Genomic DNA, 72,089 nt, shown 5'->3' on the forward strand with positions numbered 1-72,089 from the left:
CGATGAGCTACCGGACGCCAGCCTATTTAACCTGACCACGATGCCAGATGATAACGAAGATGAATGGATCACGGAGATGACCCATTTTCTCACTACTGGTTTACCTCCTGAGCACATGCCCCTTGACACGAGAAAACGCCTAGCAGTGCATAGCCGGAATTTTTGCCTCGTCTCGGACATTCTCTACCACAAAGGCTCGGACGGCATATGGTGCCGAGCGATTCAACAATTCGAGAAGAACCCCGTTCTTTAGGAGGCCCACCAGGGAGTAGCTGGGGGGCACTACGCCGGGGATTCCACGGCAAGGAAAGTTTGGCAAAGCGGATTGTGGTGGCCGACAACAAAGAGAGACACTCACGAGTTTTGCCGGCAATGCGATTTGTGCCAACGACTGGGGCAACCAATGGAACAGTCACGCATGCCACACCAACCGATTCTTCCGTTGGACCCATTTGAAAAATGGGGTTTGGATTTTGTAGGCCCTTTCAAACCACCCGCGGCCTGTACAGGGAATAGGTGTATTATCGTTGCCTCGGATTACTGCACCAAATGGGTCGAGGAAACATTAAGTCGCGCAGGAGAAGAATGGGCAGCCCAAGTTGCCGAATTGCATATTTTACGCGCGGACGCCGAGAACCGACGGAAGGAGGGCCACGGCTTTTACAAAATGGACGAAGCCAGCATACAAAACCTGCGTGCAGATTTAACTGAGGATTACCAGTCCTTGGCAAAATCTCACACCGCGGCAATCGAGCAAATACTGGAGGACTTCAATAAAGGTCAGATGCTGTTTCGCCTGGAAGCAGAAGCCTTTGAATGAGAACGACTCGCAGCCATCCCAACTAGCCCTCCAACGGCCACAGAGCAGAAGGAAGAACCTTCCAGCGAGGGGATCACGGACACGGCACAGGAGGAACTCGCCCCGGCCAACAGACCTCCCGAGGACGCCCACACGGTACCAGATATAGTCGAAGTAGAGGTCAGCGCCCTCGAACCCACACCACCACTAGAAGAATCGGCCGCACTTGAGGCGGACGCTCGAGAGGATATGACACCGCCGGACCAAACTCAACCCCCTGCACCGACAGGTGAACCAGACCACCCTGCCACCACCCGGACCCCGAAAACATCCTCGACATCTTAAAAGAGGAATGAAACGAGGATCACGCCTAAAAGGCAATTTTTGTAATATTGTTAGTATTTTGTAAGTCGTGGGTCCGACGGACAAGGTCTTGTCCCACGGGTGTGCCAGGTTTTGTCGAGAGGACAGAAATGTAAAATTAGGAAATTAGCAAACGACAGTAGTGTAACCGAGTAGGAAAGAACGCTAGCGAGCACCGAGTCCGAGTATCACGGGCCACCGACGGCTCGACTGTGTATTAGGGGAAACATTATTTAAACGAGGTCCAGTACCTCAGAGCGGAGGCAGAAAATATAGGCGGAAGCACTAGCTTAGTCCATCATAACTAGATAATCCTGTAAGGTCACCGGCCGTAGGCCGTGTTCTGTAATCCTTTTGGTGTTGTAGTAATATATCTTATTTGTGTCCATTTTGCTCCATGTGTCTGTGCTTTGGCTCATACTTATGATTTCAGCGTCGCCCACGCCTATCAAGATCTCGCTAGTGTTTTATCTCTGATCATTTTCTCCCTCACGACGCCTCTGTTACGAGCCTTCACGTACCACGCCCTTGGATACCGAAAGCTGCAGGTCTATCGAAGGTGTTCACCCAAAGGAACAGGTAACAGGGTGCGTCGACAAGATGTTGTACACGGAGGAAGATAGGCCCCGTGGTCGTGGTGGACGAGGCGGATCGGCACAATGGAGGCGGCCGACAAGAGCAGAACAAGCGGCATAATCGAAATGCCGACAATAGTGAGTCTCGGTGGAAGCCGTTACTTTGTAACTTTCATCGACGACTTCACTCGGCACACATGGGTATGCACGATCGTGAAGAAGAGCGAAGTCTTCACATGTTTCTTGAGGTGAAGATCCTTGTGGAAAGGGAAACAGGGCGCAAGATCAAATGCCTACGGTCCGATGGCGGGAAGGAGTACTTCTCCGACCAGTTCACGAGTTATCTACAGAAGGAGGGAATTCGGCGTGAATTCTCGTGTAGATATACGCCGGAGCAGAACGGCGTAGCGAGCAGAAGAATCGGACAATCGAAGAAGCGGCCAAGGCAATGCTTGAAGAGAAGCATATGCCGAAATTCTATTGGGATGAAGCCGTGAGGACGGCTATCTACCTGCAGAATCAGACTTCTCCTAATGGAGGAGTGTCGCCACATGAATTGTATTTCGGGAAGAACCCGAACTTGGCACACTTGAGGATTTTCGGTAGCATTGCATATGTGCATGGGCCGAAGGAAAAGAGGAGGAAGTTGGACGCCAAAGCTGAAAAGTGCATCTTAGTCGGCTATCTAGACGAGCAGAAGGGGTATAAATGTTATAACCCCCAAACAAAGGAAGTACGCGTAAGTCGAGATGTTGTGTTCGACGAATCCGCTTCGTGGTACTTGCCTTCACCTCCAACTCCTCATGACTCCATTCCGAATTCTGAGGACGAAGTTAGCGAGGCCGAAATGCCTCCGCACGATGAGGAAATCAAAGCTCTGTGAGAGAGTCCGATCTCATTTCGGCTAAGTGGGCCGAATGAAGGGTTGAGCCGAAATGACCAACCTGTTGAAGAGACGACGAGTAGTGGAGACTCGGCCGTGATGTCCCCGCATAAAGAACCGAGGAGATAGTTTACGTGTAAAGAGAAGGGCAAGAAGAAAATGCCGGAATACGACTTCGGCAGTGCTGAGTCAGATCGGAGCGAGTCAGACTACGAGCAAACTGAAAAGGAACCTCCACGGAAGAGGTCAACAGTAGCCGAAAAGGTCGTGAAATCGGGTAATCACCAATTATGCCGATCTACCCGCCTGAAAAACCCCGTAAATAGATACAGGTATAATGAGTACATGGCGCACCATTACGCATACATGACGCGAGTGGTGAAAGTGCGTGAGCCGGAGAGCTATGCAGAAGTGTTGAAAGACGCGAACTAGTGTGCGGCGATGGAGGAAGAGATGCGCGCTTTGACTGACAATGAGACCTGGGACCTGGTTGACGCACCGAAGGGTGTAAAGCCGATTGGATGCCGATGGGTGTACAAGGTCAAGTACGACACCGACGGCTTTGTCAACCGCTATAAGGCCCGTTTAGTTGCAAAAGGCTACATGCAGAAGCACGGCATGGACTACGACGAGACCTTCGCGCTTGTCGTGAAGATGACTACCGTGCGTGTCCTGCTAGCCGTAGCAGCGGCGAAGGGGTGGCATTTACATCAAATGGATGTAAAGAACGTGTTCCTGCAAGGTGATCTTGAGGAACAGGTGTACATGGTACAACCCCCCGGATTTCTATCTGAACAGAACACTTTGGCAGTTTGCCAACTGAAGAAGTCACTTTATAGACTCGAGCTTGGAACGCAAAGATTACACAATGGTTGCGTAAGATGGGGTTTTTGACATCGAAGTCTAACTCTTCATTATTTGTTCGGCAAGGTCAACACGGGCTGGTAAGCCTTCTATTATATGTTGATGATTTAATCATCGTCCGTGCCGACCTGAATGAAATCTGCCATGTAAAGTCTCAACTTGTAGCATCATTTGAAATGAAGGATCTTGGAGACCTTCATTACTTCCTTGAGATTGAAGTGATCCGTACCCCCGAATGCATATTGAATATGCTCTTCAAGTTCGGGATGCCAAATTTTAAGCCCATCTTGACCCCTCTAGACAGAAACGTAAAGCTTCGCCGAGATTCGGGAAAGGCTTGCGACCCGACAAGGTTTCGACAAATTGTTGGAAGCCTTATCTATTTGACGATTACTCGGCCAGATCTTAGCTACTCGGTCGGCGTAATCAGTCAATTTATGTCGCAGCCTACGGATACTGCGATATGTAAGCGGCACGAAAGACATGGCGTTGCTATATCGAGCAGGCGTAGTTGAACAGTTAGTTGGCTACACGGATGCCGATTGGGCAGGAAATGCCCACGATTGTAGATCCACATCTGGATACGCATTCTCATTGGGAAGTGCGGCGATCGAGTGGAGAAGCTAAAAGCAACTGACAGTGGCACTGTCGAGCTCGGAGGCCGAATATCGATGGATGACTGTTGCTACTTGTGAAGTCATTTGGCTGAAACGGCTATTACGGGATCTGCATGTGGGGGTGTCTGATCCGACAATGATCTATTGTGATAACCTCAGCAATATCCACCTTGTGGAAAACCCTGTATTCCACGCCCGGACCAAGCACATTGAGGTGTACTACCATTTTGTCCGTGAGTGGGTCCTTTGAGGTGAAGTCGAACTTGTCATGATATGGCAAGACTCGAACCCATGACCTTAGGTTATATGGGTAGAGCTCTTGACCATTAGATCATCTATTGTAATACGTAGGATATTATTTTCATTTACATTTTATTATAGGAAAATAGTGTATATTCCAGATTTCTTTGGAACATTCTAGAAGCTTTAGGATTACTCTTGAAAACACTATAAAAGAGGGCACTAGGCATTATGTTGAACCAAATTGGTTCAACGCCAATCTTAAGCCTTTTAGCCACCATTGTATATTCTCTTCACATAATACATATCTTTCTTATCATCACTCTCTCCCTCTCTCGATCTCTCTCTTTCTCTCCGTCTCGCTCACTTCTTCCTTCTCTCGAAGAAGTTCTACACCTCTCATAGTACTAATCCTTCGTTTAGTACTAATTCCTTCTCTGTCTTAGTACTGTTCCTGACAGTTTGAACCAATTTCCCTACCTTCTGTCTCTCTCATTTCCTACTAATCTCTTATTCCTCTTTTCTTTCATCCCATAGACACTGTTAGCGCTGAAGAATATCAATCTGTTTTCTCGGAATTTCAATGCTTGAAAGAGAAGTTCCATGCTTTGGAACAAGAAAACCAACGGTTGCTGGGGGATCTTCAACAAATCTCCTTAGAAAAGCAGCAAACGCAACAACAACATGGGGAACTTGCGTTACACGTGCAACAACTCGAAGCAACCATCGTAGCGATGCAACAACAAGGGCCCGGAACACAAGGGATTCATAAAGAACCCAAGATTGGCCTTCCCACGAAGTTCGATGGAACGCGATCGCAGTTTAGAGGGTTCCTTAACCAGGTATGATTAGTTATTCAAATGCATCCTTCCTGATATCCCACCGATGCATCACGAGTGGGTTTAGTAGGCACTTTGTTAAGTGGCTCAACATTGTCATGGTTCGCTCCACTATTAGAAAAGGAATCTCCGTTACTCAACAATTTTGAAGAGTTTCTAGGTGAGTTTAAAGCATGTTTCGGAGATACTGACAACATCAGGACCGCAATCAACAAAATTCGGCGATTACGCCAAGGTGACCGTCCAGCCTCCGCATACGCTACAGATTTTCGCCTCCTCGTCACCGATATCCCTTGGGATGATCAGCATTGATGGAGCAATTCCGTTATGGTTTACGCAATGATGTCAAGGATTTACTGTTGACCTTCCCTGAAGAGCCAAAGTCCTTAACAGAAGCAATCAGTCGCGCGGTGAGATGTGACAACCGCCTCTTTGAGTGACATTCGGAAAGATAGCTACAGATGCCGAGGGCAAGATCAGAGCCCACCTACGCCTCAGTGGTAGCAAGACCTTTTCCGAGGGAGTCATATAATGCGCCTCCAGCGAATACTCCGACTCCGATGTAGATTGACACTACACGTCGTCGAGGGCCATTATCCGAAGAAGAAAAGCAGCGACGCCGTACAAATCGACTATGTCTTTACTGCGGTGGACCAGGACATATCGCAATAAATTGCCCCCATAGGCCAAGAAGACAGGTAAACCAAATAGTCGCTAGTTCTAATTGTACTAAACCCGAGCCTATTTTAGTAGGGATATCTGATAGTCCTAATAGTACTAATAGCCCAGATCTAGCGAACAAATTTGATGTCCTTAGTCAGTTAGAAGAAGAGTTAAATGACTAAGTCCAGCCAAAATAGGAGCTGTTTGGTTGGACAACCCTAGATCTGTGCAGCCCATTAGTGGTTCCATTCCCTCTAAGCAAGTTAGTGGTGTGTTGGTAGCCCAAGTAATAGTTAGTACTAAAAGTACCCCTCTAGTACATGTCCTAGCACTCCTAGATTCCGGAGCTAACTCTTGCTTTATGGATAAGAAATTTGCTCAAGCTCATAAGATATCCCTAAGAAAACTCCAGTGTCCAGCCTCTGTAGTAGTCATTGATGGACGTCCCATTGCTTCCGGAAATATCATAGAAGAGTCAGAGCCCATTAATATTGTCCTAGATAACTTAGCATGTGTAGTATCATTTAATATTATTAGTATCCCAGAACATCCTATAGTTTTAGGATTACCGTGGTTCGAGTTACATAACCCAGACATAGATTGGAGAACAAGAGAAATCCGGTGTCGACAAACCCAAGGGCCAACTCAGAAGATGGCAACCATTTCGCTATGTCAGTTGCGTAAAGAAGGGCGCAAGGAGGAAATGTTCATCTTTGCAATATCAGTAAACCCCTCTAGCACCACTAAAGAAGAATCCACCGTTCAACTTCCCGAGAAGTATCGTCATTATATCGATGTGTTCGATAAAGTACAAGCCAACACACTTCCTCATCATCGACCGTACGATTGCACCATCGATTTACAACCGGGAAAAGAGCCGCCATGGGGACCGATCTAAAATTTTTCACCAACTGAGCTGGAAGTCCTTCGGGCCTATATCGAGGAGAATTTGGAAAATGGTTTCATTCGGCATTCGAAATCTCTAGCCAACGCGCCCATTTTCTTCGTCAAGAAAAAAGATGAATCGCTTCGTCTCGTTGTAGATTACTGTGGCTTGAATAAGGTTACAATCAGGAATAGGTATGCTCTTCCCCTTATCTCAAGTCTTTTAGAACAGATCAATGGTGCCAGGTTCTTCACGAAGATCGACTTACGGGGAGCATATAACCTCGTACGGATCCGACCAGGAGACGAATGGAAGACCGCATTTCGCACGAGATATGGGCACTTCGAGTATACGGTCATGCCGTTTGGCCTCACTAATGCGTCGACAGTCTTCCAGCACATGGCTAATGATATATTCCTAGATCTATTGGATGATTGTTTGATCATCTATTTGGATGATCTACTGGTTTATTCAAAGACCCAAGAAGAACATGATTCTCGTGTACTATTAGTACTAAAACGACTTCAAGAACATGGTCTGTATGCAAAGCTGGAAAAATGTAGTTTCGGGTGCAACCAAGTGGAATTTCTCGGCTACATCATTTCGTCAGAAGGCATCTCCATGGACCTAGCTAAGGTCAAAATAGTGGTAGAATGGCAGACTCCGCGTTCGGTGCGGGAAGTGCAATGCTTCCTAGGCTGTGCCAATTTTTACTGGAAGTTCATACAAGATTACTCAAAGATGGTTCTACCTCTCACACAACTTACCAGGAAGGGACAACCGTTCATCTGGTCTGAAGAAACGGACATGGATTTCGAGAGTCTTAAAAAGGCATTTACATCGGCTCCAATTCTAGCTCATGTCGATCCGGAAAAACCATTCATTATCGAAGCTGACGCATCGGATTTTGCATTGGGGAGCATTCTATCACAACAGGGGAATGATGAGAAGCTACATCCTGTGGCTTTTCACTCACGCAAGTTTGACGCCGCCGAAATCAACTACGAAATTCATGATCAGGAGCTATTGGCAATAATGGATTCTTTTATGCAATGGAGGCATTTTCTGGAGGGATCCTCTCATCCAGTCACCGTATTTAGTGACCACAAGAATCTTGCCTACTTTCAGGATGCTCGTGTGTTGAATCGACGTCAAGCTCGGTGGGCCCACTTCCTCACGCGTTTCGACTTCAAAATTACATATCGTTCGGGGAAGCACCAAGGGAAGGCAGATGCATTATCATGACGTTCGTATCTAGCACCCCGTCCCGGCGAGCCAACTTTCGATAACCAAAAACAAGTCATCTTGGGACCAACACGACTACAAGCAACACAGATCTTTGACATGCCCATGGATTCCCGCGTTATCGATACCATACGTGAAGACTTGAAGACAGATGCGTTCGCCCAAGCTATACTAGCACAAATTGATCCCTCTCGAGTGTCGTGTTCACAGTTGCAACCACCAGGTACGGACTATCAACAGTTCAAATACCATGATGGATTACTCTTCTTTAAAGAACTTTTGTATGTTCCTAATGGTTCTTGCCGCCTTCAAGTAGTACAAAACTATCATGACACATATACAACTGGGCATTTTGGTAGTACTAAAACATTACATTTAGTACAACGATCATTCTGGTGGCCCCGTATGCGACAATTTGTCGAGGATTTTGTTCGGACTTGTGATACGTGTTGCAGAGCAAAAAGCCAAGGCATCATCCATATGGTTTATTAGAACCATTACCAATTCCAAGCAAGCCATGGCAATCCATTGCTCTAGACTTCATCACAGATCTTCCAGTCTCTAAGGGGTTCAATGTGATTCTAACGGTGGTCGATCGATATACGAAGATGGCTCATTTCTTGCCATGTACTAAGGAGATCTCCAGTGAAGACACTGCCGAAATTGTCATGCGTGAAGTATGTCGGCATCATGGACTTCCCGATAGTATCATCAGCAACCGTGGACCCCAGTTCATGTCAAAATTCTGGAAGCACCTTTTTAACATGCTCAAGGTCACTTGTAACCTCTCCTCCGGCTACCACCCACAAACCGACGGCCAAGCTGAACGAACAAATCAAACGCTGGAGCAGTATCTACGATGCTTTCTCAGCTATCATCAGGACGACTGGGCAGATATTCTCCACTTCGCCGAATTTGCCTATAACAACTCTATCCACGCATCCACTAAAGTTACGCCATTTTATGCTTATACGGGATGTCACCCCCGGTGGAGTGTACTTGAAACCCTAGAGGTGTCCACAAATCCGTGCGCGGAGGATTGTTTGGAGCGGTTACGCAAGATACAAGCGGATTTATCTACTCATCTCCAGCAAGCTCAACAAACAGACAAGGTCTACGCGGATCGTCATCGACTTCCATCCAGTTTTAATATTGGAGATCGGGTGTGGCTGCTAGGAAGAAACATCAAGACTACTCGCCCATGTGAGAAGTTGGATTATCGGCGATTAGGTCCTTTCCGTATTATTGGACAGATTAATGATGTCGCTTTTCGTCTCGATCTACCTCCTCAACTTCGGATACATCCGGTGTTTCATAGTTCTCTCCTCGAACCCTACCATGAGAGCACCATCCCAGGATGTCTTATCCAACCTCCACCACTGATCGAGCTTGAAGATGGGCCAGAGTACGAGGTTGCCGCCATCCTTGATTCCAAGATTGTTCGCAACAAGCTCTACTATCTAGTCGATTGGCTAGGCTATAGTCCTAGTGAACGTACTTGGGAACCGATCGAGAATGTGACCAATGCTCGTGCTCTTCTTGAAGACTTCCATCGTCAATATCCACACAAACCGGGTCCTCAATCCAAGAAGATTCGTGACACTCGTCGTTTTAAAAGGGGGATAGTGTCATGATATGGCAAGACTCGAACCCATGACCTTAGGTTATATGGGTCAAGCTCTTGACCATTAGATCATCTATTGTAATACGTAGGATATTATTTTCATTTACATTTTATTATAGGAAATTAGTGTATATTCCAGATTTCTCTCGAACATTCTAGAAGATTCAGGATTACTCTTGAAAACACTATAAAAGAGGGCACTAGGCATTATGTTGAACCAAATTGGTTCAACGCCAGTCTTAAGCCTTTTAGCCACCATTGTATATTCTCTTCACATAATACATATCTTTCTTATCATCACTCTCTCCCTCTCTCGATCTCTCGCTTTCTCTCCGTCTCGCTCACTTCTTCCTTCTCTCGAAGAAGTTCTACACCTCTCATAGTACTAATCCTTCGTTTAGTACTAATTCCTTCTCTGTCTTAGTACTGTTCCTGACAGAACTAGTGTATGTTCTGACGGATCGACAGGTTGCCGACATCTTCACCAAGCCTCTTGGTCTCGACAAGTTACGACATTTCTCAGGTGAGCTAGGGTTGTGTCACCTCGACACGCCGAACTTGAGGGGGAGAAAGGAAGAACAGGAACAAGAGCGTGCAAGGAGTGGAGCTGTTCATCACGGCGGAAGTGACCGTGATGAGGAATCAGACGAAGAAGCCGAAGAAAGAAGCAAGGGACATAATCGTAGGAAAGGGTTGAAGACAACCGAATAAGGGGGAGATAAGGCCAAGACGAAGACGTGGTCAGAAGTTGTCAAAGGCCTAAAGACTGAAGACGAATTGGAGACAGTCAATTCAGATGAAAGCGGAATTGAATTAGAAACGTTCGATTTGGTTATTACGAATCGACTGAGGGCCATGTGGAGAAAAGGGCAGCGAAGGACGTGCCAAAACCGTGACAGCAAGGGAGCTGAGAAGGGCCGAACGAGTAGAATGGTTGACAGGAAGAGTCGAAGCGTGTGGAATCGAACAGATTGAGGAGAGCGAGCGAGGTGTGAAGCCAGAAGGAACCAGAGCGTAGATCTGGTAGAGCGGACGAAACCTCAAGTTGAGCTTGAGGGGGAGTGTTGAGGGACAAGCTCAACATTCGGTGCGTAATCGGGTGCGTTAGCAAGTGCGTAAACTGGGTGCGTAAAACCGTGCGCACAATAGGCCGTAGCGATGCGTAAACCTAGAGGCCATTAGGAAATTATTCCGTGTAAGTAATAATTTTGGGAGTGTGTGTAGTCGACTCCATTATGAGCAGTCAAGTATATGTCACTACTTGTGTTAGACCAATTGTCAGGGCTTGTATAAAATGTGCTCTCTCTATCTGTCAGCATGCATAGTCTCAGAATTATTTTTTAATAGAGTTGTGTGTCTAATCTCTCTATCTGTCTCTCCATCTCCATCTCCTTCTCTGTGTTTTCTGTGTTTACCAAACTGTCTTATTTCCGGAATGTATACACTGTGTTTACGCACACGTATTCTTTTACACATATGCCTTATGTGTCGAATGTTTCAAATCTAAGATGATATGAATAGTAGGTGTAAGAAACATTCTACAATGATATAAATACTATTGAAAAGACATCTTACTAGATATTGGAATAAACACAACGAATAATGGGTGCATTGGAGGAGCAATCGGTTGCAGTCCAATAGGTCATAAGTTTAATCCTCCTTGTGCCCTAAAGCAAGAAGAGTACAGATTACCTCCAACAACACTCACAACTTGAGCTTATTCATTTCAATTAATTGCATAGGAACATGCGTATCCCTGATGTGTCAAATATGGCACTTAATTTTGGTGAATGGAGAGTACGAACGCACGTTGCCTCAGTCTATGTGTACTTAGGGTTTTGATTACTTTTGGCCCGATTCAAATACATCAAGGGTGGACTACAACACCACTCACAAAGTAAGATTATTAATTTCAAATCTTTGCACACAAACATGATACAAATACTATTGCCAAGAATCTTGTTGGATATTAGAGTTAAAACAAAAGAATCCGTCAAGGGTGCATAGCTCAATGGTAGAGGAATCGGCTGCAGTCCGATAGGTCATCAATTCAATCCTGGTTGCGCCCTAAAACAAGAAGAGTAGGTATTACCATTAACAACACTTACATCGTAAGAGTATTAATTACAAAATGGTAGGCACAAACATGCAAATGCCTTATGTGTCGAATGTTTCAAATCTAAGATGATATGAATACTAGCTGTAAGAAACATTCTAAGATGATATGACTACTATTGATAAGACGTCTTTAATATAGGATATTGGAATAAACACAACAACGAATAATAGGTGCATAACTCGGTGGTAGAACTATCAGTCGTAGTGCGATATGTCATCAGTTCAATCCTCCTTCTTGTGCACTAAAACAAGAAGAGTATAAATTAGCTCCAACAACACTCACCAATCCCCAAGATCATTAATTTCAAATCTTTGCAAACGTGTATCCCTTATGTGTCAAATATAAGACAAACATGCATATGCACTCCTTGTTGTGCCCTAAAACAAGAAGAGCATAAATTACCTCCAACACCACTCACCAACCCCCGAGACTATTAATTTAAAATCTTTGTAAACGTGTATCCCTTATGTGTCAAATATAACACAAACATGCATATGCATTATGTGTCGGATGTTTCGAATCTTAGATGATATAAATACTATCGGCAATAAGTATTCTTGGATATTCTTGAATAAACAAAAGAACCAATCATGGGTGCATAGCTCAATGGTGGAGCAATCGGTTGCAGTCCGAACGCACGTTACCCCACTCTATGTCTACTGAGGGTTTTGATTACTTTTGGCCCGATTCAAATACATCAAGGCTGGACTCCAACAACACTCAGAAAATAGGATTATTAATTTCCAATCTTTGCACACGTACATGATACAAATACTATTGCCAAGAAACTTGTTGGATATTGGAGTTAAACAAAAGAATCCATGAAGGGTGCATAGCTTAGTGGTAGAGCAATCGGCTGCAGTCCCAAAGGTCATCAGTTCAATCCTTGTTGCGCCCTAAAACAAGAAGATTAGGTATTAGCTTGAACAACACTTACATTCGAAGATTATTAATTACAAAATGTTACACACAAACATGCATATGCCTTATGTGTTAAATGTTTCAAATCTAAGATGCCTATCTCAATGGTAGAACAATCGGTCGTAGTACGATAGGTGATCACTTCAATCTTCCTTGTGCCCTAAATCAAGAAGAGTATAAATGACCTCCAAGAACAGTCCCAGCCCGAGATTATTAATTTCAAATCTTTGCAACGAACATGCGTATCCCTTATCTGTCCAAGATTATTAATCAAGAAGAGTAATAGGTGATCACAACTTTAGCTTATTCATTTCAAATAATTGCATAGGAACATGCGTATCCGTGATGTGTCAAATATGGCACTTAATTTCGGTAAATGGAGAGCGTGAAGGCACGTTGCCTCACTCTATGTGTACTTAGGGCTTTGATTACTTTTGGCCCGATTCAAATACATCAAGGGTGGAGTGCAACAACACTCACAAAGTACGATGATTAATTTCAAATATTTGCACACAAACATGATACAAATACTATTGCTAGGAATCTTGTTGGATATTAGAGTTGAACAAAAGAATCCATGAAGGGTGCATAGCTCAGTGGTAGAGCAATCGGCTGCAGTCCGATACGTCATCAGTTCAATCCTGGTTGCGCCCTAAAACCGGAAGAGTAGGTATTACCATTAACAACACTTACATCGTAAGAATATTAATTACAAAATGGTAGGCACAAACATGCAAATGCCTTATGTGTCGAATGTTACAAATCTAAGATGATATGAATACTAGCTGTAAGAAACATGATATGAATACTATTGATAAGACGTCTTTAATACAGGGTATTGGAATAAACCCAAGAACGAATAATAAGTGCATAGCTCGGTGGTAGAACAATCGGTCGTAGTGCGATAGGTGATCAGTTCAATCCTCCTTGTGCCCTAAATCAAGAAGATTATAAATTACCTCCAAGAACACTCACAACCCGAGATAATTAATTTCAAATATTTGAAACTAACATGGGTATCCCTTATGTGTCAAATATAACACAAACATGCATATGTATTATGTGTCGAATGTTTCAAATCTAAGATGATATGCATATTATCGGCAAGAAGTATTCTTGGATATTGGAATAAACAAAAGAGCCAATCATCGGTGCAGAGCTCAATGGTGGAACAAACGGTTGCAGTCCGATAGGTAATCAACTTAATCCTCATTGTGCCCTAAAGCAAGAAGATTGTAGATTACTTCCTACAACACTCACAAGTTGAGCTTATTAATTTCAAATTATTTCACAGGAACTTTCGTATCCCAAGTGTGTCAAATATGGCACTGAATTTCAACGAATGGTGAGTGCGAACACACATTGGTCCACTCTATGTGTACTTAGGGTTTTGATTACTTTTGGCCCGATTCAAATACATCAAGGGTGGACTCCAATAACACTCAGAAACTAAGATTATTAATTTCAAATATTTGCACACGTACATGATACAAATACTATTGCCAAGAATCTTGTTGGATATTGGAGTGAAACAAAAGAATCCATGAAGGGTGCATAGCTCAGTGGTAGAGCAATCGGCTGCAGTCCGATAGGTCATCAGTTCAATCCTGGTTGTGCCCTAAAACAAGAAGAGTAGATATTAGCATTAACAACACTTACATCCGAAGAATATTAATTACAAAATGTTACACACATACATGCATATGCCTTATGTGTCACATACTTCAAATCTAAGATGCCTATCTCATTGGTAGAACTATCGGTCCTAGTGCGGTAGGTCATCAGTTCAATCCTGGTTGCGCCCTAAAACAAGAAGAGTAGGTATTAGCTTTAACAACACTTACATCCGAAGAATATTAATTACACAATGTTACACACAAACATGCATCTGCTTATGTGTCACATACTTCAAATCTAAGATGCCTATCTCAGTGGTAGAACTATCGGTCCCAGTGCGGTAGGTCATTAGTTCAATCCTCCTTGTGCCCTAAATCAAGAAGAGTATTAATTACCTCCAACAACACTCCCAGCCCGAGATTATTAATTTCAAATATTTGCAAACGAACATGCGTATCCCTTATATGTCAAATATAACACAAACATGCATATGGATTATGTTTCGAATCTATGATGATATGAATACTCTCGCCAAGAAGTATTCTTGAATATTGGAATAAACTAAAGAACCAATCATGGGTGTATAGCTTAATGGTGAAGCAATCGGTTGTAGTCGGATAGGTCATCAATTTAATCCTCATTGTGCCCTCAAGCAAGTAGAATATAGATTACCTCCAACAACACTCACAACTTGAGCTTATTCATTTTAAATAATTGCATAGGAACATGCGTATCCGTAATGTGTCAAATATGGCACTTGATTTCGGTCATGGAGAGCGCGAAGGCACGTTGCCTCAGTCTATGTGTACTTAGGGTTTTGATTACTTTTGGCCCGATTCAAATACATCAACGGTGTATTGCAACAACACTCACAAAGAAAGATTATTAATTTCAAATCTTTGCACACGAACATGATACAAATACTATTGCCAAGAATCTTGTTGGATATTAGAGTTAAACAAAAGAATCCATGAAGGGTGCATAGCTCAGTGGTAGAGAATTCGGCTGCAGTCCGATAGGTCATCAGTTCAATCCTGGTTGAGCCCTAGAACAAGAAGAGTAGGTATTCCCATTAACAACATTTACATCCTAAGAATATTAATTACAAAATGGTAGCCACAAATCTGCATATGCCTTATGTGTCGAATGTTTCAAATCTAAGATTATCTGAATACTAGCTGTAAGAAACATTCAAAGATGATATAAATACTATTGATAAGACCTGTTAGAAACATTCGAAGATGTTGTGAATACTATTGATAAGACGTCTTTAATATAGGGTATTGAAATAAACACAAGAACGAATAATAAGTGCATAGCTCGGTGGTAGAACAATCGGTCGTAGTACGATAGGTGATCAGTTCAATCCTCATTGTGCCCTAAATCAAGAAGAGTATAAATTACCTTCAACAACACTCACAACCCGAGATAATTAATCTCAAATATTTGCAAACGAACATGGGTATCCCTTATGTGTCAAATATAACACAAACATGCATATGTATTATGTGTGGAATGTTTCAAATCTTGGATGATATGAATATTATCTGTAAGAAGTATTCTTGTATATTGGAATAAACAAAATGGTCAATCATGGGTGCATAGCTCAACGGTGGAGCAAACGGTTGCAGTCCGATAGGTAATAAACTTAATCCTCATTGTGCCCTCAAGTAAGAAGAATATATATTACCTCCAACAACACTTACAACTTGAGCTAATTCATTTCAAATAATTGCATAGGAACATGCGTATCCCTGATGTGTCAAATATGGCACTTCATTTCGGTGCATGGAGAGCGCGAACGCACGTTGCCTTAGTCTATGTGTACTTAGGGTTTTGATTACTTTTGGCCCGATTCAAATACATCAAGGGTGGACAACAACAACACTCACAAAGTAAGATTATTAATTTCAAATCTTTGCACACGAACATGATACAAATACTATTGCCAAGAATCTTGTTGGATATTAGAGTTAAACAATTAGATCAATATCTTGTTTTTGGGGGGTTTCATTAAAAAAAGGTTTTTTGATGCTGTCATGTACATCAAATTTTTTTTCCAGTTACATAGCAAATCTACTTGCTAAGCCTTTCAAGCAATCAGAAAGCCTAGTGTATTGCGATGCGTGACTCGACCGTATATTTCGATCACCACAGACTAAACCCAACCTGTCATCTCATACGACGATGGGATGCCTCCACTTGCAAAATCCATGAAGGGTGCATAGCTCAGTGGTAGAGCAATCGGCTGCAGTCCGATAGGTCATCAGTTCAATCCTGGTTGCGCACTAAAACAAGAAGAGTAGGTATTACCATTAACAACACTTACATCCTAAGAATATTAATTATAAAATGGTAGCCACAAACATGCATATGCCTTATGTGTCGAATGTTTCAAATCTAAGATTATCTGAATACTAGCTGTAAGAAACATTCTAAAATGATATGAATACTATTGATAAAACCTGTAAGAAACATTTTAAGATGATATAAATACTATTGATAAGACGTCTTTAGAACAGGGTATTGGAATAAACCCAAGAACGAATAATAACTACATAGCTTGGTGGTAGAACATTCGGTCGTAGTGCGATAGGTGATCAGTTCAATCCTCCTTGTGCCCTAAATCAAGAAGAGTATAAATTACCTCCAAGAACACTCACAACCCGAGATAATTAATTTCAAATATTTGAAACGAACATGGGTATCCCTTATGTGGCCAATATGACACAAACATGCATATGTATGATGTGTCTATTGTTTCAAATCTAAGATGATTTGAATATTTTCGGCAAGAAGTATTCTTGGATATTGGAATAAACAAAAGAGCCAATCATGGGTGGATTGCTCAATGGTGGAGCAAATGGTTGCAGTCCGATACGTAATCAACTTAATCCTCATTGTGCCCTAAAGCAAGAAGAGTATATATTACCTTCTACAACACTCTCACGTTGAGCTTATTAATTTCAGATGATTGCACAGGAACATGCATATCCCAAGTGTGTCAAATATGGCACTGAATTTCAGCGAATGGTGAGTGCGAATGCACGTTGGCCCACTCTATGTCTACGGAGGGTTTTGATTACTTTTGGCCCGATTCAAATACATCAAGGGTGGACTCCAACAACACTCAGAAACTAGGATTATTAATTTCAAATCTTTGCACACGTACATGACACAAATACTATTGCCATGAATCTTGTTGGATATTGGAATTAAACAAAAGAATCCATGAAGGGTGCATAGCTCAGTGGTAGAGTAATCGGCTGCAGTCCGATTGGTCATCAGTTCAATCTGGGTTGCGCCCTAAAACATGAAGAGTAGGAAATAGCTTTAACAACACTTACCTCCGAAGAATATTATTTACAAAATGTTACACACAAACATGCATTTGCCTTATGTGTCAAATGTTTCAAATCTAAGATGCCTATCTCATTGGTAGAACTATCGGTCTTAGTGCGGTAGGTCATCAGTTCAATCCTCGTTGTGCCCTAAATCAAGAAGAGTATAAATTACTTTCAAAAACACTCACAAGCTGAGATAATTAATTTCAAATATTTGCAAACGAACATGGATATCCCTTATGTATCAAATATAACACAAATATGCATATGTATTATGTTTCGAATGTTTCAAATCTAAGATGATATGAATATTATCGGCATGAAGTACTCTTGGATGTTGGAATATACCAAAGAGCCAATCATGGGTACATAGCTCAATGGTGGAGCAAACGGTTAGAGTTCGATAGGTAATCAACGTAATCCTCATTGTGCCCTCAAGCAAGATGAATATAGATTACCTCCAACAATACTCACAACTTGAGCTTATTTATTTCAATTAATTGCATAGCAACATGCGTATCCCCGATGTGTCAAATATGGCACTTCATTTTGGTGCATGGAGAGCGCGAACGCACGTTGCCTCAGTCTGTGTACTTAGGGTTTTGAATACTTTTGGCCCGATTAAAATACATCAAGGGTGGACAGCAACAACACTCACAAAGTAAGATTATTAATTTCAAATCTTTGCATACGAACATGATACAAAAACTATTGCCAAGAATCTTATTGGATGTTGGAGTTGAACAAAAGAATCCATGAAGAGTGCATAGCTCAGTGGTAGAGCAATCGGCTGCAGTCCGATAGGTCATCAGTTCAATCCTGGTTGTGCCCTAAAGCAAGAAGAGTATATATTACCTTCTACAACACTCTCAAGCTGAGCTTATTAATTTCAAATTATTGCACAGGAACATGCGTATCCCAAGTGTGTCAAATATGGCACTGAATTTCAGCGAATGGTGAGTGCGAACGCACGTTGGCCCACTATATGTCTATTGAGGGTTTTGATTACTTTTGGCCCGATTCAAATACATCAAGGGTGGACTCCTACAACACTCAGAAACTAGGATTATTAATTTCAAATCTTTGCACACGTACATGATACAAATACTATTGCCATGAATCTTGTTGGATATTGGAATTAAACAAAACAATCCATGAAGGGTGCATAGCTCAGTGGAAGAGCAATCGGCTGCAATCCCAAAGATCATTAGTTCAATCTTGGTTGCGCTCTAAAACAAGAAGATTAGGTATTAGCTTGAAAAACACTTACATCCGAAGATTATTAATTACAAAATGTTACACACAAACATGCATATGCCTTATGTGTCAAATGTTTCAAATCTAAGATGCCTATCTCAGTGGTAGAAGAATCGGTCATAGTACGATAGGTGATCACTTCAATCTTCCTTGTGCCCTAAATCAAGAAGAGTATAAATGACCTCCAAGAACAGTCCCAGCCTGAGATTATTAATTTCAAATCTTTGCAACGAACATGCGTATCCCTTATCTGTCCAAGATTATTAATCAAGAAGAGTAATAGTTGATCACGACTTTAGCTTATTCATTTCAAATAATTGCATAGGAACATGCGTATCCGTGATGTGTCAAATATGGCACTTAATTTCGGTAAATGGAGAGCGCGAACGCACGTTGCCTCAGTCTATGTGTACTTAGGGCTTTGATTACTTTTGGCCCGATTCAAATACATCAAGGGTGGAGTGCAACAACACTCACAAAGTACGATGATTAATTTCAAATATTTGCACACAAACATGATACAAATACTATTGCTAGGAGTCTTGTTGGATATTAGAGTTGAACAAAAAAATCCAAGAAGGGTGCATAGCTCAGTGGTAGAGCATTCGGCTGCAGTCCGATAGGTCATCAGTTCAATCCTGGTTGCGCCCTAAAACCGGAAGAGTAGGTATTACCATTAACAACACTTACATCGTACGAATATTAATTACAAAATGGTAGGCACAAACATGCATATGCCTTATGTGTCGAATGTTTCAAATCTAAGATGATATGAATACTAGCGGTATGAAACATGATATGAATACTATTGATAAGACGTCTTTAATACAGGGTATGGGAATAAACACAAAAACGAATAATAAGTGCATAGCTCGGTGGTAGAACAATCGGTCGTAATGCGATAGGTGATCAGTTCAATCCTGCTTGTGCCCTAAATCAAGAAGAGTATAAATTACCTCCCACCACACTTAGAGCCCGAGATTATTAATTTCAAATCTTTGCAAACGAACATGGGTATCCCTTATGTGTCAAATATAACACAAACATGCATATGTATTATGTTTCGAATGTTTCAAATCTAAGATGATTTGAATATTTTCGGCAAGAAGTATTCTTGGATATTGGAATAAACAAAAGAGCCAATCATTGGTGCAGAGCTCAATGGTGGACCAAACGGTTGCAGTCCGATAGGTAATCAACTTAATCCTCATTGTGCCGTAAAGCAAGAAGACTGTAGACTACTTTTTACAACACTTACCAGTTTAGCTTATTAATTTCAAATGATTCCACAGGAACATGCGTATCCCAAGTGTGTCAAATATGGCACTAAATTTCAGCGAATGCTGAGTACGAACGCACGTTGGTCCACTCTATGTGTACTTAGGGTTTTGATTACTTTTGGCCCAATTCAAATACATCAAGGGTGGACTGCAATAACACTCAGAAACTAAGATTATTAATTTCAAATATTTGCACACGTACATGATACAAATACTATTGCCAAGAATCTTGTTGGATATTGTAGTGAAACAAAAGAATCCATGAAGGGTGCATAGCTCAGTGGTAGAGCAATCGGCTGCAGTCCGATAGGTCATCAGTTCAATCCTGGTTGTGCCCTAAAACAAGAAGAGTAGGTATTAGCATTAACAACACTTACATCGTAAGAGTATTAATTACAAAATGGTAGGCACAAACATGCAAATGCCTTATGTGTCGAATGTTTCAAATCTAAGATGCCTATCTCATTGGTAGAACTATCGGTCCTAGTGCGGTAGGTCATCAGTTCAATCCTCGTTGTGCCGTAAATCAAGAAGAGTATAAATTACCTCCAACAACACTCCCAGCCCGAGATTATTAATTTCAAATCTTTGCAAACGAAAATGCGTATCCCTTATCTGTCAAATATAACACAACCATGCATATGTGTTATGTTTCGAATCTATGATGATATGAATACTATCGCCAAGAAGTATTCTTGGATAATGGAATAAACTAAACAACCAATCATGGGTACATAGCTTAATGGTGAAGCAATCGGTTGTAGTCGAATAGGTCATCAATTTAATCCTCATTGTGCCCTAAAGCAAGAAGAATATAGATTACCTCCAACAACACTCACAACTTGAGCTTATTGATTTCAAATAATTGCATAGGAACATGGGTATCCGTGATGTGTCAAATATGGCACTTAATTTCGGTAAATGGAGAGCGCAAACACACGTTGCCTCAGTCTATGTGTACTTAGGGGTTTGATTACTTTTGGCCCGATTCTAATACATCAAGGGTGGATTGCAACAATACTCACAAAGAAAGATTATTAATTTCAAATCTTTGCACACGAACATTATACAAATACTATTGCCAAGAATCTTGTTGGATATTAGAGGCTTCATGAAGAAGCGCTTCCTCCTCACGCATAGCGCTTCATCCGGCCGGGCCGGCATTTACCCAACTTGGAATTAACTTCATCAAGTCAGTACAGTTAACGAAAGGACGCTGGCGCTTCCCTTTGAGATTCCCTCTAGCCGCAGGTTCCCCTACGACTACCATGGTACGACTTCACCCCAATCCCTGACCCAACCGTGATATGCTTTTTTACACTCACCAGTCATAGAATCATACTAGTTATACCACTTATTCCCAATAGATAGAATAATTGATTACTGTCACCAGCTATAAACTTGTTTGTTGCCTTCTGGTCTAAGAAGAATTACCATTATATAACCTAAAAGATGCATACAAACAGCTGTTGTCCAAGTTGAGAGCAAATGATATCTTAAATCTATTAATAATTTTTTTGGATCGACCGAACCTGTCAGCATATGTAATCTTTTTGATAATAAAATTTAAAGACTTTGAACAAAAGAATCCATGAAGGGTGCATAGCTCAGTAGTAGAGCAATCGGCTGCAGTCCGATAGGTCATCAGTTCAATCCTGGTTACGCCCAAAAACAAGAAGAGTAGGTATTCCCATTAGCAACACTTACATCCTGAGAATATTAATTACAAAATGGTAGACACAAACATGCATATGACTTATGTGTCGAATGTTTCAAATCTAAGATTATCTGAATACTAGCTGTAAGAAACATTCTAAAATGACATGAATACTATTTATAAGACATGTAAGAAACATTCTAAGATGATATGAATACTATTGATAACAAGTCTTTAATACAGGGTATTGGAATAAACATAAGAACGAATAATAAGTGCATAGCTCGGTGGTAGACCAATCGGTCGTAGTGCGATAGGTGATCAGTTCAATCCTCCTTGTGCCCTAAATCGGTGGTAGAACAATCGGTCGTAGTGTGATAGGTGATCAGTTCAATCCTCCTTGTGCCCTAAATCAAGAGGAGTATAAATTACCTTCAACAACACTCACAGCCCGAGATAATTAATTTCAAATATTTGCAAACGAACATGGGTATCCCTTATGTGTCAAATATAACACAAACATGCATATGTATTATGTGTCGAATGTTTCAAATCTAAGATGATATGAATATTATCGGCAAGAAGTATTCTTGCATATTGGAATAAACCAAAGAGCCAATCATGGGTACATAGCTCAATGGTGGAGCAAACGGTTGGAGTCCGATAGGTAATAAACTTAATCCTCATTGTGCCCTCAAGCAAGAAGAATATATACTACCTCCAACAACACTTACAATTTGAGCTAATTCATTTCAAATAATTGCATAGGAACATTCGTATCCTTGATGTGTCAAATATGGCACTTCATTTCGGTGCATGGAGAGCGCGAACGCACGTTGCCTCAGTCTATGTGTACTTAGGGTTTTGATTACTTTTGGCCCGATTCAAATACATCAAGGGTGGACTGCAACAACACTCACAAAGTAAGATTATTAACTTCAAATCTTTGCACACGAACATGATACAAATACTATTGCGAAGAATCTTGTTGGATATTAGAGTTAAACAATTAGATCAATATCTTGTTTTTGGGGGGTTTCATTAGAAAAAGGTTTTCTGATGCTGTCATGTACATCAAATTTTTTTTCCAGTTACATAGCAAATCTACTTGCTAAGCCTCTCAAGGAATCAGAAAGCCCAGTGTATTGCGATGCGTGACTCGATCGTATATTTCGATCACCACAGACTAAACCCAACCTGTCATCTCATACGACGATGGGATGCCTCCACTTCCGAAATCCATGAAGGGTGCATAGCTCAGTGGTAGAGCAATCAGCTGCAGTCCGATAGGTCATCAGTTCAATCCTGGTTGCGCCCTAAAACAAGAAGAGTAGGTATTACCATTAACAACACTTACATCCTAAGAATATTAATTACAAAATGGTAGCCACAAACATGCATATGCCTTATGTGTCGAATGTTTCAAATCTAAGATTATCTGAATACTAGTTGTAAGAAACATTCTAAAATGATATGAATACTATTGATAACAACTGTAAGAAACATTCTAAGATGATATAAATACTATTGATAAGACGTCTTTAGAACAGGGTATTGGAATAAACCCAAGAACGAATAATAACTGCATAGCTTGGTGGTAGAACAATCGGTCGTAGTGCGATAGGTGATCAGTTCAATCCTCCTTGTGCCCTCAAGCAAGAAGAGTATAAATTACCTCCAATAACACTCACAGCCCAAGATAATTAATTTCAAATCTTTGCAAATGAACATGGGTATCCTTATGTGTCAAATATAACACAAACATGCATATGTATTATGTGTCGAATGTTTCAAATCTAGGATGATATGAATATTATCGGCAAGAAGTATTCTTGTATATTGGAATAAACAAAATGGCCAATCATGGGTGCATAGCTCAACGGTGGAGCAAACGGTTGCAGTCCGATAGGTAATAAACTTAGTCCTCATTGTGCCCTAAATAAGGAAGGGTATAGATTACCTGCTACAAAACTGACAAGTTAAGCTTATTAATTTCAAATTAATGCACAGGAACATTCGTATCCGAAGTGTGTCAAATATGGCACTGAATTTCAGCGAATGGTGAGTGCGAACGCACGTTGGCCCACTCTAGGTCTACTGAGCGTTTTGATTACTTTTGGCCCGATTCAAATACATGAAGGGTGAACTCCAATAACACTCAGAAACGAATATTATTAATTTCAAATCTTTGCACACGTACATGATACAAATACTATTGCCAAGAATTTTGGTGGATATTGGAGTTAAACAAAAGAATCCATGAAGGGTGCATAGCTCAGTGGTAGAGCAATCGGCTGCAATCCGATAGGTCATCAGTTCAATCTTGGTTGAGCCCTAAAACATGCAAATGCATTATGTGTCGAATGTTTCAAATCTAAGATGCTATGAATACTAGCCGTATGAAACATGATATGAATACTATTGATAAGACGTCTTTAATGCAAGGTATTGGAATAAACAAAAACGAATAATAAGTGCATAGCTCCGTGGTAGAACAATCGGTCGTAATGCGATAGGTGATCAGTTCCATCCTCGTTGTGCCCTAAATCAAGAAGAGTATAAATTACCTCCCACCACACTTAGAGCCCGAGATTATTAATTTCAAATCTTTGCAAATGAACATGGGTATCCCTTATGTGTCAAATATAACACAAACATGCATATGTATTATGTGTCGAATGTTTCAAATCTAAGATGATTTGAATATTTTCGGCAAGAAGTATTCTTGGATATTGGAATAAACAAAAGAGCCAATCATGGGTGCATAGCTCAATGGTGGAGCAAATGGTTGCAGTCCGATACGTAATCAACTTAATCCTCATTGTGCCCTAAAGCAAGAAGAGTATAGATTACCTTCTACAACACTCTCATGTTTAGCTTATTAATTTCAAATGATTGCACAAGAACATGCGTATCCCAAGTGTGTGAAATATGGCACTGAATTTCAGTGAATGGTGAGTGCGAACGCACGTTGGCCCATTCTATGTCTACTGAGGGTTTTGATTACTTTTGGCCCGATTCGAATACATCAAGGGTGGACTCCAACAACACTCAGAAACTAGGATTATTAATTTCAAATCTTTGCACACGTACATGACACAAATACTATTGCCATGAATCTTGTTGGATATTGGAATTAAACAAAAGAATCCATGAAGGGTGCATAGCTCAGTGGTAGAGCAATCGGCTGCAGTCCGATAGGTCATCATTTCAATCTTGGTTGCGCCCTAAAACATGAAGAGTAGGAAATAGCTTTAACAACACCTACCTCCGAAAAATATTAATTACAAAATGTTACACACAAACATGCATATGCCTTATGTGTCAAATGTTTCAAATCTAAGATGCCTATCTCATTGGTAGAACTATCGGTCCTAGTGCGGTAGGTCATCAGTTCAATCCTCGTTGTGCCCTAAATCAAGAAGAGTATAAATTACCTTCAACAACACTCACAAGCTGAGATAATTAATTTCAAATATTTGCAAACGAACATGGGTATCCCTTATGTGTCAAATATAACACAAACATGCATATGTATTATGTGTCGAATGTTTCAAATCTAAGATGATATGAATATTATCGGCAAGAAGTACTCTTGGATGTTGGAATAAACCAAAGAGCCAATCATGGGTACATAGCTCAATGGTGGAGCAAACGGTTAGAGTCCGATAGGTAATCAACGTAATCCTCATTGTGCCCTCAACCAAGAAGAATATAGATTACCTCCAACAACAGTCACAACTTGAGCTTATTTATTTCAATTAATTGCATAGCAACATGCGTATCCCTGATGTGTCAAATATGGCACTTCATTTTGGTGCATGGAGAGCGCGAACGCACGTTGCCTCAGTTTGATACAAATACTATTGCCAAGAATCTTGTTGGATATTGGAGTTAAACAAAAGAATCCATGAAGGGTATAGCTCAGGGGTAGAGCAATCGGCTGCAGTCCGATAGGTCATCAGTTCAATCCTGGTTGTGCCCTAAAACAAGAAGAAATGTTACACACAAACATGCATATGCCTTATGTGTGAAATGTTTCAAATCTAAGATGCCTATCTTAGTGGTAGAACTATCTGTCCCAGTACGGTAGGTCATCAGTTCAATCCTCCTTGTGCCCTAAATCAAGATGAGTATGAATTACCTCCAACAACATTCACAACCGGAGATCATTAATTTCAAATCTTTGCAAACGAGCCCGAGATTATTAATTTCAAATCTTTGCAAATGAACATGCGTATCGCTTATATGTCATATATAACACAAACATGAATATGTATTATGTTTTGAATGTTTAAAATCTATGATGATATGAATACTATCGCCAAGAAGTATTCTTGGATAGTGGAATAAACTAAACAACAAATCATGGGTACATAGCTTAATGGTGAAGCAATCAGTTATAGTCGGATGGGTCATCAATTTAATCGTCATTGTGCCCTAAAGCTAAATAAATATAGATTACGGCCAACAACACTCACAACTTGAATTTATTAATTTCAAATAATTGCATAGGAACATGTGTATCCCTGATGTGTCAAATATGGATCTTAATATCGGTGAATGGAGAGCGCGAACACACGTTGCCTCAGTATATGTGTACTTAGGGTTTTGATTACTTTTGGCCTGATTCAAATACATCAAGGGTGGACTACAACAACACTCACAAAGTAAGATTATTAATTTCATATCTTTGCACACGAACATGATACAAATACTATTGCCAAGAAGCTTGTTGGATATTAGAGTTAAACAAAAGAATCCATGAAGGATGCATAGCTTAGTGGTAGAGCAATCGGCTGTAGTCCGATAGGTCATCAATTCAATCCTGGTTGCGCCCTAAAACAAGAAGAGTAGGTATTACCATTAACAACACTTACATCGTAAGAGTATTAATTACAAAATGGTAGGCACAAACATGCAAATGCCTTATGTGTCGAATGTTTGAAATCTAAGATGATATGAATACTAGTTATAAGAAACATGATATGAATACTATTGATAAGACGTCTTTAATACAGGGTATTGAAATAAACACAAAAACGAATAATAAGTGCATAGCTCGGTGGTAGACCAATCGGTCGTAGTGCGATAGGTGATCAGTTCAATCCTCCTTGTGCCCTAAATCAAGAAGATTATAAATTACCTCCAACAACACTCACACCCCGAGGTTATTAATTTCAAATCTTTGCAAATGAACATGGGTATCCCTTATGTGTCAAATATAACACAAACATGTATATGTATTATGTGTCGAATGTTTCAAATCTAAGATGATATGAATATTATCGGCAAGAATTATTCTTGGATATTGGCATAAACAAAAGGGCCAATTATGGGTGCATAGCTCAATGGTGGAGCAAATGGTTGCAGTCCGATACGTAATCAACTTAATTCTCATTGTGCCCTAAAGCAAGAAGAGTATAGATTACCTCCTAAAACACGCACAAGTTGAGCTTATTAATTTCAAATTATTGCACAAGATCAGGCCTATGCCAAATGTGTCAAATATGGCACTGAATTTCAGCGAATGGTGAGTGCGAACGGACGTTGGCCCACTCTATGTCTACTGAGGGTTTTGATTACTTTTTGCCCGATTCAAATACATCAAGGGTGGACTCCAACAACACTCAGAAACTAAGATTATTAATTTCAAATCTTTGCACACGTACATGGTACAAATACTATTGCCAAGAATCTTGGTGGATATTGGAGTTAAACAAAAAAATCCATGAAGGGTGCATAGCTCAGTGGTAGAGCAATCGGCTGCAGTCCGATAGGTCATCAGTTCAATTCTGGTTGCGCCCTAAAACAAGAAGAGTAGGTATTAGCTTTAACAACACTTACATCCGAAGATTATTAATTACAAAATGTTACACACAAACATGCATATGCCTTATGTGTCAAAATTTCAAATCTAAGATGCCTATCTCAGTGGTAGAACTATCGGTCCGAGTGCGGTAGGTCATCAGTTCAATCCTCCTTATGTCCTAAATCAAGAAGAGTATGAATTACCTCCAACAACACTTACAACCTGAGATTATTAATTTCAAATCTTTGCAAACGAACATGTGTATCCCTTATGTGTCAAATATAACACAAACATGCATATGTATTATGTTTCGAATGTTTCAAATCTAAGATGGGATGAATACTATTGGCAAGATGTATTCTGGGATATTGGAATAAAATAAAGAACCAATCAGGGGTGCATAGCTTAATCGTGAAGCAATCGGTTGTAGTCGGATAGGTCATCAATTTAATCGTCATTGTGCCCTAAAGCAAGAAGAATATAGATTACCTCCAACAACACTCAGAACTTGAGCTCATTCATTTCAAATAATTGCATAGGAACATACGTATCCCTGATTTGTCAAATATGGCACTTAATTTCGGTGAATGGAGAGGGCGAACGCACGTTGCCTCACTCTATGTCTACTGAGGGTTTTCATTACTTTTGGCCCGATTCAAATACATCAAGGGTGGACTGCAACAACACTCACAAATTAAGATTATTAATTTCAAGTCTTTGCACACGAACATGATACAAATACTATTGCCAAGAATCTTGTTGGATATTAGAGTTAAACAAAACAATTCGTCCTGGGAGCATAGCTCAATGGTAGAGCAATCGGCTGCAGTCCGATAGGTCATTAGTTTAATCCTGGTTGCGCCCTAAAACAATAAGAGTAGGTATTATCTTTTACAACACTTACATCCTAAGAATATTAATTGTAAAATGGTAGACACAAACATGCATATGCCTTATGTGTCGAATGTTTCAAATCGAAGATGATTTGAATACTAGATGTAAGAAACATTCTAAGGTGATATGAATACTATTGATAGGACTTCTTTAATACAGGATGTTGGAATAAACACAAGAACGAATAATAAGTGCATAGCTCGTTAGTAGAACAATTGGTCGTAGTGCGATAGGTGATCAGTTCAATCCTCCTTGTGCCGTAAATAAGGAAGAGTATAAATTACCTCCAACAACACTCACCAACCCCTGACATTATTAATTTCAAATCTTTGCAAACGAACATGCGTATCCCTTATGTGTGAAATATAACACAAACATGCATATGCATTATGTGTCGAATGTTTCAAATCGAAGATGATATGAATACTATCGGCAAGAAGTATTCTTGGATATTGGAATAAACAAAAGAACCAATCATGGGTGAATAGCTCAATGGTGCAGCAAACGGTTGCAGTCCGATAGGTCATCAATTTAATCCTTCTTGTGCCCTAAAGCAAGAAGAATATAGATTACCTCCAACAACACTCACAACTTTATGTTATTAATTTTAAATTATTGCGCAAGAACATGGGTATGCCTGATGTGTCAAATGTGGCACTTAATTTCGCCGAATGGACAGCGCGAACGCACGTAGCCTCACTCTATGTCTATTGAGAGTTTTGATTACTTTTGGCCTGATTCAAATCCATCAAGGGTGGAATGTAACAACACTCACAAAGTAAGATTATTAATTTCAAATCTTTGCACACAAACATGATACAAATACTATTCGCAAGATTCTTGTTAGATATTGGAGTTAAACAAAAGAATCAAGGGTGCATAGCTCAGTGGTAGAGGAATCGGGTGTAGTCCAATAGGTCATCAGTTCAATCTTGGTTGCGCCCTAAAACCAGAAGAGTAGGTATTACCTTCAACATCATTTACATCCTATGAATATTAATTTCAAATTGTTACACACAAACATGCATATGCCCTATGTGTCGAATGTTTCAAATCTAAGATGATATGAATAGTAGATGTAAGAAACATTTTAAGATGATAGGAATTTTAATTTCAAATTGTTACACACAAACATGCATATGCCCTATGTGTCGAATGTTTCAAATCTAAGATGATATGAATAGTAGATGTAAGAAACATTTTAAGATGATAGGAATACTATTGATAAGACGTCCTACAGGATATTGGAATAAACACAACAACGAATAATAGGTGCATAGGTTAGTGGTAGAAGAATCAGTCGCAGTGTAGTAGGTTATCTATTCAATCCTCCTTTTGCCCTAAATCGAGAAGAGTATAAATTACCTCCAACAACATAAGGGATATTGGAGTTTGTAACTACAAGACTCGTGGAGCATGGGGAATGTGAAAGCTCATAAGTTATGTGTCATAGAATATGATTCTATGACTCATACTAAATGCTAGAATACAAAGAGGTGACATAATGCTGACTTTTGGCTGTTGGAGTGTCTATTCACTCTCAAAGTGAGTTCACACACTAGAGCTAGTTGAGCTTGATTCTCAACACGCTCCCTGAAGCTCAAGTCGGGTCGATTTCAGACGGTATCCTAAATCCGCTTTGACTCGCATTCCAGAGTCCGCGTCGACTCGCATTTTTGCGGAGTTGCGGAATCCGTGCTCCAGCTTGCGTTGTGCGTAGTGGCGAAGTTTGTGCTTCGGCTTGCGTCTTTCTTCGCGGCTTTGTGCGGTAGATCGGCTCTTTGCGGATTTGTTACGTGGTTGCGTAATCCACACGTTCTTGGGTAGCGGGCGCGGCTAGCGGAATCCACGCGTTATTGCGCATGTCTTCAGTACTCCCCTCCATGCTTGGCAGGTCAGCGATCGTCAATCCGAGATCGGTCATGAATTGCCACATCTTGTTGGCTCCTAAGGCTTTAGTGAAGATGTCGGCCGTTTGAAGATTTGTGCTAATGTGTTGTAGGTCGACATCGCCAGCTAGAACGCGCTCTCGGATGAAGTGATAGTGCACTTCGATGTGCTTTGTCCGCGCGTTGAACATCGAGTTCCGAGCCAGATAGATACTGCTCATGTTGTCGCAGTAAAGGGAAGTCAGATCCTTGATGGGTACGCCCAGATCCTTCAAAACCCTCTTGAGCCATACGGCTTCACACACGGCCACTGATGCGCCCCTGTATTCTGCCTCTGTGCTCGAAAGAGCGACAATTGGTTGCTTTTTGTTGCTCCAGGATATTGCTCTGCTACCGAGGGAGAAAACAAATCTGGAGGTTGATCTTCTATCGGCTTTGTAGCCGGCCCAATCGGTGTCTGTGTACCCCTCGAGTCGTATTGGCATCGCGGTCTTGTAGAGGATGCCGCAATCCATTGTGCCACTCACGTATCGTAGAACTCGCTTAGCGCAATCCAAGTGAGTATCACGCGGTGTTTGCATGAATTGGCTAAGGAGACCGACCAGATAATTGAGATCGGGTCGTGTGATCGTGAGGTAGATGAGACTCTCGATGAGTTGCCGATACTGAGTCGGCTCACACGCTTTGGTGTCGTAGTTCGCATCTAGTTTGAGATTGCGATCGAGCGGGATTGCCGCGGATTTGCACTCAGCCATACCGAACTTGTGTAACAAGTTGAGGATGTAGTGGGGTGAAAGCATGAGAGTGGAAACAATTAGCTATGTCCTTGACATAGCTAATTAGCTATGCAAAAAGCTACCATTGATAAATAGTCATTTTAGTAAAATGTCATCATTAATAAATTAACTATGCAAAAAACTACCATTGAAAATACTAGAGTGTTTTAATTACATATGTAAATGAGTGCCATAAATGTGCAACATAAACGTGCAACATAAATTGATATGCGCACCATAAATGTGTACCATAAATTATATATCGAATTCCTAGGTCCATTATGCATGATCCTTTGCCACATCACGTAGGCCATCTCTAGTTGAGTATTATGGGTTAGTTGCTACCAATGTTGCTAAACCCTATCGAGTCCACCTGCCGCCACTCTACACTCAGGGGCCGCCACTGTGCATTCCAAGCATCATCAAAGAGCTGTTCAATCTGACGGGGTTCTCTTCTCTGTGCCACTCTACACTCAGGGACCACTACTGTGTGTTCCAAGCATCATCAGTAACTGTTCAATCTGATAGGGTTCTCTTCTCTGTGCCACTCTACACTCAGGGGCTGCTACTGTGCGTTCCAAGAATCATCCGTAACTATTCAATCTGACGGGGTTCTCTTCTCTGTGCCACTCTACACTCAGGGGCCGCTACTGTGTCTTCCAAGCATCATCGGTAACTGTTCAATCTGACGGGGTTCTCTTCTCTGTGCTACTCTACACTCAGGGGCCGCTACTGTGCGTTCCAAGCATCATCGGTAACTGTTCAATCTAACGGGGTTCTCTTCTCTGTGCCACTCTACACTCAAGGGCCGCTACTGTGAAGGTCGTGTATTGCTGGCACTTTTCGACCCGACAGTGTTAACAACTCCACTGCCGCCATTATACTCTCAGGTGCCTTCTCTGTGCGTTCCAAGCATCATCGGTAACTGTTCAATCTGACGGGGTTCTCTCCTCCATTGCCATCATTCTACACTCTGTTGCCGCTACTGTCCAGTCCTGGATTGCTTCCACATTTTGATTTGACGGAGTTCACTCATCCAACGGCAACATTCTACACTCAGTTGTCGCCATTGGTCGGTCCTGGATCACCTCCTCAACTGTTCGATCCAACGGAGTGAACTCCTCTATTGTTCGGTCTTGGATTGCAATAACTTTTCTGTCTATTGATTATCTTGTGTATTGTTGTGTCTAATCTTGTGTATTGTGGAATATTTTTGTGTATTGTTGTTGCCCATAGCCATCTTAAATACTTGTTTTTTTTCCTGGAAATTTAGGGTTTTAATATGTCCAGCCAAATGGAAGGGGAAGAAGGGTGTTTAGAATTACCCGGCAATGATCATAAGGATAGGGATGATGCTATCAAGACACAACAAGCCATACGAAACTATTGGGCAGAAAAAAAAAGGAAACATCGTCAATTGTTGAAGGATACGAAAGCCACACTCAGTAAAGGTAAGGATAGTTTAGCTGAGAATGTAAGTAATGCGACTACCATCATAGAGAGAAAGGTTGTAGACTATTTCAATGTTCAAACCAAGCACATCAGCAATGAAGAAAAGAAGGTAGTACTTTATGGAATATGTAATGATCCATCGATAAAGGACTTAGTTGATTGTGATGGTCTTAATGCAAACATATCATCTATTTTAGTAAATAATCTTCGTAATAGTTTAGTATCCATGAGCAGGTCAGAAGATGATCTTGTCTTAAAAAGGTCTAGTCTAATGATGTTACTTAATAGTGATGTTGACGATATAAACATCAGTGAGCTATCTAAGGTAATTGGTGTTAGTAGAAAAACAGTGTACAATACAATGAACCGTATAATTTCCTCGGGTGAAGGAACTAGTCTACTAAAGCTAACTACAAGATGTAAGCCAATGACACCCATAACATTTGAAATCAAGGATGTAATCACAATGTTTTGGACTAATGAGAGTAGGGTTTCACCCAATAAAAAGGATTTATGCAGGAAACGTGTTGGAAGAAATCAATACGAGGAGCATCCCATTCATCTTCTTGATGTACCTTAGGTATTTACATTTATCTCAACATTTGTTTTGACTCTACATGGAAAGTTAATTAGCTCAGTTAGCAGAAAAGCTAATTAGCTTATCAGTTACATTTACCTCAGTTAGTTACTAGGATAGCTAATACATAGGTAACTGGCTACTCTCAATAGCTACTACCATGATAGCTAATTAGCTATTCTCAATAGCTAATCTAGTTATTACCAAATAATTAGCTACCAGAATAGCTAATTAGCTTTTAGGATAGCTAATTAGCTATTAGAATAGGGTTTTAGCTACCATGATAGCTAAATAGCTACTAGAATAGGTAATTAGCTACCATGATAGCTAATTAGCTACTATGATAGTTAGCTACTCTAGTTATTACCAGCTAATTAGCTACTAGGAAAGCTAATTAGCTACCATGATAGCTAATTAGATACTACGACAACTACTATGATACCATGATAGGTAATTAGCTACTAGAATAGCTAATTAGCTACTAGGAAAGCTAATTAGCTACCATGATAGCTAATTAGCTACTAGACCAACTAATTAGCTACCATGATAGCTAATTAGCTACTAGGATAGCTAATTAGCCACCATGATAGCTAATTAGCTACTAGACCAACTAATTAGCTACCATGATAGCTAATTAGCTACTAGGAAAGCTAACTAGCTACCATGATAGCTAATTAGCTACTAGGAAAGCTAATTAGCTACCATTATAGCTAATTAGCTACAAGGAAAACTAATTAGCTACCATGATAGCTAATTAGCTACTAGACCAACTAATTAGCTACTAGGATAGCTAATTAGCTACCATGATAGCTAATTAGCTACCATGATAGCTAATTAGCTACTAGGACAGCTAATTAGCTACCATGATAGCTAATTAGCTACTAGACCAGATAATAAGCTACTAGAACAACTAATTAGCTATTAGAATAACTAATTAGCTACTAGGATAGTTAGCTAGTTACGAGAATAACTAATTCCCCTTTATTACGTAGGTCGATTTATTTATTAGGTTCAAACGAATGCATCCAAATATCAAAGTTCAACTACGAACATTCGAGTTTCTTAAGCTACACTTTGTGAGATGCTTAAAGGATCGATACACATGTTGTTGCATTTACCATGTACATATGGGTTTTCTGAAGGACTCTGTTAATCTACTACGTCACCATAGCGCATCCCTAACTAATACAGTTTGCACATGTGGGTGCCCAATCTGTCGATCAAGCCCGCAAGAGGAGTGTAAATGATCTAAGCACGTTATCTCTTCCATGAGTTATTTATTAGATTCAATATTGTGTCCGAGAGAAACTGACGCTATCTTCCATAGTCATAAATGTGTCATGGGTTTATGTCAAGATTGTGGCCCTACTAGATTTAGGTGGTGTCCAAATGAATTGAGTAGTGAAATATTGATCTCTGTGAAGTTATTTGAGTCAGTGAACACCAATTTCGAAGGAAAGGTGTGTAAAAGAAAGGATCTAGTTCGGAAGATGCTTAAACCAAGGGATTTGGTGTCTCTGTTTGTAGTATCTCTAAGAAAGTTCATTAAACACAACTTCATTTATTCATGGCAGGCCCATCAATTTAAGACTTGCATATCTGATTTCCCAAATGATGTAGTAGTCTCAGTAGTAGATTTCGCAGAGAATTATACTTTCAAGTAGCAGAATGAAATTCAATCTATGCATTGGTGTTCAGTTCAGGTAACCATTTTTGTGCACATAACATATTTTCGAGTTTCAGGTGATGTTAAAAAAGTAATTCATTTCTTTATTTATGATGATAAGAAGCATGATACCTTGTTCGTCCAACACTGTTTTAAGTTACATTGGTAGTGGTTATTAGCTTAACGTTTGGAGCTTACTCAACATTGGGTCTGCGTCGCAATTCAAGGCTCGACGTCCATTTTATTTTGTGGGGAGGTATCCTGCTATAACAGGTTTGGAGATGAGCTGGACTTTTTTTTGATCTGGCCATGGTAAAGGTGAACATGATGGTCCAGGAGTTGTTATAAAGCGGGCACTTACCCATGAACAACTAAAGACAGATGGTGTGCACATGAATTGTGCATCACATGTAGTTGAATTTTTAAGAACAAATATGTCAACGAGTGCAACAGGTGTTTATTCCTTGCAAGTCCGAGATATCAAATGTGAATTTTATGAAGTAAATAGGGAGAAGACCTGGGAGTGCCAAGGAATTCCTGAATTGCGATCTCTGCATGCTGTTTGCGGTTATTCCAAGTTGGATGGTCATTGTATTGCGGTTAGAGAATTGACTTGTTTTTGCTTCCATTGTGTGCAGGGAAATTGGAGATATTGTCTAAACAAAGCATACATTCAGAATTGGGAGTATCACACTCTGAATGATAAGGAAGCAGTTGATGGAGAAACAGGGCAGAATGCTGACTTCACATATGAGGGACTTGGAGATACTTTGACTGATGTCCTGAACGTTCGGGATAACTTCGCTGTAAATGCTGAAGAAGGCAATTCAGAGGGTGCTGATTTCTATATATTGAAGTGCACGGTTAGTAAACAGTGTGCAAGGCAAAATATTGTAGATGCATGGGGAAATTTTGTATCTACTGGGACATTCTACATCGAAGGCATTTTTTATGCAAAACTAGATGACTACGAATATGTGTATAGGCTGTTAGAAGACAAACCAGCGGCGTACATGTACTCTCATTTGGTCAGGTGCATCAACGTCCCAATGTCAGAATACAATAGTTGCTCATGTTTATACATTGTTGGTGCTAATGTGTATGAATGTATTTACAATAGTATGCCATGGAATTTGTAGCTACAAGTAGCAATTACCATGTTCTCTTGTAAAATAAACATGTATTTCGCGAAAACAAGTAAATAAATTCGTTTGAGAATCAATTTCTTGTATACAGTCTGCTTTCTGTGCTTCTTTCTCAATAAAATCATGTCTTTTTTGTTAAGTTTTAGGTTATAAGTTATAGCGAAATAGTCATCAGTAGCTAATTAGCTGTATAAATGCAGCTAATTAGTTGTCAATAGCTAAATAGTCATCAATAGCATGAAATCAACAATCTGCAACATATCCCTCAAATTACACAGTAGATAAGTATAGTGGGAACAAGTAATTAAATTCTTCATTGAATAATGTCATCTCTTTACATATTTATAAATTACCATTGGAAATGTTTATAAATCTCCTATAAACAGCTAAGCTCTTGCTAGTTAGTGGAACGAGTCTACATATATTATCCGCATATCGAGCTCAGTATGGAGTCCACAACCATGCACCTAGTTGGCCGCTCACTGTTTGCACCTAGTACTGTTCAGGCATTTCCTCGGGTAGAATGAGACAGCATCTCCGAATATTGAAGTAGTGCCGGAAATGTTCTGTATCCAAAATCAATGTGTTGTCGGCATTATATTCAGGCTAAGTAGCCCAAAAATCAGAAAGTCTCTTGAATCTTGCAGCTTCCATTTGCTCACAATTTTCTCGTGCCCATTGACCTTTAAAATGACTTCGCCATTTTGGGAAGAATCTTGCTAAACACTTCCACACATCTGATTTTGGTTTTTCACTCCAAATAAACAAATCAAAGTATTGCACAACCCATTCTAGAAACTGATTCACGTCCCTCCTTGGCTGCATATCTCTCACACTCATCAAGACTTTATCAAGCTCCAAGATCAAGGCTCTTCTTTCGACTTCTAGTGGTTTAGGTTTCCATTCTTGAAACTGAGCCACTGTTACACCATTTTCTGGTAGGACACGATCAATCTCAATCAGCTCAGGTTCGACCGACACAATTGGCGTCCTTTTCCTCTTCAAACCCCTAGTCGACTACGTTGGGATTGGCTTCACATTCTGGTGCTCTTGTTTTGTCGACTTAGTTATCAATCCTTGGATTACCTCGGTGCATGTAGCTACTGATCTGCTCGATATCAGTCCATTGGTATCACATGCTGCATCTACCTGCAACATCAAGTCATCCGTGCAACATGCTTGATCAACATGTGTGACCAGATCACTTGTGTCAGTTGCTACATCTACTTTCAAGATGGGGCCCTTTAAACACGCCGCAACATCAACGGTATCCACACTGCCATTGGCCTTACGAGCAGTAGAATCAAACCCTTTAGACTCTGCAACATCAGAAAACACCAACATATTCACACTCACAAAGTAACTAACAGTCTCACAAAACAACATCCTGAACATCAAAGAGTTTCAGTCATAGAACAACACTCTTCAAATTATCTTGGAAAAACATCATAGAGTTCCATTACATAATGTGGATCAAGCAACAACCAATCTGAGGTTTTACTTGTCCAACAGGATAGTAAAACTTCCTAAAACCCTAGCAAAATCCCTAAGCTAAGAATCATATCCAACTAATGGTATTTCGCTCCACTACGTCTGGGCCCCTTGACCGAGTAACTGGTCTTGTTCCCGATCGTGCCCCCTTCTTCAGCCTTTTTCTGGTCGGTTGCCCATTTAGCCTTGCTTCTTTCACCCAATGTGCAAGTGTGTCCTCCTTCGACAACCTTCCCATCACCTCAGCAGCTAATTGCACATGAGCCGTTTCTTGCGCTAGCTTTTCAAGTACAAAGGGATCTGTTTGGACATTTTCAGTAGTTGGGCTCGGTTTAGTGGAATCAAGGTCTTGAGATTCTAAGAAATGTTGCATCAAGTGTTCATAAACACTGTTGTTGTGAACCTCAGTTTTACATGTTGTTTCCACTATTTCATGGCATTTTACTAACCTATGGTAGTAGCTAGGATAGCTAATTAGCTACTTTACTCAACTATGGTAGTAGCTAGGATAGCTAATTAGCTACTTTACTCAGCTATGGTAGTAGCTAGGATAGCTAATTAGCTACTTTTCTCAACTATGGTAATAGCTAGGATAGCTAATTAGCTACTTTACACAACTATGGCAGTAGCTAATTAACTAGTAGGATAGCTAATTAGCTTGTAGGATAGTTAATTAGCTACAATGATAGCTAATTAGCTACTTTCTCAACTATGTAGTAGCTAGGATAGCTTATTAGCTACTAGGATAGCTAATTAGCTGCCAGTAGCTAATTAGCTACTAGGATAGCTAATTAGCTATCCTAGTGCTAATTAGTTGCCAGTAGCTAATTAGCTAGTAGAATAGCTAATTAGCTACTTTACACAACTATGGTACTAGCTAATTAGCTATGAGTAGCTAATTAGCTAGTAGCTAACTAGCTGTCAGTAGCTAATTAGCTGCCAGTAGGATAGCTAATTAGCTAGTAGCTAACTAGCTGCCACTTAGCTAATTAACTATTGTAGTAAACTATGGCAGTAGCTAATTAGCTAATAGGATAGCTATTAGCTGCTTTAATCAACTATGGTAGTAGCTAATTAGCTACAACGATAGCAGCAAAATAGTTTCCATACTTTTTCCGGCTTAGCTAATTAGAAAAGACTAAGCTTATTAGCTACAGTATGGTATACCTGTTAGTTTTCTCCACTCATTTGGTAGAGCTGTACTGCAATCTCCCAAACAGAATGCAGCAATTCGACAGGCATGTTGAAAACAAAGCAGATGGTATGTGTGGTTGCATGGTTGTAGGTGAACCAACAAAGACGCAGTTTTGTCCTCCACACCTAACCCGCAAGCGATGCAACGTGCTTGAACTGTCAATAAATCATTTTCTGGTTCTCCTTCATTTGGTAAGGGCGCAAAAATGTTCAGGTCCAAATCCTGTCTGGTCCTTACCATTCCCTCCACAAAATGTAGCTGCTTCTTAAGGCAACTAACTACCTGTTCTTGATGAATGTATTGTTCCTTCAACGCAACAGAGAAATTTACCGATTAATTATTCCTGTCTGAGAAAGATACACCAACTTTGCTCAGGAATCGTTAACTTACTTGAAGCTTTTCCAAATTGTAATCTGCAACAGTATTTACACCTAGAAGGTTCAGGTTCATTGAAAAAACCTGGATCTCTTTTGCAGTTGTATTTTACGTTGGGGATCCAGTGGCCCCTCTAATTCAAGCTCCTGTTGCGCAACCTATTCCAGATAATGCTTGATTAGCACATTTTACCCTTAAAGTTATTTATAACACAATCACATACCAGCAAAACAATAGTTACCTGAATCTTATTTCTAATCGTTGTAATAGCGGAAGTAACTTTGCTCTCCATTGCAGAAGCCATTGTGGCTTTCTCTAAATTAGTCTTAAAAAATGCCAATGTCTCACAGGCTTCATGGACATTTTTTAGCATATAGCTAACCAATGTCTCACATGTATCATCGACATTGGCTTTCCTTGGGTGTCGGTGTGGTGTATGCCCCCGGTTTTGCTGGGAGTCGGCAGTTGCATCAATAGCTGCCATGCTCCAAAATCTGTCTATTTTTTGTGCCAAGGTCCCCATCTTTCGGCATCTTTTTACCGATGCCTCACCATAGACTGCCCAAGCTACCCTATACATTTCAGGGTCTTTGGATTCCTTCGTTGTTTTGCAGTACTCATATGCAAATGCTCTATCAAATGAAACTGACAACTCATTGTTGACTGGGATCTCTTCATGAACTTTCTGGTTCAGCCTCATGCAGTCATCGTACAAGTCGGCTCGTACATGCTTCAGCTTGACCTTGCCTTTGACTCTAGGCACTGTATATACTGTCATCCAGTCTATATCACTGATCCATTTATCACTTAGGACAGTAGGGTCAACACCCTCGAGTGACAGACCATAGGTGTTGTGGAAGTCCTCCTTTGTCTCGCAAAATTTTGCGAAGTTTAGCACAATTTTGCATTATTTCTGATTTCTGAAATATCATTTCAGAAATCAGAAATAATGCAAAATCAGAATATGTCAGAATCAGAAACCCCAATCAACAACAACAGAAATAGTGCAAAATCTTTAACTTAGCAAATCAGAAACCCTAATTATAATTTGTATTCAGAAATTTGAAATCAGAAACCCTAATCAAAATCTGTAATCAGAAGTTTGTAACCAGAAACCCTATTCAGAAATTCTAATAAGAAATTTATAATCAAAAACCCTAATCAGAAATTTCAATCACAAACCCTAATCAGAAATTTCAATCACAAACCCTAATAAAAAATTTCAACCACAAACCCTAATCAGAAATTCTAAAAAGAAATTTATAAACAAAAACCCTATTCAGAAATTCCAATCTGTAATCAAAATTTGTAACCAGAAAAAATAAATGTTTGGGGTTTCTGTAATTAAAACATACCTTGACGATGATCGAGCGGGTTCTGTGTTGTAGCTCTCAATCTGCAATGTCGATTTTCTGCTGTTGCGGGAGCTACCTTTGCGTTCGTGTTCTGAGTACTCCATATGCGTTCAAAATCAAACTTAGGCTAAACTGGAAATTGATGACATTGAAGTCGACCTTAGATGATGGTGCTATTCCCCAAGTTCCACTACGTGAGTTTTTTCATAAATTAGTTTTTCAAATATTTGATTTTCCCTCAAAAAAGACTACCTAAACAAATAGCTAATTAGTTATGGCCATTTTAGTAGTTAATTAGCTATAATAGTGTTTCCACTCACATGCTTTTACCCAGTGCTGTTGAGAGATCATGATTCCGGCCGGAGTCCGAATTACCTCGATGCCGAGGAACTAGTGGAGCTTCTTCATGTCCGTCATCTCGAACTTGTCGGAAAGGAGGGATTTGACCTTATTGATTTCGACGAGATGCTCACCTCCAATGACTAGGTCATCCACATATAAGATGATGACGATCGGACTTGCGGAATCACGTCATATGTAGAGGGAATTGTCCGATTTTAACATACGGAAGCCGATTTAATAAAGATATTGCGTTATCTTCGAATGCCAAGCACGCGGTGCTTGCTTGAGGCCGTAGAGTGGCTTCTTGAGCCGGCATATAGCTTTCGGATGGGTGCTCGAGTTGAAGCCGGGTTGTTGGATCATGTACACCTCCTCTTCTAATTCGCCTTGTAGGAAGGCGTTCTTGATCTCCATTTGATAGAGGTGCCACCCTTTCGCCGCGGCAACCGCAATTACGGTCCGTACTGTCGTCATCTTTGCCACCGGGGCCAAGGTCTCTTCGTAGTCAACTCTGTGCGTTTGGGCGTAGCCTTTCGCTACGAGTCGCGTTTTGTAGCGGTTGACGGAACCGTCGGCGTTGTACTTCACTTTGTAAATCCATCTGCATCCAATCGCCTTTTTGTGTGGTGAGGTGGGAACGAGATCCCACGTCTTGTTCTTCCGTAGTGCCTACATCTCCTCGTTCATTGCTTCGATCCATCGTGGGTCCTTCGCGGCTTCGGAAAAGGTTTCCGACTCCCGTACTGTCGCTACCTTCATCATAAAGGCGTAATGGTACACCATATAATCGTTGTACCCGAATCGGCTTACGGGGTTCTTTTCACGGGTGGATCGGCGAAGCCTTTCATTTGCAGAGATGAGGGCTTTCTTAGCTCCGATTGGTACCTCGAAACCGCCGAACTCACTGTCGAGTGAGTGAGTCGACTGATCGTCGTCAAAGTGATTGTCTGCGTATTCCTCCATTTTTGACTTGCCTTTGTCCATCTTCGGGCTAGGCCGTGATGTGCTTTGATCGCTCAAAGGCTCTTGTGGTCCGCTCAGTCGGGTCGTGATCAGACTTTCTTTGAACATGCGCGTAAGGCGATCTCCATCCTCTATCTCTTGTTCGGTGGATTCCGGGTCGAGTGGAGTCGGAGTCGGAGTCGTCTCTGGTGCATACCAGAATGCGGACTCGTCGAAAATGATATCTCGAATTACACGAGATTTTCGAGTTGAGGGGTTGTAGCACTTGTACCCCTTTTGCTCCAATGAGTATCCTACGAGGATACATTTCTTTGACTTCGGATCAAGCTTTTGACGCTTCTCGTCGGGGATGTGCACATACGCTATCGTGCTGAATATCCGGATGTGCGATAAGTCCGGCCTCTTTCCGAAGTATTTTTCGTGCGGAGTGACCTCGTGCACGCCAGATGTTGTGCACCGGTTCATTAGGTAGACGGCCATATTTGCAGCTTTGGCCCAATAAGACTTGGGCATATGCTTCTCATTCATCATGGCCCACGCTACTTCGAGGATGTGCCAATTTTTGCGCTCGGCTACTCTGTTTTGTTGCGGAGTGTGTCAGCAAGTGAATTCTCGCCGAATTCCTTCCTTTCGGAGATAATCCGTGAAATCGTCTGAGAAGTACTCCTTGCCGCCATCCGATCGAAGACAACGTACATGTCGGCCTGTGGCTTTCTCGACTTCATTCTTGAATGTTTGGAAGTGTCCGAACACTTCGCTCTTTTCCTGCATCAGGTAGATTCAAGTTTGCCTAGAGAAGTCGTCGATGAAGAGCACGTAATATCGGCATCCGCCGAATGTAGCCGTCTGCGCCGGTCCCCATACGTCGGAATGGACTATGTCACGTTCCGCTCTTTCGGGAATCGGTGTCGGTGTTGCTTGTTGAATTGGCACGCTTCGCATACACCTTCAATCTCCTTCTCTTTGAATGTCGGGAGTCCGATGACGACTCCTTTCGATTTCATTGCTTTGAGTTTGTTGACATTGATGTGGCCGATTCGCTTGTGCCAGAACTCTATGTCGGAGTCGGCTTTCATGCCCTTTGCGAACATGGCCGATTTCATCTCGTGTGAGTCGAGAATGAACATTCGGCCCTCTCTTCGTCCGCGTGCAATGAATTGGCCCTCTTTTTCGATGAAGCAACTGCCTTGATTAAATCGAACTTGCATCCCTTACTCTACAATTTGGCCGCTGGAGACCAAATTCTTCGTAATGGTTGGTACATGCAAGACATTTTTAATGTAATTTTTCTTACCTTCTTTTCTGAACGGAACATTGCCAATGTGCCGAATCGGGTGCGTAGTGTCATCTCCGGTTTCGACATAACCGAGTCGCTCCGGCTCTCGAAGTTCGAGAAACCATTCTTTATGAGATGTCATATGGTTTGAGGCTCTGGAGTCAACAAACCATACGTCCTCCGGATTGAGGGCACTAGTTGAGGTAGAGGCCGACATAGAGTTTGCTCTATGTTTCATCATGAACATTCCGCCACGATCGGAGTTGTATGCGTACGTTCCGCCACGATCCTCGTAGTTGGAGTTGTGCCTGTACATTCCGCTATACTCTTTCTAGTCGGATATGTGCGCGTAATTCGTGAGTTGTCGACTTGTGGAAGCCGATTCACACATCTTCTTTCGGCACTCTTCTTCGTGGTGGCCGAGCTTTCCACAATATCCGCATTCGGTTGCATTTTAACGGCTTGGGCTGGAGTGGAAGCTCCCCGTTCTTGCGAAGGTTCCTCATTGGCTTCTGTTTTGCGGCCGGAATTGGGAGTTGTTATTGTAGGTCGAACCTTGTACGCCTTGTCCTTGGCCGAATCGGCCTCTTGACCATCTGCGTCCTCTTCCTCTGTTCGAGTGCGTGTAGAGCATGTGGCCTTCCGACTCATTGCTCCTTGTATGCACATGGTTTTCTTCGACCAATAGCATTGATTGGAGCTCAAAGAAGGAGGGAGATTTCTCCTATGCTAGAACGGCGGTTTGCATCGCGCCGAACCGTGGTGCGAGGCTGCCGAGGCATATTTGAACCATCTCATCATCATCATCGATATTTACGCTCATTGAGCCGAGCGAATGGCAAAGCTCCTTGATCTTCGAGCTGTATGTGGTGATGGACATGTCCCTTTATTGAATGTTGTTCAACTCTTGGCGGAGTTGAAGCCTTCTTGCGGTTGTGTCCGCCGCAAAAATCTTTCGTAGATTTTCCCATGCCTCCTTCGGCGTCTTGGCTTCGTGAATGTAGCCAAGCATGTGATCGTGAACACATGTCTCCAAGCAATACATCACACAGCTTGCGGCTTGCTCCCATGTCACGTATCCGGGAGCCGCTTCGGCGGGTCGGTTTTCATGCGCTCCTTTGATGTAGCTCCAATAGCCTTGTCCGACAAGGTATTGGTGCATCTTGTACTCCCAAGATGCGAAGTTGTTTTGATCCAACTTCTCGGTAGCGAGAGCGCTCCCCATTTGAGTATTCATTATGTCGATTCTTCTTCTTCTTCTTCTCTCTTCGAATGCGAGCTATGTAGCAAAGCTATGATAGAGATGAGCCGGTTCTTGGTCGTCGGCGTGGAGCACAACACACGATCACGATGAGGCGAATGGGCTAGATCGAGCTACCAAATCGCTCTGATACCATGTAAAGAATCAATGGTGATTCTTGTGAAGCGGAATAGGTGTGAACTGTGTGTGTGTGTGTGTGTGTGTATGAGATAGATAGATAGATAGATTATATTATCGTCTTCGGAGGTCAAATATGACCTATGTGACCAAAAATATTACATTTCACGTGATACGTGTGAAAGCTAGTAGTGACTCTCGATGTTCAAGAACTTTACCAATGAATGTTGCAATCGAGAGTGCACATTGTGGTTGTGAGAGGAATTCATGCAAAGATTGGGCTCGATTGAAAAGATGTGGAAAGCATGGTCGAATATGATCAAAGGCAGAGCATTGTATCAAAGTGTGATACTCAGACTCACGAACTTGTTTAGGGCAAAGTGTGCATAGTCGACCACTCTCATCACTTGTACCCCAACACCCTGTTTCACATCGCAATGCATGTGAGCTAAGCCGCATGGAAGCAATGGTTTGAATGGCAGATAACGGTATGGGCTCTAACATGTATGGATGTGTACGATTTCCCCATTCCGCAAAGAATATGGTTTTGTAGTTAGGTGCAACATGTGTAGTATAATGTGTGAAGCGTGAGTCTCCACATTTGTCCCATGTCATGATACATTGGCGTTGCAAAAATGCCTCATTTACAGAGGAATCTAATGATGCATCATGAAGCAAGTGTCTCGCATCCCATCTACCAAACCATTTTTCTATATCTTGCATCCAACCAGAACACAAAATTTTGCTTTTATGTGTCTTTTGGATCATTTTGCTTGCTTCCCACACAATTCTAGGAAGTTGATGTGAGGGACTTTTTTGAACCTTAAGCATGTATTCAACAACCCTTTCCAAGGCCATGATCTCAATGGGAAGTGATCCCGTCTTAAGGAGGAGGGTGTAGGGTGTTTGTTTTTTAACTTGTAGAAACTTGGTAAGAAAATGCTTTTGGACATTTTCAAACTCTTTCCACATAGATTTAGGGATACTACCGCCCCATACTTCCACCCCATAGAGAAGAACCAGTGTCACCAAAGTGTCGAAAAGATATTTCTTGAGGACCCAACACTTAATATCTCCAAGATTGCATGTGTTCTCAAATGCATAGTATGCTCACTTGCCCGCCTCTAAGTGGCGTGTAGCACATTCATTCCATCTATGATTTGAAGGAACTTCAAGGCCAAGATATTTGAAGCTTTTCACACATTCAAGTGGCTCATTGTTGTACATAATGCATGGTTTATCTCTTTTTTGGCCCTTCACAAGCATAATCTTTGTTTTAGAGCTATTGACACTTAATTTAGTATGCATGCAAAAAATTTCCAATGTCTTCATAAGCTTTTGTGCATGTCCTAAAGTATTTGCAAAAAGCACTACATCATCTGCATATAACAAAAGCATAATCACAACATTCCCAATGGCAACTTCTTCAACACATTCTTCCTTTGCAAACTTGGTAACCATTTCTTCCAATTCATCAATGCATAGACCAAATAGTGTTGGTGAGAGTGGGCATCCTTGCTTAACACCAATAGTGCTTTTGAAAAAATTTGAAAGTTTATCTCTCATGCGCACACAACATATAAACTTCTCATAAATTTGGGAAATTGCAAGCATATATTCACTTGGCACCTCAAGTTCTTCCATTCGCCTCCAAAGATGCTCACGAGGTACCATAGCAAAAGCTTTCTTGAAGTCTACAAAGCAACAATATAAACCTTTACCTCTAAGGCAACTTTCCTCCATTAATACTCGAAGGGTGATAAGGTGATCAATGGTGCTATGGTGTTTCCGAAAGCCAGCTTGTCCATAAGCTCTCTTACCATTTTTTTCAGCCCATACACTTACCTTTGATTCCATTATACATCCAAATAGTTTTGCCATTAATGAGCCAACCATGATGGTTCGATAGTTGTTTACATTATTTATATCTCCACCTTTATGTAAAGGTTTGATCCAATTTGTAGTCCAATTGTACGGCATACCATGTTGCAATGCATCATTAAACAAGAGAGAGAGAGAGAGAGAGAGAGAGAGAGAGAGTATACACAAGGTTAAGTATATTAACAAATGAGAAAGACTCAACAATATACAAGGTGGGAGGAGGGTGCTTTATGTAGTCACCCTCTCTCTTCATTAACTACAAGACTCATGGAGCATGGGGAATGTGAAAGCTCATAAGTTATGTGTCATAGAATATGATTCTATGACTCATACTAAATGCTAGAATACAAAGAGGTGACATAATGGTGACTCTTGACCGTTGGAGTGTCTATTCACTCTCAAAGTGAGTTCACACACTAGACCAAGTTGAGCTTGATTCTCAATAGAGTTAAACAAAAGAATTCACCAGGTGTGCATAGCTCAGTGGTAGAGCAATCGACTGCAGTCTGATAGGTCATCATGCATTAATTGCAAGACTTACTTCGTAGGAATATTAATTGCAAATTGTTACACACAAACATGCATATGCATTATGTGTCGAATGTTTCAAATCTAAGATGATATGAATACTATCAAATCTAAGATGATATGAATACTATCGGCAAGATCTATTCTTGGATATTGGAATAAACAAAAGAACCAATTATGGGTTCATAGCTGAATGGTGGAGCATTTGGTGGCAGTCAAATAAGTCGTCAGTTTAATCATCCTTGTGCCCTAAAGCAAGAAGAGTATAGATTACCTTCAACAACACATACAACCTGAGATTATTAATTTCAAATCTTTGCAAAAGAACATGCGTATCCCTTATGTCTCAAATATAACATGATTCGAATACTATTAGCAAGATTCTGGGTAGATATTGGAATTAAACAAAAGAAACCTCCAAGGTTACATAGCTCAGTGGTAGAGCAATTGGCTATAGTTTGATAGGTCATCAGTTCAATCCTAGTTGGGCCCTAAAAAAAGAAGAGTACCGATTATCTTTAACAACACTTACATCCTAAGAATATTAATTACAAATTGTTACAGACAAACATGCATATGGATATGGCTTATGTGTCGAATGTTACAAATATAGATGACATGACTACCATCGATAAGACTTTTTACTGGATCTTGAAATAAACGAAGGAAGCATTCATGGGTGAATAACTGAGTTGTAAAGCAATCGGCTGCAGTTCGATATGGGGTTAGTTCAATCCTACTTGTGCCCTAAAGCAAGAAGAGTATAGATTACCTCCAACAACACTTGAAACCTAAGATTATTAATTTCAAATCTTTGCACACGAACACGCGTATCCATTATGTGTCAAATATAACATAATACAAATATTATTGCCAAGAATCTTGTTGGATATTGGAGTTAAACAAAAGAATCCATGAAGGGTGCATAGCTCGGTGGTAGGGCAATTGGCTGCAGTCGGATAGATCATCAGTTCAATCCTGGTTGCACCCTAAAACAAGAGGAGTAGGGATTACCTTTAACAACGCTTACATCCTAAGTATATTAATTGTTGTTGAGAATCAAGCTCAACTTGGTCTAGTGTGTGAACTCACCTTGAGAGTGAAGAGACACCTCAACGGTCAAGAGTCACCATTATGTCACCACTTTGTATTCTAGCATTTAGTATGAGTCATAGAATCATATTCTATGACACATAACTTATGAGCTTTCACATTCCCCATGCTCCATGAGCCTTGTAGTTAATGAAGAGAGAGGGTGACTACATAAAGCACCCTCCTCCCATCTTGTATAATGTTGAGACTTTCTCCTTTGTTAATATACTTTTACCTTGCGTATTCCTTGTCTCTCTCACTCTCTCTCTCTCTCTCATACACACACACATAACTCATATCTCTTCCGCTTCACAAGAATCCATCTATTGATTCTTTACATGGTATCAGAGCGATTTGGTAGCTCGATTTAGCCCATTCGCCTCATCGTGATCGTGTGTTGTGCTCTACGCCGACGACCAAGAACCGGCTCATAGCTATCTTAGCTTCGCTACATAGCTCGCATTCGAAGAGAGAAGAAGAAGAAGAATCGATATAATGAATACTCAAATGGGGAGCGCTCTCCCTACCGAGAAGTTGGATCGAAACAACTTCGCATCTTGGGAGTACAAGATGCACCAATACCTTGTCGGACAAGGCTATTGGAGCTACATCAAAGGAGCGCATGAAGACCGACCCGCCGAAGCAGCTCCCGGATACGCGACATGGGAGCAAGCCGCAAGCCGCATGATGTATTGTTTGGCGACATGTGTTCACGACCACATGCTTGGTTACATTCGAGAAGCCAAGACGCCGAAGGAAGCGTGGGAAAATCTACGAAAGATTTTCGCCGCCAACACGACCGCAAGGAAGCTTCAACTCCGCCAAGAGTTGAACAACATTCAACAAAGGGACATGTCCATCACGACATACACCTTGAAGATCAAGGAGCTTTGCGACTCGCTCGGCTCAATAAGCGTAAGTATAGATGATGATGAGATGGTGCAAATATGCCTCGGCGGCCTCGCACCATGGTTCGGCGCGATGCGAACCGCCGTTCTAGCACAGGAGAAATCTCCCTCCTTCTTCGAGCTCCAATCAATGCTATTGGTCGAAGAAAACCACGTGCGTACAAGCAATGAGTCGGAAGGCCACATGCTCTACATGCACTCTAATGGAGGAAGAGGACGCGGACGAGCGAGAGGTCGATTCAGCCAAGGACAAGATGGACGAGGTCCGACCTACGACAACAACTCCCAATTTCGGCCTAAAAACGGAGGCCAACGAGGAACCTTCGCAAGAAGGGGGTGTTGGGATTTCGGTCCCTCCGGATGGGATGTCCGGAGATGAATGACGGCAAGCCCGGTTGCGGTTACGGAGCCGGATGATGAAGACCCCGGCTACGGAGCCGGATGATGAAGACCCCGGTTACGGAGCCGGATGACGAATGTACCCGGAGAGAGATCCGGATGCGGAGACATATTTATGAATATGTCTGCCAAGAGCCCTTGAGGCTATATTTGTAAATAGCCCGAAAGTCATATGTGTATAAATATGACTTAGGGCAAACAAACAGTTGTTGTTGCTCATTTTCTGTTTTCCACTAAGAGGGATCGAAGTGAGAGCAGCCGAGAGAGAGTGAGAGAGAAGGAGGAAGGAAGAGGTCGACGCCTCTGTGTAATACCGCCGCCTGTGGCGAGGACAGCGAGCTCAAGGTCGTCGCCTTGCAGCTCGCCATTGTACATTCCCGCGTATAGTGATAGTTGGAGTCTTGCACTCCCGTGGTTTTTTTTCATTTAGGGTTTTCCACGTAAAACATCCAGTGTGCCCTTCTCTCTATTGTTTTTCGTGCATTGTTGTATTTCCCGTTTTCTGTGAATCGATCCTGTTCCTCGGTTGTGGCCGAGCACGGAATTTCGACAAAGAGACGGAATTTCGACAAAGTGGTATCAGAGCTGGGTTAACACAGAAAATGGAAGGCGGCAGCAGCGGGCAGCCGGGGATGATGGTGCTAAATGCGCAGAACTACGCCGACTGGAAGATAAAGATGGAGGATCTGCTCATTGTTCGGGACCTGTATGAACCGATCGACAGGTCGGAAATACCCAAGGGGGTACTTGAGACGGAGTGGAGGCTTCTGAACCGGAAAGCCGTTGCAACCATTCGGCAATACGTCGACGTGAGCGTTCTACAACACGTGGCGAACGACACCAACGCATATGAGATGTGGCGGAAGCTGTCGGGCCTCTACGAGAGGAAGAATGCGTTGAACCGGACCTCCCTGATGAGAAAGATAGTGAACCTCAAGTACCTGGACGGCGAGAGTATGGTGGAACACGTAAGCACGTTCATGGGATTCGTGAACCAGCTTGCGGCGATCAAGTTCCCGTTGGAGGATGCAATGCAAGCCATCATCCTGATGTGTACATTGCCGGACAGCTGGGAGAACTTGGTGGTGACTCTCAGCACCTCCTGCACCGAAGATAACTTGTCCCTACAAACGGTAAAGGCAAGTATTTTGAACGAAGAAGCGCGTCGGAGAGATAAAGAACCGGTTTCTGATCAGAAGATGTTGCTTACCGAATCGGATCGGGGAAGACAATGGAACCGAAGTCCGCAAAGACGGGAGAAGTCGGGGACCCGGTCGCAGTCAAGAGGAAGGCCAACATGCTTCCACTGTGGGAAGCCGGGGCACTTCCGGAAGAATTGTCGGCATTACCGAAAGGACAACGGAGCCGACGACACCGATTCGAAGAAGTCACCGGAGAGAAACGGTGCATACCGGGGAGCCACGGACCGGAGAGGTCCGGATCGGCGAGGGCAGGACCGGAAAGGAACGACGGCACTCGCGGCAAGTGAAGAAGAGATAATGCTTATTACCGAAGAGAGGGAGCTGAACCTTGCCGGTGTAGAGATGACCTGGGTGGTCGATTCAGGAGCGTCGTTCCACCTGACCCCGGAGAAGAAATACTTCTCATCCTACACAGCCGGTGAGCACGGCTGTGTTCGGATGGGAAATGAAGGTACGTGCCGGATTGCCGGCATAGGAGACGTATGGTTGACAACCCCGACCGGATGCAAAATGCTGCTGAAGGATGTCCGACACGTTCCGGAGGTTCGATTGAACCTGATTTCGGCCGGGAGGCTAGACGATGAAGGCTACACAGGTAGCATCCGGAACGGCGTAATGAAGTTCAGCAAGGGAAGCCTGATAGTGGCTCGGGCCCGGAAAGTCAACACACTGTACCTTATGAATGCTTGGTTGTGTCCGGAAGAGCTGAATGTGGCAGCCGACACTGCCGGTGAGCTGTGGCACAAAAGACTGTGCCACATGAGTGAGAAGGGGATGAAGAGGCTTGCAGAAGACAACCTTATTCCAGTGAAGCATGTGCACCTGGAGAAGTGCACCGATTGCCTGGCCGGTAAGCAGAACCGAACCTCCTTCCACTCAAGGCCACCGACGAGACGTAGCGCACCATTGGAGTTGGTGCACACGGATGTGTGTCAGGTAGAAACGAAGTCACATGGCGGAGCCCAGTACTTCGTGACTTTCATTGATGATCACAGCCGGAAGCTGTGGACGGCGCCGTTGAAGACAAAGGACCAAGTGTTGTCCGTCTTCAAAGAACTCCACGCGAGAGTGGAAAGGGAATCCGGCAAGAAGCTGAAAGCGATACGAGCGGATAACGGAGGGGAATACCGGGGGCAGTTCCAGGAGTACTGTCGCTCGAAGGGAATCCGGCTCGAGTTTACTGTGCCGAAGACGCCGGAACTAAACGGGCTGGCCGAGAGGATGAACCGGACCATAATGGAGAGGGTCCGGAGTATGCTGGCGCATGCGAAATTACCCAAGGGGTTTTGGGCTGAGGCAATGTCGACGGCGACATACGTGATAAACAGATCACCCTCAGTACCTTTGGACGGAGACACGCCGCAGAAAGTGTGGACCGGTAAGGAAGTGTCCTACCGGCATCTGAAGGTGTTCGGGTGTCTCGCATACGTGCATGTGGCAAAGGACCGGAGAGGAAAGCTAGATCCAAAGACCCGGCCATGCATATTCCTCGGTTACGGCGACGACGAGTTCGGCTACCGAGTATGGGACCCGGTCGACAAGAAGATATTCAGGAGTCGAGACATCATCTTCATGGAGGACAAGACACTCGCCGACTGGGAGTCGGAGAAGAAGATGAAGAGCTCCAAGTCGACCGGTGAGGATCAACTCTACGAGGAGCAGTCCCGACCGGCAAGGGACCGGTTAACACTCGAGGATCCGGCCGAAGACTATGAAGAAACAGAACCGGCCGAAGAAGATGAAAATGATACCGGAACCGGCCCCGATCCCGAAATGGACTTGGATGAAGAAGAATCGGAAGAACCGGTTGCCGAAGCTCCGGAACGGAGATATCCTCTAAGAGAGAGAAGGGCCCCCCGGAGATTTCCGGAACCAGAGCACGTGCTGCTAACCGACGAAGGGGAGCCGGAGAGCTTTGAAGAAGCAAAGCATGACACCCAGAGCCGCAGGTGGTTGAGTGCCATGCAGGACGAGATGGATTCCCTGCATGAGAACCACACATATGAACTTGTGGAGTTGCCGAAAGGAAAGCGGGCACTTCGAAACAAGTGGGTGTTCAAGCTGAAACCGGGAGATGCCGGAAACCCCCCGAGATACAAAGCCAGGATCGTGGTGAAGGGGTTTCAGCAGAAGAAGTGCGTCGACTTCGACGAGATATTCGCCCCGGTAGTGAAGATGACCTCCATCCGGACGGTGCTGAGCATAGCGGCAAGCATGGACCTCGAGGTAGAACAGATGGACGTGAAGACGACATTCCTTCACGGTGACCTCGAAGAAGAGATCTACATGCAGCAACCGGAAGGATTCGAGAAGAAAGGGAAGGAGCACCTGGTATGCCGGTTGAAGAAGAGCCTTTACGGACTGAAGCAGGCTCCCCGGCAATGGTACCGGAAGTTCGACTCCTTCATGACCGACGAAGGGTACCACAAAACGCAGTCTGATCACTGCGTGTTTGTGAAGAAGTTCGAAGGAGGAGACTCTCTAATACTCCTCCTGTACGTGGACGACATGTTGATCGTCGGACGGGACCAGGTCAAGATACGGACGCTGAAGAAAGCACTTCACCGAACCTTCTCAATGAAGGACCTGGGTCCGGCGAGGCAAATACTAGGGATGCACATCATCCGGGACCGGAAGAAGAAGCAGTTGTGGCTGTCACAGGAGAAGTACGTGACAAAGGTGCTTCACCGATTCAACATGTCGGAAGCAAGACCGGTCGGGTCAACCCTCCCGGGAAACTGCAAGTTGTCCAGCAAGCAAAGCCCCAAGACAAAGGCTGAGAAGGAGGACATGATGAAAGTACCATATGCCTCTGCCGTCGGAAGCTTGATGTACGCAATGGTGTGTACAAGACCGGACATAGGATATGCAGTTGGAGTGGTGAGCCGGTACATGAGCAATCCCGGCAAAGAGCACTGGAACGCGGTCAAGTGGATACTCCGATACCTGAAGGGCACGGCAAACGTGTGCCTCCGATTCGGCTCCGGTAAGCCCGAATTCGACGGTTTTACCGATTCGGATATGTCGGCTGATGCAGATACCAGCCGGTCCACATCAGGGTATGTGATGACGTATGCAGGTGGAGCTGTTTCGTGGCAGTCGAGGCTGCAGAAGACGGTTGCGCTGTCAACCACGGAGGCGGAGTACATGGCGGCTGTTGAAGCCGGCAAGGAAATAATATGGATGAAGGACTTCATTAGAGAGCTCGGTATCCGGCAGGAGGAGTACCGACTCTACTGCGATAGTCTGAGTGCCATCCACCTTGCGAAGAACGCGGCCTACCATTCCCGGACGAAACACATCCAGCGTAGATACCACTGGATCCGGGAAAGGATAGAAGACAAGGAGTTCGTGCTGACGAAGGTCCACACGGACAAGAACGGGTCGGATATGCTGACCAAGGTGCTCACACCCGACAAGCTGGAAGCATGCCGGAAGAGGATCGGACTGGAGAGACATCCCATGCCGAAGTGAAGGGGGAGTTTGTTGGGATTTCGGTCCCTCCGGATGGGATGTCCGGAGATGAATGACGGCAAGCCCGGTTGCGGTTACGGAGCCGGATGATGAAGACCCCGGCTACGGAGCCGGATGATGAAGACCCCGGTTACGGAGCCGGATGACGAATGTACCCGGAGAGAGATCCGGATGCGGAGACATATTTATGAATATGTCTGCCAAGAGCCCTTGAGGCTATATTTGTAAATAGCCCGAAAGTCATATGTGTATAAATATGACTTAGGGCAAACAAACAGTTGTTGTTGCTCATTTTCTGTTTTCCACTAAGAGGGATTGAAGTGAGAGCAGCCGAGAGAGAGTGAGAGAGAAGGAGGAAGGAAGAGGTCGACGCCTCTGTGTAATACCGCCGCCTGTGGCGAGGACAACGAGCTCAAGGTCGTCGCCTTGCAGCTCGCCATTGTACATTCCCGCGTATAGTGATAGTTGGAGTCTTGCACTCCCGTGGTTTTTTTTCATTTAGGGTTTTCCACGTAAAACATCCAGTGTGCCCTTCTCTCTATTGTTTTTTGTGCATTGTTGTATTTCCCGTTTTCTGTGAATCGATCCTGTTCCTCGGTTGTGGCCGAGCACGGAATTTCGACAAAGACACGGAATTTCGACAGGGCGTATGGTTCGTCGATTCCGGTGCCTCGAACCATATGACATCGCATCAAGAATGGTTCCGAGAACTTTGAGAGCCGGACCGACCCGGCTATGTTCCGTTCGGAAAAGAAGGTAAGAAAAATTACATTAAAAATGTCTGGCATGTACCGACCATTACAAAGAATTTGGTCTCCGTCGGCCAAATTGTAGAGCAAGGGATGCAAGTTCGATTTAATCAAGGCGGTTGCTTCATCGAAAAAGAGGGCCGACTCATCGCACGCGGACGAAGAGAGGGCCGGATGTTCAGTCTCGATTCACACGAGATGAAATCCGCCATGTTCGCGAAAAACACGAAAGCCGACTCCGACATAGAGCTATGGCATAAGGGAATTGGCCACATCAATCTCAACAAACTCAAAGCAATGAAATCGAAAGGAGTCGTCATCGGACTCCGAACATTCAAAGAGAAGGAGATTGAAGGTGTATGCGAAGCGTGCCAATTCGGCAAGCAACACCGACACCCATTTCCGAAGGAGCGGAATGTGAGCAAAGGCGTACTCGACGTAATTCATTCCAATGTATGGGGTCTGGCTCAAACGGCGACATTCGGCGGTTGCCGATATTACGTGCTCTTCATCGACGACTTTTCTAGGCACACTTGGATCTACCCGATGCGGCAAAAGAGCGAAGTGTTCGGACACTTCCAAAATTTCAAGAATGAAGTCGAGAAAGCCACGGGCCGACATGTATGATGCCTTCGAACGGATGGTGGCAAGGAGTACTTCTCGGACAATTTCACGACGTATCTCCGAAAGGAAGGAATTCAGTGAGAATTCACTTGCCGACACACTCCGCAACAAAACGGAGTAGCCGAGTGCAAAAATCGGCACATCCTCGAAGTAGCGCGGGCCATGATGAACGAGAAGCATATGCCCAAGTCATATTGGGCCGAAGCGGCAAATACGGCCATCTACCTAATGAACCGGTGCACAACATCTGGCGTGCACGAGGTCACTCCGCACGAAAGATTCTTCGGAAAGAAGCCGAACCTATCACATGTTCGGATATTCGGCTCCATTGCGTACGTGCACATCCCCGACGAGAAGCGTCAAAAGCTCGACCCGAAGTCGGAGAAATGTACCCTCGTAGGATACTCACTAGAGCAAAAGGGGTACAACTGCTACAACCCCTCAACTCGAAAATCTCGAGTAAGTCGAGACGTTGTCTTTGACGAGTCCGCATCTTGGTACGCACCAGAGACAACTTCGACTCCGACCCCGCTCGACCCGGAATCCACCGAACAAGAGATAGAGGATGAAGATCACCTTACGCGCATGTTCGAAGAAAGTCCGATCACGACCCGACTGAGCGGACCACAAGAGCCTTTGAGCGATCAAAGCACATCACGGCCTAGCCCGAAGATGGACAAAGGCAAGGCGAAAATGGCAGAATATGAAGACGATCGCTTCGACGAAAATGAATCGACTCATTCACTCGACAGTGAGTTTGGCGGTTTCGAGGTACCAATCGGAGCAAAGAAATCCCTCATCTCTGCAAATGAAAAGCTCGGCTGATCCACTCGTGAAAAGAACCCCGTAAGCCGATTCGGCTACAACGATTATATGGCGTACCATTACGCCTTTATGATGAAGGTAGCGACAGTACGGGAGCCGGAAACCTTTTCGGAAGCCGCGAAGGACCCGATGGATCGAAGCAATGAACGAGGAGATGCAAGCACTACGGAAGAACGAGACGTGGGATCTCGTTCCCACCTCACCACACAAAAAGGCAATCGGATGCAGATGGATCTACAAGGTGAAGTATAACGCTGATGGCTCCGTAAACCGCTACAAAGCTCGACTCGTAGCGAAAGGATACGCTCAGACGCATGGCGTCGACTACGAAGAGACCTTTGCCCCGGTGGCAAAGATGACGACGGTACGGACCGTAATTGCGATTGCTGCGGCGAAAGGGTGGCACCTCCATCAAATGGACGTCAAGAACGCCTTTCTACAAGGTGAATTAGAAGACGAGGTGTACATGATCCAACCACCCGACTTTAACTCGAGCACTCATCCAAAAGCCGTATGCCGACTCAAGAAGCCACTCTACGGCCTCAAGCAAGCACTGTGTGCTTGGCATTCAAAGATAACACAATATCTTCATCAAATCGGCTTCCGTATGTCAAAATCGGACAACTCCCTCTACATATGAAGCGATTCCGCAAGTCCGATCGTCATCATCTTATATGTGGATGACCTAGTCATTGGAGGTGAGCATCTCGTCGAAATCACTAAGGTCAAATCCCTCCTTTCCGACAAGTTCGAGATGATGGACATGAAGGAGCTCCACTACTTCCTCGACATCGAGGTAATTCGGACTCCGGCCAGAATCATGATCTCTCAACAGCACTGGGTAAAAGCATGTGAGTGGAAACACTATTATAGCTAATTAGCTACTAAAATGGCCATAACTCGAGGGGTACACAGACGCCGATTGGGCCGGCTACAAAGCTGATAGAAGATCAACCCCGGATTTGTTTTCTCCCTCGGCAGCGGAGCAATATCCTGGAGTAGAAAGAAGCAGCCTATCGTTGCTCTTTCGAGTACGGAGGCGGAATACAGGGCCGCAGTCGTAGTTGCGTGTGAAGCTGTATGGCTCAAGAGGATTTTGAAAGATCTGGCCGTACCCATCAAGGATCCGACTTCCCTTTACTGTGACAACATGAACAGTATCTATCTGGCTCGAAACCTGGTGTTCCATGCACGGACAAAGCACATCGAAGTGCACTATCACTTCATCCGAGAGCGCGTTATGGCTGGCGATGTCGACCTACAACACATAAGCACCAATCTTCAAACGGCCGACATCTTCACTAAAGCCTTAGGAGCCGACAAGCTATGGCAATTCATGACCGATCTCGGATTGACGATCCCTGATCTGCCAAGCTTGAGGGGGAGTACTTAGGACACTACGCAATAACACGTAGATTCCGCAACCACACACCATAGCAGCAAAGAGCCGATCTACCGCGCAAAGCCGCAAAGAAAGACGCAAGCCGAAGCACAGACTTCGTAACTACGCACAACGCAAGCTAGAGCACGGATTCCTCAACTCCGCATAAAGCGAGTCGACGCGGACTCCCGAACGTGAATTGAAGCGGATTTCGGATACCGTCTGAAACCAACCCGACTTGAGCTTGAGGGGGCGTGTTGAGAATCAAGCTCAACTTGGTCTAGTGTGTGAACTCACCTTGAGAGTGGAGACACCTCAACGGTCAAGAGTCACCATTATGTCACCACTTTGTATTCTAGCATTTAGTATGAGTCATAGAATCATATTCTATGACACATAACTTATGAGCTTTCACATTCCCCATGCTCCATGAGCCTTATAGTTAACGAAGAGAGAGGGTGACTACATAAGGCACCCTCCTCCCATCTTGTATAATGTTGAGTCTTCTTCCTTTGTTAATATACTTTTACCTTGCATATTCCTTGTCTCTCTCTCACTCACTCTCTCTCTCTCTCTCTCTCATACACACACACATAACTCATATCTCTTCCGCTTCACAAGAATCCATCTATTGATTCTTTACAATTGCAAATTGTTACACACAAACATGCATATGCCTTATTTCTTGAATCTTTCAAATATAGATGACATGAATACTATCAGTAAGACATCTTACTTGATATTGAAATAAATAGAAGAAGCAATCATGGGTGTATAGGTGAGTGGTCTTGATATTGAAATTAACAGAAGAAGGAATCATGGGTGTATAGGTGAGTGGTAAAGCAATCGACTGTAGTTCGATAGGTCGTTATTCAATCCTACTTGTACCCTAAAGGAAGAAGAGTATAGATTACCTTCAACAACACTCACAACCTAAGATGATATGAATACTATCAACATGACGTATTCTTGGATATTGGAATAAACTAAAGAACCAATCATGGGGGCATAGCTCAATGGTGGAGCAATCGATTGCAGTCTCATAGGTCATCAGTTTAATCCTCCTTGTGCCCTAAAGCAATTTCTTCCTCCTTGTGCCCTAAAGCAATTTGAAGAAAGGCACATATTTTATGTGATCTTGCACCCATAACTTCTAATATTGTTCTCTAGGATCCCAAGTTATTCCAGACATTGGTCTCCTTTCCGTAATCCAAATTCTCCATAAAGAATTCACCTTTTGAGGATCCGTGTCTAAGACCCAATTTGATCCATCATTTGCAATCACCCTCACTTCTTTATGCAAACAAAACCTAAACAAATTATGTTCCTTAGGTGTAAAGATTAACCTAGCATCATCTCGTACATAAAGAAATGGAAGGTGAATCCACCAGTCGAGGGGGTTGAGGAGGATTGGATCTTGTACGTGGTTGAAGGCAAGCCTCTTGAGTGCTTAAAATGGGATCCCGCTGAATATACGTGGAAGGGAGAACAAGATAAATCATTAAGTTTCTTCGAATACTTGACGCGCTTGGGGAGAAAGTTAGGTTGGTATCGTGAGAAGTGGGCCAACAAGTGGGCCCATGTAGCTGTCGATTCAGTCTTCGTGGATAGAACCAGGAGTAGGATATGGAACTCATCCCTTCCCGAGTGGGTCAAAGTGTTTTTCTGGTTAATCACCCATTGAGTTGTTCCAACGGGAGAGTGGCTTGGGAATAGAGGTGGCATGAGTAGGTGAAGGGCCTACATTGCGAGCTTGGAGGACATCGCACATTGTTTGTAGAGCTACCCACGAGCCCAAGAAATTTGGTTGAGGATCTTAAGAATCTTGGCTCGGTTCGGGGTTGAGGTTCATGTATCGAGTGCAACAGTCACTTGGTTGGCCACTGAATCTGCTTCATCGTTTCAAGGGTGGAATGGAAGTAGTCCTTCTTTAAAGGTGATGCAAGGAAATGTACAACCAGCGCAAGGAGGTTCATTCTTCTTACATGAACGCTACATGGACATATGGTTATTAGTGGTCGGCCTTACGGTTTGGCAAGTGTGGGTATCTAGGTGCATGGAGACTTTCGCAAGTAAGCGAACCCCACCGGCTGAGAATTTAGTGATGATCTGGTTTAATCTTATTTCTACGTTACAAGGAGAGTTTGAAAGTCTTCAAGGGCCCTCTGACGCAAGTGAAGAAGCTAGAGCTCGGTTCCTTCTGAAATGGAGTGTTCGTCGATGCTGCAGATGGTGGATGGTAAAGCGAAGTGGAATTATCAACCACCACGGTGGTTGTTCCCTCCAAGTGTACCTAACATCTAGATGGGTGCTGCCATGAGAAGTGAATGGAGGACGTCTATGCTGAATTTGGGTTGTATGAGGCTCACATGGAGAGTATGCATTCAGGTAATGCTATGCGCATCGAATGATGTGGTGTTTTGGAGTTGTTTTTGTTGTTTCCTCTACACATATTGTTTTCTTTCGCCATGCAAGATGGCTTGTAAGATATGAGTTGTAAATTATCCTATATACATTGCCTTAACTAATGGAAGTAGTTTGTTTTTTTGGAAAAAAATCATACACTCTTGTTCCCCAATATAGGCTTTAACTCCAATTAAAACATCCAATGGAGTAAATAAACCCATCCACTTCTATGTAGCAGATCCAATTTGCATCTGAATATTAGAAAGGGCATTTTGTATTGCGGAATACATTATCTTCCCACCCCTTATATTACTAATCTGTAACATTTGTTTATCTATAGGTTTAGACAATAATAAATGTTCATACTTATTTTTTGGTGCTTGATTATGTCAATGTCATAAAGTTTGTATACGCAATAATGTTCAACCTTTGGTTAGTTTTTTTATTGCAAATTCAAGAGGAACTTGTGTCAAGTCTATGATGTTACTAAAAGGATCGAATACTCTAGTTTTTGACATTTACTCTAAAAAATGTTTATTTTATTTGGTATGCGCTAAAAAAATTACATTTTCCAGTTGACATTTTCGCTTGTGGGAAAGTGGTCAATCAAAATTTTGAAATTCCAAACAAAGAGAGATTTTGTTATTGTTATCAAAGGTCAAATAGGACCTACATGTGAAAGTCGGTAGCAAATTTACTGAATGTTGAAATCAAGATTACACATTGCAAATGTGAGAGAAATTTATTCAAGGATTCAGTTTGGTCGAAAATGTGTGAAAAGCATAATCAAATGTGATCAAGGGTAGAGCATTGTATCAAAGTGCGTAGATTCCTAAACTTGGTTCAAGCAATGTGTGTATTGTCAACTACTCTTATCACTTGTGCCCCAACCGCCCATGTCACATTGTAGTGTGTGTGAGCTAAATAGCATGGAAGCAATGGTTCGGATGGTAGACAATGGGATTCGCTCTAACATGAATTGGAGTGTGTGGTTTCCCAGTTCGGTGAAGAATATGGTTTTGTATTTTGGTGCAACAAATGTATTATAACGTGTGGAGCGTGAGTCTCCACATTTTTCCCATCTCATGACCCATTGGCATTGCAAAAATGCCTCATTTACATAGGAATCTATGCAATGCATCATGAAGTAAGTGTGTTGTTTCAGTTGAGAATCGTGACCGGCCACAACCGGTTGCTCATTCGTATATTCAGGCGAAGAAATCAAGATGAATGTGCATAGATAGAAAAACGACAGAAAACACGTTCGCGTTCACAAGTGGAAGGATTGCGCATTCCACTTGTAGAATCTTCTTAAAACGAAGCAAATACACCCTCTCTACAAAAATTGGATGCACTAGTATCACATGTTCCGCAACTTGATGAGAATTTGCAAATATAAAAATACATGATAGATCTACGAGTGGAGATCATTAGAAATCGTGCAAGTTTAGACACGTTGATAAGTTAATGTAGGCATAATAAAGTTCAACTATGGCTCAATATGTCACTACTGTGCGACAAGGGAAACACTAACTTAAAGACTTATATTAATTAGGTAAGTTTTACAAAAATATCAGGTGTACTTGTATCCATACTAATAAAATGAGTTATAATTTATACTTTGACCCATACGTGCATGTATGTAATTGTGGAAAATGTAGGATAGTGCACATTAGGATAAGTGATTGGAATAACTAACTTATTAAAGTATTCAATACTTGTATTTAAAGTTGATCTAATCTATTCCTCAGTTTGTTCATATGGGATCAAACCATATGTATATAATTGTGGACAATGTAAGGCAGTGAACTTTAGGATAATGTCGTGGAAATAACAAACCTATTAGGCTTTCATACCTATATTTAAAATTGATCTACTCTATTGCTTAGGTGATTCACACAAGATCAAACTCCGAACGATAACGCAACTGGAACCATTATCAACACACTACACAATCTAAGTAGCAATGGAATAGAAACATAATAGTTTTAACAATAGAAGACAAAGATCCATAATAACAACATGGACAGTCATGGCAACAATTATAGGCCCATGTTCTGTTAAGGTTAGCTTGGACCAAAATCAGCCTCAATTTAAACTAATTCATGTTTCTCCATAAATTTGGTAGTCAGCTATGCACGCGGTGAAACCAATGTCATAAATCTACTAACCAAGTATATAAAAATAAAATTGAAACATATAGAAGATTATAAAGAATAGAATCCACTAGGTAAAACCCAAAATTTGTATTAATAATGTGAAAAACACCGGGTCATTCGAAACAGGTAATATGTCGCAGTCTCTTTTTCATATCTTAGTGAGATGTTAAAAAATGCCTTATTTAAGCAGAATTTCAACAAGGCACGACACATGTGTATGTGGTTTATGAAAACATAGCGAAAAAAAGAACTAACTAATATCACGTCAACAAAATCATCCGACGTATATTCTATCTACCATGTTTTTGTCCAAATCTTAGACAGGGGTGTATTTGTCAACACAAGTATAATAGTAACACGGGTCCTTGTGCATATTCTAAAAAGCATGCCCCATTGAATAAGTGACTTCTTCTAATTATGTGTGTATATTTAAATATAATACATCTTAAAGCAAATTGTGAACCTTGCAATTAAGAGATACTACTATGTCAAGAGAAAATTTCCATTGACACGTGATACATGACACTGTCAATGTATAAATAAACTAGTCTACAATAACATTCCAATCATACGAGTAAATGATAGAGTATAAACTTATCTCCGATATACCCCAAATGATAAAGGAGAGTTTAGATAACATGTACACATACAAGTATACTTAATTTCTAAGTTCAATGATTGTTACACGAAAATTATAAGTAAGCTCAACTTATATATTACGTCAAAATTTAACAATTCATATTGTTCAAAATTTACAATAAGCCATAACCATTCAATCGAATAATAAGTCTGGTAAAGCCGTCTACTCAGGATTAGCTCTTTCATCAGGATTGTTCTCATTGGCTTCGTCAGTACGCTAAGTTGACGGGTAACATCAAACTGAAGAATAGAATATAACGTTAATCTAAATTGATGTAAGTTTTATATTATATACCTGTGTCAGAAAACTAATCTAAAACCCATTGAAAATTTGAAACAATAAAATTTGAAAAAATAAAAAATCTTGGATTTTTAATTGGAATCCAATGCGATGCCCTAGATTTCAATTGAAAATCCAAGTTTTTTTTTTTTTTTTTGTAATTTTTAAAAAAATTTCCATTAAAAAATAAAAAATGGATTTTCAACTAAAATTCTGTGCACTACATTATATTTTAGTATATATACCTAGAATCTAATGCAATGCATTGGATTAGAGTCGAAAATCCATTTTTCTTTTTTCTTTTTCCAATGTTATTTATTTATTTATTTTCCATATAAAAAAATAATAAACGGCTTTTCAACTGAAATCCAATACACTACATCAGATCGTAGTCTATACAACTAGACATTGATGCATTGCATCAGATTTTAGCTGGTAATCCTCTGTCTTTTCAATTGTTTTTCATTTTTTCAAAAAATAAATAAAAATATATTAAAAAAGTGGATTTCCAACTGAAATCTAATGCACTACATCGAATTTCAATTAAAAATCCAAATTTCTTTTAGGTTTTTCATAAAACAATAAGATAATAAAAAAATATTACATTTTCAACAAAATCTGAACCATTGAGTCGGATTTCAATTGCAAATTAATGTTTTATGAAAAATCATAAGAAAAATATTGGACTTTCAATGGAAATCCGATGCACTGCATCGGATTTCTGTTGAAACTCAGTGATTTTGAACGGAAATCCGATGCAATGGAGAAAATTACAATTTGTTTATTTTTAACACTTTTCTAGAGAAAAATATAAACAAATAAGAAAATTTGTAAACAAACAAGAAAAAGTGGACTTTCATTTTTTTCAATTCCTATATATTTATTTATGATAAAAACAAAAACAATTCAAAACAAATACAAAAACAAATTCAAAATATCTGAAAAATTGGAAACAAATAAGACAAAATGGATTTTCAATAGAAATCCGATGTAGTGCATCGGATTTCTGTTGAAAACCCATTTTTTACAATTTTTATTTATTTATTTATGGGAAAAAATACAAAAAAATATTTAAAAATATGAAAATACAAAAATACAAAAAAATATTTTAAAATATGAAAATTTGGTAACAAATAGCAAAAAAATACAAAAAATATTTTTTAAAATATGAAAATTTGGTAACAAATAGCAAAAAGTGGACTTTCAATAGAAATCTAATGCATTGCATCGGATCTCCTTTGAAAATTCATTTTTTTATTTTCTATATAGTTATTTATGAGAAAATAGACCAACAAAATACCAAAAAAATTCTAAAAACTATGAAAATTTGGATTGAAAATCTATTTTTTCAATATTTATCTATTTTTTGTAGAAAAAATTCCATTGAAAATCTATTTTTTCAATATTTATTTATTTTTTATAGAAAAAAAAAATTCAAAAAAAAAAGCAAATTTGGAAAAAAATACGTAAAAGTGGACTTTCAACCAAAATCCGATGCAGTGCATCGGATTTCCGTTGAAAATCCATTTTTTCAATTTTTATTTATTTTTTTATGGGAAAAATTCAAAAAAATTCAAAAAAAAAAAGAAAATTTGGAAAAAAATACGTAAAAGTGGACTTTCAACCAAAATCCGATGCAGTGCATCGGATTTCCGTTGAAAATCCATTTTTTCAATTTTTATTTATTTTTTTATTGGAAAAATAAAAACAAATTCAAAAACAATTCAAAAAATAAGAAAATTTTCAAAAAAATAAGAGAAATTGGATTTTCAATTGAATCCGATGCACGGAATTGGATTTCCATTGAAATCTAATTTTTCAATTTTTATTTATTTATTCACAAGTAAAATAAAAAATGTTTATTTATTTATTTATGGGAAAATGTTTTATTTTTTCAATTTGTATTTATTTATGTATTTTCGGGAAATCCATGCAATGTATCATGTTTTAGTCTATGTAGCTAGAATTCAATGCAATGCATTAAAATGCAAGAGTATTTTTTTAATGGAAATTTTAAAAAAAATTCCAAGACTTCCAGGAATCTGATGCATTATATCCAATTCTAGATGTATAGAGTAAAATTCGACATGTTGCGTCAAATCTAGATGGAATGAATCGGATTTCTGTACGACATCAAAGGCTTACTATGAGAATCTAAGAAAAATGGAAAACATCTTTAAGACATTTTTTAGATTCTAATGATTTTGGTAGAAAGCTTCTCTCACATAATCTAATCTTGTAAATGGAAAGTACATAATGAAATATCATAACCAAAAAGTGAGGAGGAAAGATGCATCAAGCACATCTACTCTTACATTGGATAATGTTTATATATTAGGTTATGACTTATCTTTGACCAAAACAAGTTATCTGTGACAGACCACAATGAAGATACTAAAAGAGGATCTGGAATGTGGCTTCAAACACAACACAAAGACAAACAAGAAGCATGACTCATAAACTCGATGAGGTTGGATTGCAATTGGATCAACACAATGCATTAGTTGCCATTGATGATGAGGATGAGACCTCATAAACTCGTACGAGTTCATCTAATGGGTATGAAGATGATGACATAAACTTGAAAAATGATTGTCCTGATACGTTAACTATAAATATTGTATTGCACATCAAGATTTGGATTCAGAATTTCTATAAATATTGGGGTTAGTCATTTTGGACATTCATTTGTAAGTTTGGCATGTCCATTATTTAGGCATTTTTTTGAACATCTAAATTTCGGTACATGTTAAAAATCAATATATTTTTGGGTCATTTTTAAAATTCCTTTACGCATGCGGCACCCCTTTTTGTGAATCACCCTAATTTGTGTCATTTTTTGATGGACAGTTCTCAAAATGCGACATATTACCTGTTTCAAATGTCCCGGTGTTGAAATCCTAACAAATCGTCAGTGTCATTTTCTTCATAGAGTCTATTACATAGCAATCAATTCATCAACGTCATTTTCTTCATCATCTTGTGTAGAACTGTCTTCGGCTATACGTGCATTGGTTTCCCCTGTTAGCCGAGCCAACGAAATATCTTCTATAAACTCATCATCAAGCTCTATTAGCTCCCCCGGTTCGCCGGCTAACAGAGGAATAGGCTCTCGCGAAGCAGGTTGAAACCTTTCTGTATTAGCGAGGTTCTTTGCACCGACCTCCTCATCCTGGTCTGGGCACTCCCACAAAGCCTTAATCCGCATATTAATAAATATAACTTGGTCCTCGTCCTTCTCCAATGCAACTGTATTTCTAAAAAGCTTCAATGCACATGCAGACATCGTTCCTGTGATGTAAGTAACAAGAAGATTTAGTTGTTAAACGAAAAAAAAAAGGATTGGTTATCTCAAGATCGTTACCCTAGTTCGAGGAATACCTGTGCCAGAAAAGAGATCTAATATCCAGTCTCCTTCGACAGAAAACATCTCGATCAAGCGCATCATAAGTCGTTGAGGTTTTTGGTATGGGTTGACAAGTCCCCGTTCTGTCGTGGTGACATGTCGCAATTTCCGTGTCACTGCTGGATATACCAACAGATTTGAACCTCCCACTTCATTAGAATGCTCCTTGATTCTCTGTTTCTTAATTTCATCGAAGTAGCCAACCGTTATGTATTCAATGGCATTAACGAACCGAAAAGTTGGCCCTCTATTTACATTAGTCTTGATCCTATAAAAAATAATACATCGAGTTAAGAATAGATTGAACAACCTTAAGAAATGCAATATAGTGAAAGACACCTATAAATAATCCTTACCATGCAAGGTTCTCGATGCCATGGCAACGAGATCTCAAAGCTTGAGCTACCGAGTACCCTTGGTCCATACTATGAAAGACAACTATTCGCCACAAGGATGCAGTCGTTAGCTCAACGAAATCCTTGACCATCTTCTCCAATTGTTTAAACCTAAACGGTTCATCGTCGTATGATGACCTAGCCATTCGAAATCCGTAAGGAATATCCGCAATCATTAGCGTATATTCCTTCTTTGGCACCTTTTGGATCAAGTCGACGACATCACCGCAAACCACATTGTAGTAAAGATCTCTCGTAATATCTTTTTTGTGGCTAAAGTTTTTAAAGGAGCCATCTTCCTCCATTTCATACGCCTTGACTAAGCGACGATCCTTTTCTTTTCTGGCTCGCTCGAGATGTGCAAGGAAGGATGTAGGGAAATCGTGTATATCCTTAACTTCTCCTTGTTTCTTGCCTCGACATGGTTTCTAATAGAAGCAATAGGACATCAGGTATTATTATACAAGCTCTACATATGATGAAAGGGTAATGAAAAACCATCAATACTAACCCAATCCTTGAATGCAATAAAATACTCTGATAACGCCTTATATGAAGACGTTAGAGGATAATCCTCGGTCACTTGTTCCCAAGTTATACATCCAAGTTGTTTCATCATAACTTCTTGGATCTTCATGTACACCTTATGACTGTAAAATTAGAAATCAAGATTAGAACTTTGAATTACACCAGATAGACTACAATTTCAGTATTTGAAAGACTTACTTATTGAACTCAGTGACCATTTCTTCAAGGCTTAAATCTTTCGCCACAACCCTTGACAAAACAGACACAAGAAGCTGCTCGTCCTTAATACCTTGCATCGCTCTCCAATTGTCAAGTCAATTTTCTTGGCGGCTTGTGACTTTAACTCTGGTTGAGGGTCAACCTTACATTTCTTTTGTCGTTGACCCTTTACCTCCTTATTCTCCCACATTGAGAAGATTTGAACTTGTAGGTCCCATACTTCTCCATCTCTAAATGCCAATTGAAACCAAGATTCATATTTTCGAAGACCATCGGACTTAACATTATCATCTACCACAATGCCGACTTCATGCAGACATTGACGTCGTAGGCCTGGATGTAACTTCACACCAAACTTTTGTTTCACGTCTAAATACTCGTGGTGGAAGAACCGTATACGCTCAATGGACGACATTTTCTGCCTATAGTCATTATCATTATTATGGTCCCATGCCAATAGCTTAGCCTCTTCGGTTGTGAGCCGAACATAAATTTTGCACTCGGCATACTTGAAGAAGAAAGTCGTTGGATGTTCTCTCACAAGTTGTCGACGTGCCTCTGCTGAATGCGATCCACCAATGACAAAATAATTATATTGATCATGCTTTCTAATATCAAAATCTTCAATGGTTTCACATTCTTCAGGATCTACCATAACAATAAAAGGCACCACAGTGGCATGAGGATTAATTTTCATTTTTTTCTTGAGATTTTGAACATGCATGCGGTGTGGCTCTCTAATCTCAAGTGGCCGTCGACCTGTTTTTTCATCAATAGGGGGCCGATGGATGTGTGTTATAGGCAAATTAAACACTTGCCCTTTCCTGACCAATTTACGTTGCATTAACTCTCTCCTTATCTTATTCTGCTCGGATGACAAAACACCCGATGCTAGCTTAGCTCCTGGCGTCCCCTTATTATCCTCCTCTTCGTTTTCACTTGTTGAATCGGTGTCTGACATTTTGGTTGTCTTCTTCTTTGGTGGTCTTGACTGGACTTTGGATACCCTTTTTGTGGCCTTCAATGGGGAGGGCACTTCATCTCTTAGAGTTACATGGCCTTGTATATAAAGCCTCAAGGTAACAATAAGGTTTTGTGAGCTTTCAAGATCTTTTTTGAACACTTCTGGCCCACAAGATTCCTTTACTAAAAGGTCTTCTGAAAGGAACACTTTACATACCCCCTTGGAGCACTCTATCATTACCAGTATGTTGGCCGAATCTGCATCTTCGTAGTCAAATCGTAGAATACGGCCATACATAAATGGGGTTTCCTTTCCAAGTTGCCCCTCCCCCTTCTTCGTTGTTGTATACAATACGACTTTTTTCTTTGAGTCGACATATTGCATACACCATTCCTTGTCCGTTAGATCATAGTCAAGAAGGTCTTCACCTCCAGTAGCGGCGACAAGTTTCTTTTGGCTAACATCAATATGTGGCTGAGATTTTGTCTCCTCGTTGAAGAGAAGCTTTTTTCCTCTCTTCATGGTCTCAGGAGCTACCTTGGTCTGGGCTTCGATTGGAGAACCCTGTATGCGAAGCTTTATTTTCTTCACAGGTCGGTCCGACAAGTTCTCAAACGACCTATTTAAGAAAGTATATGCAAAAACATAAGTTAGGTGGTCACGTAGATTAAGGTTGTATATTAAAATATAAATATGAAGATGAAGAACAGTTCTCACTAGCAGGCGATTAGTGGTGAAGTTAAAATATCAATCATGCATTCAGAGTACATGGTAGTCCTATATTCAAAAATCTATTCTAAGCAGGGCTATTCAAACTAGAAAATATATAACGTAATAAGTAAACAGGGTTATATATTCTTTTAAAGAGTAGGTATGACTTATATAGATTGCAAACCTATATTGAGGAGAATTTGCTATCGTAAAGGCAATTTGTGGATCATTTTCTACTATTTTAAGCTATAGTAGGTCATAAACCACCTATAATTAGGGCATGTTTATTTTTAAAAGTAAGGCAAGTCAACATAAAAAAGACTGATTTTGACAGACAATTTGATATCTTTTCCACACAATAATTAATTGTTACCCCAAAAACACAATTTTTCTCTTTCAGAGCCTTCTTTTATACAGGAACTCGATACGGCGTATCGAGTTCCTGTTTAAATCCTAAACTTTAAACGGGAACTCGAGGCGTATCGAGTTCCTGTGCTTTCTTTGCTTTTTAAACAGGAACTCGATACGGCGTATCGAGTTCGTGTTTAAAACCTAAACTTTAAACAAGAACTCGATACGCCGTATCGAGTTCCCGTTTAAAACCTAAACTTTAAACACGAACTTGATACATCGTATCGAGTTCCTGTTTAAAATCCAAACTTTAAACGGGAACTCGATACGGCGTATCGAGTTCCCGTTTAAAGTGTATCGAGTTCCTGTTTAAAACCTAAACTTTAAACGGGAACTCGATACGCCGTATCACTTTAAACAGGAACTCCATACGGCGTATCAAGTTCGTGTTTAAAGTTTAGGTTTTAAACGGGAACTCGATATGGCGTATCAAGTTCTTGTTTAAAGTTTAGGTTTTAAACAGGTACTCTATACGCTGTAACGAGTTCCTGTTTAAAAAGCCAAAAAAAATTATGAACTCGATACGCTGTATCGAGTTCCTGTATAAAGTTTTTATTGTATACAGGAACTCGATACGGCGTATCGAGTTCTTGAGCGACGAAACATATTTACAAAAATGTCCACAGTGTCAGAGGCCTACCTAGAGTCCTCGCGCTCGATTCTCTTTGAAGACATGGTTGATCGTGTGGTAGTGGAGGCGGAGATCGCGCTTTTGTGCTTTGTGCTCTGTGTGCTTTGTGTGCTCTATGTGCTCTGTACGTTCTGTGTGCTTTGTACGCTCTTGTGAGTGAAATATGACGAGGTCTTCCTATTTATAGGGATTGACCACATTGGTTAAAGTAACCATAGTCACCTTAACCAAGGTTGGTAAGTTTGAGGATAGTTAGTTGGTAACCACAGTCACCTTAACTAGAGTAACTTATGATTGCATTAATGATTACAAAGTCAAACTAACATATTGATCAATCTTTTATAGTCATAACAACCTGCAATGACTTCAAAGGTCATGAAGGAGACAATGATAGAGGTTCATGAATGTACCAATGATTGATTACTAAAAGCAACAATTTTTATGACTCTCAAATGCTGTGTATTAAAGATGTGAGCATGAATTAACCAATGATTGATAAGTCTAATATTTAAAATGGTGAGCATGAATTAACCAATGATTGATAAGTCTAATATTTAAAATGGTGAGCATTAAAGAACCAATGAGTGAGAGGTTCTATATCAAAATGGGTGCCATTAATTAGCCAATGATTTTAACATTAATCCAACATATTCATGGGTTGTTAATGATTAGATTTATATTATACTTGATTTAACTTCATATAGATGTAGTTTATATAATAATTGATATTTTAAATACAATTACTTTATTAAAAATAATTTTTTTATGTATTGTATTAATAGAATATTACATAATATAGACAGTCTATTGATTTGGCTTTTGTTTAGAGAGAAGTTTATGTTTAGAGAGGAGTATATGTTTAGAGAGGAGCTTATTAGTTTTTTTCCTTACCCTAAGCACATAACTTACAGAGCCCTATCTAGACCTTAAGCCATGAGTGAAGATTCACCGTTCTCGATTGAAGAATATTGTTTGCCATCAGACTCATCATTTTCTACTGAAGAGTATTGTTTGTCGACAGAGTCACCATATTCGATTGAAGAATATTGTCTGTCGATAGACACCATATTCTATCGAAGAATATTGTCTGAGCTCATCTATAGGGAATGTAAATAATGACACATGTGAAGAGTTCTCTATTGAAGAATACGATATTAATAAAGATACGGAGAATGAAGGTAGTGCCCAGGAAACATTGAATAACATTGGCGATGGTCACAACAGAGAATTAGATTGTAACAAGGTTACACCAACCTCTATGCAGGAAGAGAAATCTGGGAGCCTTATGCATATTAGAAGAATCCCACGAAGAATTCGTCTGGCTAGATTTAGCTTGGTGACATCAGATAAACAGATTGGATTTGATGTCAAAAAAATATGTTGTGCCCGTGGTTGTATGTCTATGATTGGAAAATCAAAGTTGCGAGAATTAAGGCGATACTATTTTTCGATGACCGGTGATGAGCAAGACACTTACCTCGGGTCACATATGCAACTAGTATCTGACAAATGTACGGGGATCAAAGTATCATTCGAGTATTATATCTTCCATGCGCAACAGATATGTAGAGTTGTATTCAAAATTGCGTTATGTGTTAGTAACATGCGGCTACATAGAGTACAACAACGCCTACTTAGTGGGGATCAGATGCTCAATTGTAAAGAGGTTCCCCAAGTATGAAAGGTGCAATTGGAAGACATGCTATTGGTTGGATGAAAACTTACTTTCAGTTAAATTGTGAAGTGATGCCCACTACAGGTAGGATGTACCTTTCTGATAATTATACACGTCGGGAAGTTTATGATGTCTATCGATCTAATATGCTAGGCTCACGTAATAAGTCTATCACCTATAGCCAATTCACAAGATTATGGAGAGCTCGGTTTTCAAATGTTAT

The 72,089-nt window shown here is 41.3% G+C and overlaps 11 non-coding genes across 11 annotated transcripts; all 11 read left to right on the top strand.

Annotated features, from left to right (window-relative positions):
* Nucleotides 1–13,220: 13,220 nt before the first annotated feature.
* Nucleotides 13,221–13,292, top strand: TRNAC-GCA (transfer RNA cysteine (anticodon GCA)). Its single transcript has one exon. It is a non-coding gene; the product is annotated as a tRNA-Cys (tRNA).
* Nucleotides 13,293–14,186: 894 nt separating this feature from the next.
* TRNAC-GCA (transfer RNA cysteine (anticodon GCA)) lies at nt 14,187–14,258 on the top strand. Its single transcript has one exon. It is a non-coding gene; the product is annotated as a tRNA-Cys (tRNA).
* A 2,215-nt stretch (nt 14,259–16,473) lies between these two features.
* On the top strand, nt 16,474–16,545 carry TRNAC-GCA (transfer RNA cysteine (anticodon GCA)). The gene has a single exon. It is a non-coding gene; the product is annotated as a tRNA-Cys (tRNA).
* Nucleotides 16,546–18,359: 1,814 nt separating this feature from the next.
* Nucleotides 18,360–18,431, top strand: TRNAC-GCA (transfer RNA cysteine (anticodon GCA)). Its single transcript has one exon. It is a non-coding gene; the product is annotated as a tRNA-Cys (tRNA).
* A 1,004-nt stretch (nt 18,432–19,435) lies between these two features.
* On the top strand, nt 19,436–19,507 carry TRNAC-GCA (transfer RNA cysteine (anticodon GCA)). The gene has a single exon. It is a non-coding gene; the product is annotated as a tRNA-Cys (tRNA).
* An 895-nt stretch (nt 19,508–20,402) lies between these two features.
* On the top strand, nt 20,403–20,474 carry TRNAC-GCA (transfer RNA cysteine (anticodon GCA)). The gene has a single exon. It is a non-coding gene; the product is annotated as a tRNA-Cys (tRNA).
* Nucleotides 20,475–21,732: 1,258 nt separating this feature from the next.
* Nucleotides 21,733–21,804, top strand: TRNAC-GCA (transfer RNA cysteine (anticodon GCA)). The gene has a single exon. It is a non-coding gene; the product is annotated as a tRNA-Cys (tRNA).
* Nucleotides 21,805–23,039: 1,235 nt separating this feature from the next.
* Nucleotides 23,040–23,111, top strand: TRNAC-GCA (transfer RNA cysteine (anticodon GCA)). Its single transcript has one exon. It is a non-coding gene; the product is annotated as a tRNA-Cys (tRNA).
* A 946-nt stretch (nt 23,112–24,057) lies between these two features.
* Nucleotides 24,058–24,129, top strand: TRNAC-GCA (transfer RNA cysteine (anticodon GCA)). Its single transcript has one exon. It is a non-coding gene; the product is annotated as a tRNA-Cys (tRNA).
* An 821-nt stretch (nt 24,130–24,950) lies between these two features.
* Nucleotides 24,951–25,022, top strand: TRNAC-GCA (transfer RNA cysteine (anticodon GCA)). Its single transcript has one exon. It is a non-coding gene; the product is annotated as a tRNA-Cys (tRNA).
* Nucleotides 25,023–27,529: 2,507 nt separating this feature from the next.
* TRNAC-GCA (transfer RNA cysteine (anticodon GCA)) lies at nt 27,530–27,601 on the top strand. The gene has a single exon. It is a non-coding gene; the product is annotated as a tRNA-Cys (tRNA).
* The last annotated feature ends 44,488 nt before the right edge of the window (nt 27,602–72,089 follow it).

This window comes from Azolla caroliniana, unplaced genomic scaffold (assembly GCF_043228905.1).
Source record: "Azolla caroliniana isolate FFs.n. ecotype wild unplaced genomic scaffold, voAzoCaro1.0.p SCAF_11, whole genome shotgun sequence".
NCBI classification, from domain to species: domain Eukaryota; kingdom Viridiplantae; phylum Streptophyta; class Polypodiopsida; order Salviniales; family Salviniaceae; genus Azolla; species Azolla caroliniana.